The sequence below is a fragment of the Rattus norvegicus genome, chromosome 1 (genome assembly GCF_021556685.1).
Source record: "Rattus norvegicus strain SHRSP/BbbUtx chromosome 1, alternate assembly SHRSP_T2T, whole genome shotgun sequence".
In the NCBI taxonomy this organism is placed as follows: domain Eukaryota; kingdom Metazoa; phylum Chordata; class Mammalia; order Rodentia; family Muridae; genus Rattus; species Rattus norvegicus.
In genome coordinates, this window is record NC_141534.1 from 67,053,988 (window position 1) to 67,114,935 (window position 60,948).

The 60,948-nt window shown below is 46.4% G+C and overlaps 1 protein-coding gene and 1 long non-coding RNA gene across 2 annotated transcripts; one reads left to right on the forward strand and one right to left on the reverse strand.

Moving 5' to 3' along the window:
• Window positions 1–35,763: 35,763 nt before the first annotated feature.
• Window positions 35,764–43,889, reverse strand: Dll1 (delta like canonical Notch ligand 1). The gene is given in 11 exon segments (NM_032063.3): window positions 35,764–36,459; window positions 36,556–36,673; window positions 36,787–37,561; window positions 38,673–38,889; window positions 39,005–39,174; window positions 39,297–39,427; window positions 40,021–40,081; window positions 41,828–42,085; window positions 42,289–42,349; window positions 43,032–43,325; window positions 43,552–43,889. Coding segments are annotated over 11 exon segments (2,145 nt in total). The 5' UTR covers window positions 43,606–43,889; the 3' UTR covers window positions 35,764–36,453.
• A 5-nt stretch (window positions 43,890–43,894) lies between these two features.
• On the forward strand, window positions 43,895–47,874 carry LOC148007178 (uncharacterized). The gene is made up of 2 exons (XR_015646254.1): window positions 43,895–44,034; window positions 44,195–47,874. It is a non-coding gene; the product is annotated as an uncharacterized LOC148007178 (long non-coding RNA).
• The last annotated feature ends 13,074 nt before the right edge of the window (window positions 47,875–60,948 follow it).

A 60,948-nucleotide genomic window follows, 5' to 3' on the forward strand; every position in this document is an offset into this window, starting at 1 on the left:
AGCAAGAAGCTCTTTATTGGGATAGTAGAGGAAGACCCATGCCCCCCGTGTTTATAGAGAAGAGTCCTCACTGCTAGGAATATAGTTCACAAGGAAGTTAAGCCAGGATGTAAGTAGACTTTGCAAGCTATGCCCACTCAGGGGAGCTGAACTTGCCAGTAGGATCAAGGGCCTCTTGTGACAGTTTGTTGCTCTGTGTTCTTAAAATCAAACAAGACAAACTCCCTTTTATCTGTGACATTACTTCAGGCAAGGTAACCTGGAAAAGAAACAACTCTGTCAGTCCTCTAATAAATACTATGTAGTCTTCACCTAAAGAGACACAGATGAGGCTGGGCTTCACAGCCAGACCCTGAGAAAGGCAGTGGAGGGGAGAGCCATCTCTAAGCAAAAGGAAGGTGCGGAGTACTTATACCACCTATGAAGAATTACCACAGGAGCTGCTGCCCCTGACCTTGCGCTTTTGCTCTTGGCTTTGAAGGTCTCACTCCTGGGGCTGTCCTGATTCTCCAACACTTAACTCGGATGCCTCTCCTTCAGGATAGTGAGCTGTGACCACCGTACAGCCAGGGCTTACCAATGGCTCTGTATGAGCCTCCGCTTGGCTCTCCTTGCACACAGAAGGATCTGCTCCTTAGGGTAAGTTGTACTTGCCCCTTAGATGCCCATGTCCTTGGAATCAATACAGGCTGGACCTACCAGTTAATAATAGATACCAAAATGCAAATGATAGGAAGGACTTAGGGGCCTGTCCCTTCACACAGGTCTATCAGTGGAAACATACTGGATGTGACTTCTAGTGAAGGACCAAGGGCAGCCACATGTGAGAAGGGCTACATTCATTCGTCTCTACAGAGTCTGCACCACCATTTTCTGACAAGGAGAAAAGTTCTCAGTTAGGCCCTGTTTTTGTTTGTTTGTTTGTTTAACGATTGAAGACAGACATTGATTGGAGATAAGGAAACGCATATGAGACAGTCACCTAGAAAAAGACCCTCTGCCATACAGAGGAAGGACTTGGGAAGCTAAAAATTACTTTTTTTTTCTTTTTTTCAGAGCTGGGGACTGAACCCAGGGCCTTGCGCTAGCTAGGCAAGCACTCTACCGCTGAGCTAAATCCCCAACCCCCTAAAAATTACTTTTAAAGGCCTCTGAATTGTTTCTTTCCCTTTAGGGTGGATCCGTTTGAAGAAATGTAGGATGGTTGAATGGCCCAGAACTGTTGTATGGCAAGTCCTAAACAAGCCTTGAACGTGTTGAATTAGTCTATCATCAGGAGGCCTGGAGATTGGAAACCAGAGCCTACAAGGTCTTCGTTTTAAGATGCCAGGCTTTCTTCTCAAGTTAGGAGGGTGAGGAAGATGCTGGCCAACTTGGGAACTTGCTACCTTTATTACCAAGTTAGGGAGTATGGGGCTGGGAGCGATAATGACGGCTCTTAGCTGCTTTGACCTGACAAAGGGTGGACTATTGGAGGTGAGGCAGTAGTCTGAGTACCTCAGTGGAAGGTCTATCTAAGGGACCATGATAAAACTTAAGAGATGGTGATTAGCCAGCACAGTAGATATTCGTTAGGTCCATCATCCCGTGGTTGAATATCTCTGGAGCTTGTCCTGTAAGTGGAGTGTCATCTACATCACACGAGACTTTGCCATAGGTATCTATGAGCCCAATGATCTCTTTGCTGCTGTTGCCTACCATAAGGTCTACACCATGGAGTAGGGCATTCATCTGATTTAAGAGTTCATGGAGCCCTTTTTCAGCCAATTTAAGCTTAGAAGCTAGCCATTGGGTTTCTTCTCTTCTAACCTCATGGGGAACATTAAGAGACAAAGTTGATGAGAAAGATGTTTGATAAAGTGAAGCATAATTTCATAGCTGACTGGACTGTGTACCAGAAAGATTTTTACCAGAACCCCATAGAAGGCCTATTGACATTACTTTCCCATAAAAGATACCTCTGCCCTTGTAACGGTGGTAATGTCCAGTGGAGGTGGACAATATGAGCCAAAACTGAATGAAAGCCAGCTTTCATTTGTTGACATTGACATCTATATGTTGACGTCTATAAGTCTGACAACAGGGTATCTGGCAGCCTCCTTTAACTGAGGAACATGATTGGTTAGAACATCATGTTAGACCTGTAAGAAGAGCTCTTCTAGAAACAGTGTTATCCAGAAAAGAGCCCTTACTGGGAAATAGCTGTCCAAGTAACATCTCTTCTGGTTAAACACAAGGTCTGAAAACTGTTAAAGAATCAATGATGTTACCCATATTAATCAAGGTTACACTTTCCTTTGGGGCATTGAAGACCATGTAGGCATCAAAATTAGTAACTCTCTTTTTGCTGTCAAGGGCACTTGGAGTTCTTGGCCTCAGGGCTAAGTTGGACTTGGGAGGAGTTTCTCTGATGCTGGTAGCTTCTTTTTCTAGTTAATCCATCTGTGTGAGGACAAATTAGGGTTTTGCTTGACCATTGCTGTATTTGGAAGTGCGGGGAAACTTTTCTTCTCTAGTGCCCCTGCCCTTTACAGGCTGGACACTGATTACAGCACACTCAGTGGCGTCTCCATGGCCTCCCGGAACAAGACAACAGGTGACTCCCCACAGTTTACAGACATTCAGAGATGCCCCATAGTTCTTTGGAACAAGGGGAAAATATTCTACCTTTTAGTTCCTCTGACCACATCAGCAGAAGCCTCCGAATATGGTTATTGAACACCCAGAGGGTCAGCAGCACCAGTTCATTGTTTTTAATTAATCCATAATGGTTAGGTGACCCTCGAACAGAAACTAAGTACCTTTACAATAAATTTGGATAAACACACCAAAGCTACTACAGCTGGTAAGCAGTTAGCAGGATTTGGATGATCCCACAGTTAAAAGAAGAGCTAGGCACAGGGGATTTTAGGAGACTTTCTCTAGTTCACAGAATAACTCTAATTGGAGGGTGGTACTACAATTAAGAGTTTCTCCTGATCAGAGAAAGAACTGGAAGATCTTGAAGGGGCTCGAGACCCCATATGTACAACAATGCTAAGCAACCAGAGCTTCCAGGGACTAAGCCACTACCTAAAGACTATGCATGGACTGACCCTGGACTCTGACCTCATAGGTAGCAATGAATATCCTAGTAAGAGCACCAGTGGAAGGGGAAGGCCTGGGTCCTGCTAAGACTGAACCCCCAGTGAACTAGACTGGTGGGGGGAGGGCGGCAATGGGGGGAGGGTTGGGAGGGGAACACCCATAAGGAAGGGGAGGGGGGAGGGGGATGTTTGCCCGGATACCGGGAAAGGGAATAACACTCGAAATGTATATAAGAAATACTCAAGTTAATAAAAAAAAAAAAAAAAAAAAGAGTTTCTCCTGGGGTCATTTTTCCCCTGGAGGGTATTTAGATCTTGAGGGGGTTGAGACAGAGACTAAGCCACTCCTCCTAAGCACCCGAGGGTCTAACTCGCTCCAGTTGTCCAGGAGGTGAGCCAGGGAGGAACTTAAAGGAATCTGTAAGGCAAAAAAAAAAAGATTGGGAGTGACTGATGGAGGTTCACCTAATCCTCTTTGAGTCTCTCAACTCAGCATCTGAAGGGAGTGACTCCAAGCCCCAAGGGGTGGTTGGCAGAGGCAGGACCCAAACACCCCAGGACTGGTTTGCTCTTCCCCATGCCTGTAGTTCCAGTCCCCACCAGTTTTCCCTTACCTCCCCAGTGGGTCGTTATTGAGAGGCAGGCACGAGCTCCCTCCAAATCTCCTCCTTAGGACAGACTGGGGTAGAGAGCCTGCTAGTTATTCCTAACCTCCTCTCTAGGACAGACGAATCGAGGTCAAGAAGATGTAGATTCTGAGAGATAGAGCCCACGCCCTATCCCCAGATCTAAAAAATGACCTGTTTTCTTGTGATATAAACTTAAGCAGCTCCTCCTACATTCTGCGGCAAGTCAGTAGGTCCTCAGTATCTCAAATAGTGCCCTAAACAAAAAGAGTATCAGTCACTCTGGCTTAGGGTTCCCTGATCTCGTGTCCATTTTGTAAATTTTTTAAATTATAAATATATTTTCTCAGATAGGAATTAAACATTTTAACCACTCCTAACTTGTTAAAATTTAAAGAGAATTATATAAATTAAAAGGATATTTTTACAAAGTAAAATATGTAAACTGGGTTCTAGTCCTTTTAGTCTAGGATAATAACCATAGCAAATGAAGCAGAATGAAAGGACGTTTGAAAGAACTCGGAAGGGGATCATATTAGGTTCTTTGGTTTTTGTCCTTGCTGCTGCTGTTGTTAATCCTTGCTACTGTAACTGAAAGGTTCAAATTAAAACAGAACATTAAGGAAAATTAAAAACACGTCGGGGAGATCCAGTGTTGTCTCAGTCTAATAAGGAAAGAAAAGATGCTGCACTAACCAGAGGAGTAAGAAGTTTCATCAATGCTGCCTTCTCGTTTTGTGTCATGTGACTCACATTAACCAAGATGGTAGCAAAGTAACAGAGCTGCCCCTCTATCTTGATGAAGCCACCAGCAAAGATGGCAGCAAGCCACACGATTGCTTATTTTTCTCCAGATGAGCCCCAGCTCCTATCAGGTGTGAGTCCCTGTGGGATTCACCTATTTCACTGATGAAATATGGGTCACACTTTTTTCTTTAAGCGGACATTTTAGTTACTTATCCATGAATAAAGGAAAAAGCAGCATCTATAGCAGGCCCCAGAGAGAGAGAGAGAGAGAGAGAGAGAGAGAGAGAGAGAGAGAGAGAGAGAGAGAATGGAAATTTAACAATTTAACCATCACTCAATTTTAGTTTTAAACACTAGTTGACCTTTCTGACTCCCTGCATTGCAGAAGACACAGGATACACATCTGCCCGTCTCCAGGTAGAAAGGTAATTTTTTAAATTTCCCTAAAGATGTCTCTCCTCAGGCACCTGATCAAGTTGCACCCAGAATGAGGTAATACTGTCAAACTTGGGTTACTAGTACGGGGTTAGCTGTTTACAGAGCTCTGGTCACCAAATGTTTTAACTGGCTTCCTAGGGTGCAGAGACAGAGTGAGGAGGTCTGAGTGTACCTTCCTTGTTAGAAGAAAATCAAATTACCAGCCCAGTTCCAGGATGGGAGACAGATGCCTGCAGAAATAGGCGTGCCTTCCTACTGTTTTAGGCTTGACCTGATTTCTTACCTTGATGAGTCTGGAGCCCTCAAAAAGAACTCTGGATGAGCCTCTAAAGTGAAATATTCTAGGGTACTGGATCAAGTTAATTTTCTCTGCCAGTTAAAGAATTAAAAGGCAGAGATGGAGAGATGGCCTAGCAGTTAAGAGCACAGACTGTTCTCCCAAGATCCTGAGTTCAATTCCCAGCAACCACATGGTGGCTCAAAAACTATCTGTAATGGGATCCATTGCCCTCGTCTGGTGTGTCTGAAGACAGCTACAGTGTACTCATATAAATAAAATAAATAAATCTTTTTTAAAAATCTGAAGCAGCACACAGAGACAGAGTCAGCAGCAGATGAAGAAAGCTGTTTGCTGAGGGTGAGGAGGAAACACACTTACACTGAACACGAAGAGAAAAAGACCTTCTCTAAGGCCAGTTTTCCTAAGCACCTGCTCAAGAAGGTAAAAGACAGGCTCTTCTGAAAAACAAAACCAGACTACAGTCAGGGTGGTTTGAATGGATAGTGGGTTTCCCTGGACTGTGAGTGACTGAATCCTTGGATTCATCCTTGATGAATTTTGACGTGACCTGTGATGTCACTACTGGTAAGTGGAGGAAACTAGAACTGGTTGGAAGAAACCAGTCATGGGGTGGCCGGACACGCCTCTGAAAGATCTCCTGCTCTGTCTGTCTCCCTTCTGGCCTCCCCCTCCCCCCTTCTCCCCCTCTCCTTCCCGGCCAGCACTGGGTGAGCAGCTCTATTCTACAGTCTACCTCCATGCAAGGAACCAATCAAGCAGGCACTGAAACCACTGAATCTATGAACCGAAATAAATCATTCCTTCTTTAAGTCAATTTGCTCAAGAATTTTGTCATAGCATTGAAAACTAAAACAGCTGGTGTCATGATCTGTGTATGCTTGGCCCAGGGAGAAGCACTGTTAGAAAGTGTGGCCGTGTTGAAGTAAGTGTGTCACTGTGGGCTTGGGCTTTAAGACCCTCATCCTAGCTGCCTGGTAGCCAGTATTCTGCCATATATATTTGTTAGTTTTAAAATTTCTTAAATAACAGAATAAACTGACCAAGATGTCACACACCTTTAATCCCATCACGTAAGAGGTCGAGACAGATAGAGCTCTGTGAGATCCTGTCTCAAAGCAAACAAACCAAATAGGAAGACCTGACTTTTCAGGGACTTGCATGACATAAATACACATAACAGACTTTGAGGGTCCTTAGCTGACAATGGACTTGTTCATTCTCTTCCTTTAGCACATGTGACTTCTTTCCAGTCTGTCTGCCCCGGGTGTGTGGCCCTTCTCTGGACAGAGGTGGAAGCTATATTCCCTTCTCTACATGTGGCCTATTGTTCTACCTCTGAAAAATTAGCTTAAAGAAATAAATGTGATGCCAGAATATTTCCTTCAAAACAAGTTCACCCCAGCATTATCAGTGAGAGCATTTTAGCATTTCAAATATTTAGTTAATATTAAGAAGAAGAAAGTTATGTAACAAAATCTATCAGATCAATAGACTATTACAAGCCAATGTTTATGAAACAGAGAAAGGTACCCACGGCTATGTGAATAACAGCAAGATATAAAGTGGCACACGATGCATAATTCATAACTCCCTAAAAACAATAGCTATATATACAGGACAGCAGGGGAATGGACCCACAGATGAAAGCCTTCGTTTTTGTAGTTGTCTCTGCTTCTAAATTGTCACGTGCAGCTGCTAGAGTTAGAACCAGCAATTAAGTTCTGTGTATAAAACTAGTGACAGCTTTCTTCTCACCTCAAGAAGAAATCAAAAACTCCAAGACCCTTCACACTTGGAAATGAGATCCTTCACATGTGCCTTCTGCAACAAGCATCAGGCGTCATGCTCAGAGCCAAGCCAGTTGTGCAGAAGCCACCTCTCAACCCAGGCTACCTCAGAGCCTGCTGTGCTTTCTGTAAACTACCCCAGTCTGAGAAGGAGCCTTGACCCACGAATGTTACATTGTTCCTGTTTCGCTTCTTACTGTTCAAGACCTAAAAGCAAAACAAGCTTCAGAGTATCTCTGAGCTCAGGTTATAAACCATTTAACACAGTTTAGGGCCAGTGGGATGGCTCAACAAACAAAGGCGCTTGTGGCCAAGCTAATAACCTGAGCTCAGTCCCTGGAACCACATGTGAAAGGAGGGAACTGAGTCACACAAATTGTTCCCTGGCCTCTAAGTGTGCAGCATGGCACAATGCCTCTCTGTCCTCCATACCCCAAATAAATACATGTGGGGAAAAAAACAGAATTGAAAGACAGCTTTATTTTTCATAACATCCATCACTGGACATGTCCATGTGTTCTCACCCAACACACATCCATGAGGACCTCAAGCGCTCACATACGTACACACTAGACACTAGTCGTGCCACACCCAGACACATGCACACGTGAAGACCCATGGCTTTCTGCCATGCACACGGTCCTCCCCACCAACTCCACACCTGCTCCTGAAATAAAGCGTCCCCCACAAGCAAGTCCCCAGCCAAGAATCTCTATCCCCGGAAGGTCATGAAGAATTAGATTCCATCATTTGTTCACTAGCCTGTCGGGTAAGAATCTGCATTTTAAAAGAACTTCCTCCAGGCACACGTGGTGACATAAACAGGGACCCCCGAGCTGATGCCCCTCATAAAGCCCTGAAGATAGAAACTGCCAGGGCTTCTGAGCGCCCATCCTGTGTTGAAAACAGCCGACTCCGTACAATAAGATGATAGATCGCGTACCAAAACCAGCATGCAGGGCCTTTAAAACTTCACACTTGGCATTGAGCAGTATCAATTACTTAAACGCAAACCGAATTAACAAAATATTCAACATATGTTCTTTTTAGATTCTGCTCAATCGGATGAGGCCTCGGAAAGCTGATTTAAGGGTCAATTGTTGAAAGAGAGTGCAGGCATCCTCTGGAAGGGGTCACAGTAAAAGGCAGAGGAGGTGGTCAGCTTAACGCAGCACAGGACACCCAGCTCCCTGAGGAACAGTGATTAATGCCTACACCTAACCCTGACCTCATCAAACCCTGCTGCCACCATCTGCTGGCTTAATTCCTCTGCAACGCCTGGATCTGCTGCCTCCTCTGACAAAGGGTGGGGGTGGGGAGGGAATGCTCCCTGCTCAGCACCAGCTCGATGGTTGGCTGGCTGGCCCCAGCAGAAGGCATCTGTTGCTCATGGTCTGGCAGCATCTGCCACTATTTCTCACTTTCCCCCAACATGCTGTGAGATACGGTTTCTCCCAAAGGTGGCCTTTCCCCGCACATTGTCAATCCCCACATTGTCTGCCCTGCCTGTTCCCACGGTGCTGTCCTCGCCGCCATGCTGCTGAGCTGTGCCGTTTGTCTGTCTGTAATCCAAGATATTATGTGATTGATCCGTGCCATTAGCCCTTCCCTATGCTCTGGGACATTCAATTAGGCTCACAAGCAGGCGGTTGATTGAGCAGGTTTCTATCCCCGGAAGCTTAAGGGCTTGGGACAGTCCACGGGGTGCTGGCACAAACATGTCTAGACAGAAATGGCTTTGGCAGGCCTGCTGTCCCTTCTCTGGATTTTCTCTTAGAATGTTACACAGGATGCATTGGTTTGCTCCGGATCCTGAGGCAGGTACTGAGCCCCGTAACAAGTGCGTATGAATGCTATTATTCATGTATCTATTTTTCAAGCACCTTCTGTCGACAGGATGCAGCTTGACTGATGATGCCCTCAGCATCCCAAGCGGTCACCTTCCTGTCTACTCCAGGCACATCCCCAGCTTCTGGGGACTTTCAGGGTTGGCGTCTGTCCTTCCTCCCAAAGCTATTTCTAATTCTAATGCTATCTTTAGTCACATAGCAAATAGACATCAAGGGCATTGGGTTCTGGCCTTTCTAAGAGTTCAGGGGAAGCCTCACACCTGAATGCCACCCTCCTTGAGGGTCAGGAGGTTCCAAACCCCTGAGAGCCTCAGAACAACATAAAGAAAAAGCGGCTGTTGCCCGGATACTCTGTGATCCACATGTGCATGCCACACTTCAAGGCTCCAAAACTACCCGACTGTTTTGCATACGGTAAAAGGCCACAAAGTCAAGCGGAAGCGGAAGTTCCAGTCCAGACTGAACAGGGTGAACTCAAAAAAAAAAAAATACTGATTTCCTTTCAAAGGATTTAATGTTCACAGTAATAATGTACCAAGTATTCAGTGATTCTTGGATATTCTAAATTTGCATGTAAATACCAGTTTGCTAGCCAAGGTTCACTCTCTCTGCACTGACCACCACCATCACCACCTCACCACCACGCCCTGCAAATAAGAATATGCCTTGGCAAGGTCCTGGTGCACAGCAATTCTGCAGTAATAGACAACAGACAGAGCTCAGGTCTAGCCTGTGCTTCCAAAACATTGTGACCATAAACTGAGGAGGAAAGACGAATCCACAACAAGCAAGAGAGCCCCAGATCCACTACCCTCCTGGGTTTGTTGAGCCTGACAAAGCAGGTTGAAACCCTTTGTCTAAAGCTACCGTGAGGAGCCTAAGGATGTCCAAGCTTGCTAGAGCACTAACCTCTTCCTGTGGCCTATCCCATGTTGTCACTCTGCCCAGAGACTCTCATTTCCACTTTTTTTTTTTTTTTTTTGGTTCTTTTTTTTCGGAGCTGGGGACCGAACCCAGGGCCTTGCGCTTCCTAGGTAAGCGCTACCACTGAGCTAAATCCCCAGCCTCATTTCCACTTTTTAAGTCATCGTTTCTACTCGTGGGCAACTCTGAGACATTCTCTGACCACACATTCAAAACAAATGCCAGCTAGTACCTCATCGGAGCCTGGGTCATCTACTGGGTGTCCCCAATTCCGCTTCCTTGTGAACAACAGATTCTTACAGGTCTGTTGGGCAGAGTAGAAATAAAAACAAGGATGGGATGCAGATTAGGAGTCTGCTGATGCTGCAGACCTTTAATTCCCTGAAGAATCAGGGCTACATTTAGGTTTGCAGTCGGTGTAGTGATTTGAATAGGTTTAGTCCCTATAGATTCATGTGTTTGGATGCTTGGCCATAAAGAATGGCACTACTAGGAGGTGTGGCCTTATTGGAGGAGGTATAACCTTGTTTTTGTGTAGGTGGGGTCCTCCTGGCTGTCTTCCCACCAAGATATAGAACTCTTGGCTCCTCCAGCATCACGTCTGCCACGCTTCCTGCCATGATGATAACGGACTGAACCTCTGAAACTGTAAGCCAGGCCCAATTAAATGTTGTCCTTTATAAGAGTTGCCTTGGCCATGGTGTCTGTTTACAGCCGTAAAACCCTAACTAAGACAGTTATTATGCCCAACTCTCTGCACCCAGGACATATACCAGTGCCTACTTCAAGAGTATCCCTCCTGAACTCAACTCATGGCATAATACAAGGAAGTAGAGCTGAGCTGTCACCCAGAGAAAAGCTGTCCATAGCGGTCGAGGCACAAGCATGCTACATCACAAAGCAGGAGGCATGTGCAGTGTGACCTTTTATAGAAGGGACCCCCTCTTCTGGTTCCCCTCTGAGTGTCAACCAGCTCTCAGTGGACCCCTAGAAGCAGAAATTCTGCTTCTCATAGCCGCCAGGAACATTATAAAGAACCGACCAATCAGACCACCTTAAACCACAAGGCCTTCAACAATCTCTTGGTAAGGATAGGAAGCACACGGGCATGTGGGTACCTGGAAAGGGTTGGCATGAGTAATGGCATGGGATGCAAGAAACATGTGCACACTCCACAGGAGCAGAAATACAAAACACAAAATAAAACAAAACCCGTGTTGGTCAGCAGGTTTGTCCTAGAGTTCTCATGCAGGACATCGTAAAACCACATCAGTAAGAAAGTATCAGGGGGTTGGAGAGATGGCTCAGCGGTTAAGAGCACTGACTGCTCTTCCAGAGGTCTTGAGTTCAATTCCCAGCAACCACATGGTGGCTCACAACCATCTGTAATGAGATTTGATACCCTCTTCTGGTGTGTCTGAAGACAGCTACAGTGTAGTCATATAAATAAAATAAATAATTCTTTATAAAAAAAAAAGGGGGGGTTGGGGATTTGGCTCAGTGGTAGAGCGCTTGCCTAGGAAGCGCAAGGTCCTGGGTTCAATCCCCAGCCCCGAAAAAAAAAAGAAAAGGAAAAAAAAGGGGGGCTGGGGATTTAGCTCAGTGGTAGAGCGCTTACCTAGGAAGCGCAAGGCCCTGGGTTCGGTCCCCAGCTCCGGAAAAAAGAACCAAAAAAAAAAAAAAAAAGAAAGTATCAGGTAAGCCTGGAAGATCATACTTCTGAGGACGTTAGCAGATCCCTCCACATTTACCTGCTGGAAACAGGATGGGTACAATCTAGCCTCACTAGTACCAGGATTCCTCTCATCAAAGATTGCACAAATCTCCCTCGTCTATAGCTCCCACCCTTAGAGACAGGCCAATGAAGGATCTACTGCAGGGGCCCAGGCACATACACATACTCTATATTAGCCATCAAAGTCTCTGAAACAAATACAGGTGGTGTCACTTTAGGGACAGGGACCTGATAACCATGGCAACACAGATATCTCTGGGGCCATGGTAAGAAGCAATAGTAGGACTAAAGAATGAGCCTCCTTTACGGGGTTGAGGATTTAGCTCAGTGGTAGAGCACTTGCCTAGCAAGCACAAGGCCCTGTGTTCGGTCCTCAGCTCCGGAAAAAAAAAAAAGAAGAAGAAGAATGAGCCTCCCTATAAGGGTCAAGATAGTTGGGCATAAGGTGGACATGGATGGGCTGTGCCTACAGAAGATTGATAAGTGAGTGCAGAACCTGTCCCCCCCCCCCTTACTCTGTATCAGGTGCTAAAGTCAACAGTGAAGATCAAGAGATCTAAGAAATCTACCCTCCCTAGTCAGAAGGATGCTTGCTGCCCTGAGTGCTAGCTCAGACCCAAACCAGACCTGAACATTGGCCTCTACATTATGGTTAGGAATAATTGAATACCTAGTATGGCCAGGTGACTTTTCTCAATGAATTTAAGAGATGATTGGTAGGGAACCTGAGGCAGAAACCATGAAATCACAATCTGTTGTTTGAGCTACTCATGGTATTGGAGTTAGTACAAGTGCCCCATTCACATACAGAAAGATGTAGAAGGACAGGCAAGAATGTAGGCGGTGAGTTTCATGTTAACTGCTCCAAGTCAGCAGGCCTGGGTCCTCAGAGGATTGACAGGTGTTTCTTCCTTTGCCTCACCTTCCCTTACTTTGAGACATCACCTAAAATGGGCTTCTTAGAAATGTTCTCTACTCTTCCAAGGCCCAACCATAAGGCATCCTGCAGCTGCAACTTTACCACAGGAAGCTCATGAACAACAAACTCCATCCTCGCCACTCAGCACTAAGAGCTGCTCTGTTGGCCTTGTGGCCCCAGAAGAAGAACCTCGAAGTGTCAGGAGGAACTGCCCAGAAACCACTGCAGGAAACCTCCTGGAAAACTTCCAGGAAGGCACAGCAATACCCAGAAGAGGCCTATGAGTGTAGGAACCCCTTAGATGCCCACATGACCGACCCTGAAAACCTACGCCACAGGAAGTCCATTAACTTTCCTTAAAGGTTATCAGAATTTCTTTCTATGATGAAACTGTCAGGGAACTTGTGAGTTCAAAGCTCTAGACCTGGCTATAGGTTTAGAGTCTTGTGTGTTGGCTTGGGTTGGCCAGCTCTGGTGACCCTCATGACAGAGCTGTTGGGTACCTTCATCAGTAGTTTGCCTTCTGAGTTCTACTTACACTATTCATGTTTACCACAGAATGTATAACTCTAACAAGATTCCTCCACTGGGACGCTAAAATGACCTGCTGTTTCAGCCCCCTACTTCCTGAAGCTATTTCCAGAAAATTACTTCCAAAACAGCTTCAAGAATAGCTGATGATTCCAGATGACCTCGCTTCATTCAACCTGACGGATCCAGTCAAAACTTCAGTCAAGTCCTGAGCCTTCTAAACATACAGAGACTGGATAACAGATGCTAAAGCTAGCTTTCTTAAGTCTAACCAAATTTTCTAATTTTCCTACCCCTCCCCACCTTTTAAAGAATTTTCGTCACCCCTATTCAGCAGGAAGAGGTTGTGGAAGAGTCATCATCCCGATCCCTTGGGTTTGGGTGTCTGGTTATGGTTATTTTGTAAATTATAGATATGTTGTCATTTTAAGGGATAATTTGGAAATGGTCATAATTTTGAACAGGAAGGAAATAGAGGGGATGGGTTACTAACTTTATTCTTGAACAAAACATTGTATAGCCAAAATCTTACATTGATGGAAATCTTTGTAATTGATATAAAATCAAAGTTATAATTTCATACATTGGTACACAATTTATATATTGATATAAAGTTAAGGTTTTCATTGATAGAAATCTATATATTGATACATTTGAAATTAATATTGTTAAGTTTAGATAGGCAATGTGCCTATACAGCTCATTCATGCATACAAGGTTTTGACCCAGTCCTTCTAACAGCTGCTATTACAGACTGTTTACCATGATTAAGTCACGCAAGTTAAGGGCCAGATAGTAAACTCATGATTATATTAGATTCTGATTTAATTATTATAAAGCCTTTTCAATTTACTCAAATAGAAATGGCTAAGAGTTGTTAATGTTTAACAGTTCAGATATACTTTGCATAGATAGATAGGCTTCAAAAACATCAGAAATCCACAGAATATGACATTTAATTATTAAGGATCACTGACAATGAGACATATACACTCCTGACAGTTTCCCCACTCCCCTTCAAAGAAGAATTTGAGCATCAAATTTTCCATATAGAGTTGCTCCGGTTATAACAATGACATAACCACTGGACAAAGATTGCCCTATTCATCTACAAACAAAAAAACTGTCCAAGAAAGGACACACAATGCAGAATAGTGCCAAGACAGAACAAACTCGTCCTTCATAATTTCAGATTCATTTCAAGGCCTGTCCAATGCTTCTGGGCCAGAAGGCTGAAGACAGATGCTCCAACATTACAAGAAATTAGGAACTGTCCAGGTAGTCAGCTGTCTCTACAGTTTGTTTAAGTTTTGAAAGCTATGTTTTTGTGCATCCTGTATATTCAAGTAATAATTCATTCTCAGTTTCTGACAGGGTTGAAGACCAGCTATAGTCTCATACTCAAACTCAGGATGTTTAGCATTGAGAGCAATGATATAGATTTAAAAGGATGGTTTTCAGATGGTAGTGCAAGCTTAAATCAGAACATAATTCAGATATAGAACTATAAGTTCTTTAACTTAGGATAGATGGTAGAGTACTTTATCTAGTTGACAAATATGTATATCATGCTTTGTAATTTACATAATTGTTCTGGTTGTGCTCGATTTATGTCTGAAAGAAAAGTCTTTTTAATTGGACAAAAAATGGGAAATGAAGTGGGTTTGGCCTAATGCTGCTTGTGTTATAATGTTAATTTTGGTCCCTAAAACTACACGAGTGTTCATATGTAAGACACTGAGGGACCCCCCCCCCCAGTTGGTTCCAATTGATAAATAAAGTTACCAACAACCAATGACTGGGCAGGGCAGAGAGGCAGGACATTTAGAATTCCTGGGCTTGGGACAGATAGCAGAGAGAGAAGGAGACAGATTCACCAGACTTGGAGACAGAGGGATCTGGTTAATGAGCTACAGAAGAAAAAAACATCCAAAATGTACGTGGAAAGGGAAAGCAGCCCTATAGAAGGAAATTCCCAGAAGATAACAGGGCAGCAAAGATAAACATCAAATTGTTAGGCCAAGCATACCAGAGGGAAATATATGCTAGCTGCAGGGAGGATTAGGAGTGCCCAGACACTAAGCTAGCCAAAACATACCAAAATTAACTGGTGTATGTGTGTATCTTTCATTCATGAACCCAGAGAGCTTCATGGGCATAACCACCAAGAGCTCAGAGCGGGTTAACTAACTCGCCACTACACTTGGAGATGGCAGAGATAGCCCATTGATCATATGGCGCTCTAAAAGAAGGCAGAAATGATTTTAAAGGCAATGTTTAAGAGAAGAAACAAAGTTACAAGGAGAGGATACTTTTAAAGACCAGGTAGAAAGTCAAGTGACAGGAGAAAACCTCTTGGAGTATGGGAAATCATGTGCTTACAATTTTAAACATATTATGCTTTAATTAGGAAGTTGCCTAATGTCCCAACTCAACAATGATCTCCTATTCCAACATGCTAGGACAAGAGGTGACAAGTCCTACTCAATCGGGCCATTGTATCTAGGTGATTGATTTGATGGGCTGGAAAGTCTAAGGTAAGAAAAGGAGCAAAAGACACGGGTTCTCTCTAACTCCCAGTGTAGACCTTGAACAAAAGGCAAGTCATGGCCCTTAGGACTCCAAGAGACTCCCAGAGATAATCCCTGAACCTCAGGCAGGATCCACAAGGGCTGCTTTCACTCCGCCTCCTCTTTGATGGAGATTCCTACAAAGCTGTATATTTACAGACCCAAGTCACATTGTTGGCTTTTATTACAGATGAAAGTGATCTACAAGATGCTACCTCTCTCTAACCCACAGCACAACTCTTGAAAGAGCTTACTGCCTCTACTCTGGTGAGGGGCCATTCCTGAAGAATCCAGTCCATGACTCCAGGAATGGTCCTAAGCAATGTCCCAACATGGCTGGCAGTTCTCAGAAGACCAGGAACCCTATGGACACAGCCCAGAGCTTGGGAGTTCCCTCATGCCCTCAAACACAGATGACTCCAGCATACAAGATAAGACAGAACTCTCTCCAGCATAACCTTTGTTCTCCAGAAGCCCATGTGGACCTGACTTTGGACCCTGGAAAAACACAAGTTATCTCAAACTCAGAACTGGTGCACCAGTACTGAGGGGCAGATGGGGAATATCAAAACTCATGGCTGTTCCTCATTCACTAAGCTTGTGAACTCACTAGACATCTTGATCCCTGGCGGAGAAAGTAGTACAGCCTCTACACATCAGAGGTCAGGAACTACTCAGGTGAGGTCAGGCCAGGTCAGGCTTGACCATGATCATAACCCAAAGCAAGAATTTACAATTTTAACCCTGTAGGCCTCTGCCTGTTCTTCATTGATTTTTACAAGGGAACCAAACTATAATAACATCTATTTGTCTGCTGCTTCCAAAATATTGTGTAAGAAACTACACAGACACGGAGCTGTGTGTTATCTATGAGCTTCAACTCCCCCATTCCTTTGGTCTCCAGCTATGAGTTTTGCCAGCTAGCAACGGCAAGCCAAGAGCCCTGTAATTATCCTTGAAAAGTCACAGTAATAGAGCCACTCATTTGTCTGTGGCACTACAGACACCACTGAGAGACAGGTGGAACCCCTGTTAGCTGAGCAGCTGGGAAGGACAGACTCACAGCAGTGTTGTAGCTCAATCTGTGGAAGCGAGAACAGCATGGGAAAGTGCCCTGACTGTCTTAGGAGCTGCTCCCACATAGGATAGAGGTCACAGATCTGACGACAATGAAAATTACTAATACACACACTGTCTCAGTAGCTTCTTTACCTTTTGGGTTGCCTAACCACAGGCTGAATGAGTTCCACATATGGTCAAGAACTGTTCTAAACTCAGGAAAGAAATAGAAAGTCATTCATCTCTTGGGAAGAAGCAACATACATACTACAGCTTTGCTGGAGAAAAACCAACCCCACACTGCAACTGGGTAGAGGCTTCCTAAAGAAGCAGACATGGAGGATAAATTCCAGTTTCTTAGGATTATGGTCTCAGAGATAAAGTTTGTGGAACAAAACTGTTGGCATTATCTGGCCCAGCAGGTTCTACCCAGCCAGTGTGTAGTAGTCAGCTGAGGAAGCAGGCAAGCCAAGGTGGGCAAGTCAGGATAACCATGCAACACTCAGTATCCATGAAGACATATGGACCATCAAAGACTCTTTTCCATTCACTGACTTAACCTCTATCCAAGAACCCCACAGACTATCAAGACCAGTGTTCTGGTGTGTTTTGAACTAGAGTCTATGGAAACCCTGAGCCCTGGGGGTCATTTCTTTGTGCTTCTCCCATGGGAATGACTTCCAAAATGGAATTGTCCTACAACAGATTAAAGAGAACCTGGAGAAACATAGTTCTCATAGAGAAGACAAAGACATTGAGAGGAGACCCAGCTGTGGAGGGTGGAGGACCAGAGCCCTAACACACACACACACACACACACACACACACACACACACACCAGTCTAAAGCAGGGAGCACACACACATATACCAGTCTAAAGTAGAGAGCACATACACACACAAGTCAGAAGCAAGAAGCACACACACACACACACACACACACACACACACACACACACACACAAACACCATTCAGAAGCAGGAAGCTACATGCTCCAGGATAGGGGTGAACTTCATAGGCCTAGGACAAGAGTCATTGGCACCTTTACTATGTGGTTTGCCATCTCATTTCTAATTCTCTCTCTCTCTCTCTCTCTCTCTCTCTCTCTCTCTCTCTCTCTCTCTCTCTCTGCCTTCCTCCTTCTTTCTCTATTTCTCTATGCCTCTCTGCTCTTGTCTATCTCTCTGTATCTCTTCATCTGTCCCTTCATATCCGTGTCCTACACACACACACACACACACACACACACACATACACACACACACACACACACACACACACACACACACACACACACACCAGTCACACACACTGATAACTGATGATTTGCTCCACGTTGAGTGACAGGCCCTGGTCTGTTGACACCTCAAAGAGCTCTGCATCTCATTTTTCTATAAGGAATCATTCTATGGAGGCTGACGCCTCTCTTGTACCCAACTTACCTACCCAAGGAAGAGAACAACCTTACGCATCCATACATAGAGATCAAATGTGCTTTGTGCAGCTAAATGAGCAACTGGCCCAATGGGAGCATTGTCCTCTCTAAATTCTACCACAAACAAAGATGTGTGTTCTCATGTCATCTTAATGGTTCTTCTCTGGCAAGCAGACGGCATGTGCACTCCTAAGGCTGGACATTGCTGCTGACAAACATTTCTGTTTCTGGCAGGAAATTAAGGTCTATGAGTTCTGGGCACTTACTTAGAAGAATAAACCAGGAACAGACTCCTCAACACCATTGTTGGCGGGGAATCCTTGTGTCAGTACCAGAGGCTATTAAAGCTGTGGTCCATCTCATGTTTGCTGTGTGCTAACTCATGACTGCAACTCTCCCCAAGAGTACTTCTGTGAAAATGACTAGGACAGTTTGGACAGAGAACCATCACTGCTTATCACATCCCTTCCAGCTGCCCACCTTTCACCTGCCCCACAATATTAATTGATTAGGACTCTTTCTGGGACGTACACTGTCATTTGTGGGACTGAGACAATACTGCACTGTGAGGACTGGGGAGGCGGTCATGGTGATACGAGAACAGGCTAACAGAGAGCAGGCAGTTGTGATTGGCTAAGCCTCCAGAGAAAGGTATACTCTCCCTCCCTGCTAAATAACAGCTAACCCACAACTGCTCAGACTCCATAGAGTAACGTCTTAGCTGGCCCGGATGAGCTTCTCGGGTAGTAGACACCAGACACTAGGGGCAGGCAAACTGCAGGCTTGCACTTAATGGGATGGAGGCCCCAACCATAGCCTGTGGTTGCAGGTGGGCAATCATTGTCCAGTACAGTAAAGGTGATGCCACCTGAGGCCGACTGTCACATGAACACATTGGGCTGTGGAGCCTCTTGTATGCTGTAAACATACTGGGAAGCTATAACTGTGACATATAGACATTTTCAAACTGCCAACTCCACTTACCAGGTTCTGTGCTCAAGGACAGAAGATGAGAAAGAAGAAACAGGCTCAACTCCCGTCGTTTTTTTTTTTTTCTTTCTTTTTTTTTTTTTTGGTTCTTTTTTTCGGAGCTGGGGACGGAACCCAGGGCCTTGTGCTTCCTAGGCAAGTGCTCTACCACTGAGCTAAATCCCCAAATCACTTTACTGTACGTGTATGAGCGTCTCGCTTGCCTATATGTATGCATACCAAGTACATGCCTGATTCCCAAGGAGGTTCCTAAGACGGGGCCAGAACCACTGGAGCTGGCGTTATGGATGACTGTGAACCATATAGTTACTGGGATTGAACCTAGAGCCTGTGCAATAATGCCAAGGGCTTTTAACTGCTGAGCCATCTCCAGCCCCCACCTTTCGTTCTTAACCCCTTTTTAGAGCAGATTCCCACATAGCCCAAGTTGTCTTCACATTCACTACGTAGTGGAAAAACGACAAGTTATTGATCTTCCTCCCCCTCCAAAATGCTGGGATTACAGATGCTCACACCCATTTTATTTCATGTTCTTTCCTTCCTTCCTTTTCACTCCGTTTCGTATGAAAAATGGCGTGTAGGATCCGACCAGCGCCTAGCCAGAAGCTCACTGGTGATGGTGAGTTTTCTTTGGGTTAGCCTCACAGTGCAACAATGCTAGCTTCGGATAGCAGCTGTGGGTTTCTGGAGTGACTAAACTGCCTGGAAACTGAGGCTCTGTCTCCACACAGCCAGCTGTTCCTGTAGGCCCAGGGCACATGACACTTTGGGGCCTCCCCAAGGCTGTCATCAGCACAAAAGACATGGGGCAAAAATAAACCTTCATGCCAATAAATGAGCCAATGAAAATAGAAGTTCTTTTTTTGGTTTACTGCTGCCACACATAGACCTATCTTGGGGGTGAGCTGAGACGCTCCGAGTGCATAGCTCCTCCCTCGTCTGACTCCTGCAAACCTGAGGAGGTAGACATTCTATGCTCTGTTTCCAGCCTGTGATAACGCTGCCGCTCACAACACCACAGCCCTCTCACAAGAGCAAAGCACCGTAGCTACGGCTGGCCATTCACACGGGGCTCCTTCTTCAAACAGCTCACAACCCTGTCTCTGCCACAGACATGCCCACTCACTCGGGCAGATGTAAGCACTCAAAGAGTTGAAGTGAAGCAGGAAAGATATATATGCCCAGGACGGTGGTTTTCAACATGTGGGTCTTGACCCCTTTCACAGGGTTTGCCTATCAGATATCCTGCATGTCAAATATTTACATGATGATTCATAACAGTAGCGGTATTGCAGTTATGAAGTAGCAACGAAATAATTTTATGGTTAGGGGGTCACCACAACATGAAGAACTGTACTAAAGGGTCCCAGAATCAGAAAGTTTGAGAAGTGCTGGCCTAGGATGTAAGCTTTCTCACAAATTTATTTACATCTAAGAATGCTCTGAGCCATAATAAAGTCTGACATAGGAGATCACACATTTTTTCTGGGTTAAATAAATATGATGGCTGAGAATTATATAGAGTAAGTCTCTAAGTCCTCATATCTACTCATGGTCTCTTACTTTCTAGAAGCAAATGAAGTGGAAACTACTATCCCTACTCCTTAAAGGGGGAAGGGGGACATTACAAATCAGACAGAGAATTCACACAGAGGTAATACTGCTGGATCCCTGTTAGAACACTGTTGACCAAGGCTCGAGCCCTCATGAGAACCAGAGGGGTTTCGAACTCCTCAGGCCCCTTGCCATGCTATGGAAAAGTTGCCACAGCAATAGGGAAGGGGTGAGAAATTCCACCTTCTCATCTCAGCTGGCTTGGTCGGATTTCAGAAGGAAGTTCTATAGCAAAGCCATATCTGCTGCCCTTAGCCAATTACCCATGACTGCCTTAGCACATAGATGTCAGCTTCACAAAAACGTTCCAAGTACTTGCTGAGTTTCTCTGGCAACATTTGATGCTGTAAACCCTCTACTTACATGAAATGCACAGAGAAAAAAGTGAGTCCCTAGACAGTGTATGTGGGCCACAATGTCCAAGCTTGAGTGAGAGGTTCAGATGAACAATGACGAGATCTCAACGAGAGGCAAGTGCCGGACATCTCCCAAGTCTCCTCTTGAGCCAGCAAACACAAATGGATGATGTACAACCAAGAGGGCAGGTGTGAAGGGAACCCTATGGTCATAGTCCTCAGAAAAGGATACTTAGCCACGTGCAAAAGGCCATCCCAGTCTAGAAACAATGCGACTTCTCCAGCTAGCCCAGGCCATTGGTCTTTTTTTTTGGGGGGGGGGGCTAGAAAACAAAGACTGAACAATTTCAGAAAACATATTCAGTGTTCATTTAACTGATGGTACTTGCTTTTTTTTTCTTTGAGACAGGGTACATCTGTGTAGCCCTGGCCTTTACTGGAACTCGCTCTGTAAACTCTGCCTCCTGGGTGTACACCCCAGCTGCCTGGCAGTATTTACTCTTTTAAAAATACTCTAAGAATGGTTCTCAACTTGCGGGTCATGATCCCTAAATGGCCACTGGAAAACACAGATATTTACATTACAGTTCATAACAGCAGCAAAGGTACAGTTACGAAGTAGCAGTGAAAATGATTTTATGGTTGGGGGTCACCACAACATGAGGAACTCGGATTAAGGGTCGCTGTTGAATTAATTATTAATTAGTAAGTCCCAGCGTGAGGTCGCTACCTGCCTCAGTGGTTTATGAAAGACACACACACACATACACACATACACATGCACACAGCCTTTATATTTTAATGTGCCTTAGGCACACAAAAGCTGGGCGACTTCCTAACCTCCATGCTGCTAAATTATAACTCCCACTGATAATTCTGAGTTACTACTTACTAAACTCTGTGTTCTATCTTGGCTGCTCTGGACCCAGTTGGGCAACCCTCTGGGCCGTGCTCTCCTAGCTCTTTCACAAGGCAACCCTGCCTCTCTATCCTGTATTCTTCTAAGGCATGGCGATTCTCCTCTCCTCCATACTCTCCCAGAATGGCAGATCTCCTCCTTCTCCTGCCCCCAGGAAAACCTAAAATCCCACCTTGGTCTGTCCTTCCCAACTATTGGCTGCTGACATCTTTATTTACCTATCAGAACCAACTGGGGCAGTTTCCCAAAAGCTACATGCAGACCCTCTTGTGCAAACAGTATTCTGGGGGATACAAATTAGCGTTAGAATACAAGACACTACAGGTGGCAGAGATAGGAAGGTTGAGTACACTGCTCTAGAATATAGGCCATGAGGAGAAGCACAGAGTGAGTGGTGGTCTGAGGGATGGATGCAGATGTGGAGCTCTGGTTCCTGGAGCCTGAAAAAGTTGACCTCTACTCACCCGTTATCTACAGAGTGGTAGATATTAGAGTGAAGCATTCTGGGTAAAATGATTTGAGCCTAGTTGCTTGAGTCAGGCATTAACTTTCCTTTTTGCTTTTCAAAGAGGTCAAAGATTGGAGGCCTAAGAAGAAGAGGACAGAGACTCAATGTTGCTTCTTAGAAAACAGCCTCTCTATCAGGAGAAACATTTCTGTCAAAAAAGTCAATGCCAACCAGATGTCACTAGCTTTTTTTTTTTTCCTTCACAAGTCCCCTCAACAGCTGGCAAGAATATCACTTTAAATTATTCACTACAGGTGTACTCTTTTTATTTGTCTCCAGATAAAGGGATTTAAACACTGTTTGTCAGTTTAGGTGGAGAAAGCTACGTGAAGGACTTTTCTAGACTGACGGCATATGGCTGGTTCTTCATTGCCCAGTGCCATCTTCAGTCATAGCTGCAGCTCCCGTGATTCTAAGACAATTCCCTGGACGAGGCAGGCTCAGCAGGCCATGACACCCGTCTACACACCTGCATCAGCTGATGGAACCAACCCACTACATTCGAAGAGTTTCCTGTGTTTTTTGCAGCATCTGGTCTAGAGCATTCTTCCATACAGGCTGTCCCACCGTGCTTGGTTAGTCACAGGAACACCATCAAGTAGCATGTGTCAATCTGAAGAACATTGTTATACCTTCATCTACTTCCCTGGGTATTTAAAAATAGAGGTCTCAGAAGTCACTGGATGAGGAAAATCCTGGGACAGAGGAATTTGTGAGACCTTGGTTGATGATGGTTATCTGTAGAAGTTACCATGGGACCTCTCAAACTTGAATTCATTCAGACCTTATCATATGACCCTCACAGAGAACTACTTTGCTGTAGTTATGAGTAGAAGGGAGAGCAGGTTGGACTAGACTGGGCCCTAAACACAGACTGAGGTAATTAAGCAGAAGAAAGACAGAGAGATAGAATGTGACTACATGCTGAGGCAAACCAAAGACGAGTATCTGTAGAGGCCCAAAGAGGCCAGAACAGACTCTTAGGGGAATCATACCCTGCCTAACAGACCTCAGACATCTGTTCTCTTCCACTGTGAAAGAGAGAATTGTGACACTAGCCTACCAAACTTGTGGTATTAATTATAGAGATTGTTTTGGAAATGTCAAAGACAAAGAGAGTAGTAGGTATTAGAGTAAAGCATTCTGGGTAAAATGATTATTAACCCCCCCCCAAAAAAAAAACCAGCCTGGTTTCCCTTTGATAGAGGCCAGCCTGCAATGAAATAGAACCCCTAAAATAACTGATGCCATAAGGGGGCTAAGGAATCTACCACAGAAGGCCTATTTTATAAAGTGAGTGCCCCCTACCATGTTCTCAGCACCACAGAGAGGAAGTCTCACCCCAGAGGGGCTTCCAGAGTCCTGGTGTCTTGGTCACTGTTCTAGTGCTATGAAGAGACACCATGACCAAGGTAACTCTTAACGAAAGAAAACATTTAATTGAGGGCTGGCTTACAGTTCAGAGGTCTAGTCCGTTATCATTGTAGCAGGAAGCACGGCAGCACGCAGGCAGAGGCTGAGCAGTAGCTCAGAGCTACTTCCTGATCCACAGGCAGAGAGAGAAATGCTGGTGTTGGCACTGGCTTTTGAATACTCGAAGCCCACCCCCAGTGACATGCTTTCCCCAACAGGCCACGCCTACCAATCCTTTTAATCCCTTCAAGTAATACCACTCCTGGTGAGGAGGCAGTCAGATATCTGAGCTTTTGAGGGGCCATTCTTATTTCAACCTGGACCCTAAGAAGTTAACACTAGCACTGAGTGAGTGATGGTGTGGGAACAAAAGGCTCCTGGTGTCAGCTCAAAGCACTAAGTCTTCCGGAGTAACTTCTCAGGTAACTGCTTAGTTTTAACTGGGCAGGTCTCCATTTTACTCTGGGGTCATAACAGGTGAGAAAGTAAAAGACCAGATGCCATTCTTCCTACCCAGAAACCAGGAGATTATACCTAAAGCTGGGTAGTTGGTTAGTTATGGGCTAAAAGCTCATGGTATTAGCTTGCAGCAGGCCCAGGGAGGGGTCAAGCTCTCAGCCACAGCTGGGGCAGGACACTGCAGAACGGCATAGTGCACCTTTCATGCATCAGGCTAGGCAGGGTCTGGGTTCTTGAAGGCAACATCCTTTGTCAATTCTGAAAACATCCAAGGTACTATTTATTCTTGAGGACCTGCACTGATACCCCCACTCCTAGCCCACCCCGGGAGAGTTGAACATGCAACACCTGTTTTTAAGGCTCTAGAGCAAAGCCTACTTTCCTCACCCTCCTTCAGCCTCAAGCTGAAAACAAGGGCATTGAATCATCAACATGGAGAAACAGCGTCGTTGCATGAAAATCGAGAGTGGAAAGTGTTGATTTGCCTGTGTAGTCTAAGTGCTGTGGGGCTGTGGGACCAGGTTCCAGCTTGCAGGCCTTGGGCCTTGCTTTATCTCCCACGTACGGTAGACACATTGCACATCTGTCCTGGGGGCCATAAATGCTCTGCTGTGAGCAGGCACAGGCCCGGTGCCAGGTAACTCAATAAATATTTGTGGAGTGAGTGAGCAAGTGCGATTACAGCCTGGGATAATCCCTGTGCCCTGGCTTGTACACACGACAGCCAACAGGGCTCGAAATGCTGTGTGACAGTAGTGCTGGGGGCGGAGGGTCTGCCAGAGACCAGACCAGCTCTAGCTTGGCTGTAGAGCTCCTCCCCCCTCCCCTGTGCCCTTGAAACATTAGCCCGATGTACACCCTCTCTGGGAGCACGTCGTAGCCTACCTAGGCTCACAATGGAGCCAACAGCTCATCTCAAAAAGATACCAGTGAGGAACCAAATGCTGTTTCAAAGCAACTGCAAGGGGTTAGTAATTGAGGTTTCCCCTCTGACCTGTGGCTTCCCAGTGTCCTGTCTCCTGACTCAGCTCACAAATAACCAAAGCTGCTGCCATAGGAAAAGACAGGAAACAGCCCTGAGCACCAGGCCAAAGCACCTCTGAAGTTCTTGGTTTCCCCACACAAAATGTATTTGAAAGAAGAGCTGCTACCATCCACAGCTGCTCCCGGCACCTGTTATTTATCCCCATTGTTGAAGTCCTAATGTCATTTTTGGAAAGAACTGTGCATTTTTTTGCTGGAGGAGTACCCTGGCCTCTGGACACTCTATTGGCTGCGTTCTAACTGGTGGTGGAGACAAAGGGGCTGAGAGGTAGATGGTAGAACCAGTCGCTGCTGACATCAGCCCCAAACTTCCTTCTTTCCTCCCTCCCTCTTTGTGTGCCCACTCTGCCAGGGCACAGGTGTCCTGACAGGGGTGAGCCAGACTGACCCCTACTGTCATAAGTGTCTGGGGTAATAGAAGCCTTCAAGGAACAAGAAATAAAATCGCAACATCTTAGCAGTCTTCACAGGATGGTGAGCAAGGAACCTGCTCTGGAAATTTCCATCTGTCTCCTTGCAGTCCCTTCCAAGGAGTTGCCCTGTGTGTTGTCAGCTCTGTAGCTGCTAGAAGAGCATATCACAGCAATGGCTTTAGCAGCGCAAGTTATCACTAGAGTCTGAAGGTCAGGGGTTGAACTGGGACTTTATTGTAAAGTCCAGGGGTCCTTAAGGATCTTTCCTCTTAATGACTTCAGAGAGAACCACTCACCGCTCCACCTCAGCTCCCAGGAACCACCCCAGTGGCTCATGGCTTCTCTGCAACTTCAAAACTCATGACCTCTTCCTCTAGACACTCTGAGTCACTGGCCCCGGTGGCTGCCTCCTTCTCCAACTCCAATCCTCATGCCTGCCTCTTCTCGGGGCCACCAGTATTTGGGGAATGATGGGGATGTAGTAGGCCCAAGCATAGTAAACAAGACACTGGCAGGCCTTGCTGTTCCCTCTTCTCTCTCCCTTGCTAAGCCATAGATTCTATCCCTAAAGTTAACCACCAAGGCCTATCCCCTTTATTTGGCCTCTTCTTATATTGAGGCTGATCACCAGAGTCCGGCCATAAAAGTATGGAAGTCCAGCAATCAAAATCCTTCCAGGAGCAAGAAATAAAGTTCCGTATCTTAACAGACCCCACAAGATTGTGAGCAAGGAACCTGCTCTGGAAATTTCCATCTTGCTTACCCTAGTTCATGTGCCCAATCAAAGCAAATCAACTCAACCGAACATGGGATTAACCTTTTTCCCCTTCATAAAATGCCATTTGCCTATCGGCTACACCAAGTCTGTCTCCTCTGTACCCAGAGACAGTCCTTTGTCTCTTGGGGCAAATATCCCTTCCCTTCTTCCTCATCCCCTGTCTCCTAACTTTGTCTCTTATTCCCTGCTTCTTGTCCCTCTGGGGCAAATAAATCTCCTTTGTGCTGACTGAGAACTTGGTCTTGGTGTGTCCCGTGTCAACTCAGGTCCCTTCAGGGAAAAATCCCTGATTTAACCGCATCACAATGCTAGAGAGATGGCTCAGTGGATAAGGGCACTTGTAGCTCTTGCTCTTGCAGAGTACCCTAATTTAGTTCCTGACACCCACATGGTAGGTCACAACCATCCATAGGACCAGCTTGGAGGATCTGATGCCCTCTTTTGACCTCTGAGCACCCTCTGAGTGCCCAAGCTGGACCTATATACATACAGCCAAAACACTCATACAGAGAAATTTGAAGGAAAATTAAGTCTCACCTCCAACCATCCACCCCCCAAATGAGGTTCCAGGATTAGGACAATGGCATCCTAGGGAACTATTGCTCTGTCTACATTATTAATCTATATAAATGCTTAGTGACCAGTTCTATCACTCCATGCCACAGACCTCTTTACCCAGTGTTTGACTTGGCTTGCAGTCTTTGTGGATTGTTTGTTTGTTTGAGACAGAGCTTCTCTGTATAGCCGTGCTTTTTCAAGTTGAATGGATAATTGACTAAACTCTCTCTTGCTTGGCCTAACAATAGGTACTGAGATGCGTTTAGTGAACTCCCACGGTCAAGTTCTGGCTCAGGCTCTGGAAATAACCTGGGAGGCCACAATTCTAATGATAAACCCTGTCAGGTAGTGGTTTGAAAGGGATGGAGGCAATACAGGTCATGTGTGTTCCCCATTCTCATACTTATAACACCTCAGACCCCAACTTATGTCTACAGTCCCTAAGTGCCCAACCCCCCTCCCATGCCTGGTCTTCAAGTCCCTGTCCTCGACATCAGTCAGAAGTAATGGTTTAATCTGACAAACAGGTAAATGAGGAGGGAGGGAGCGGCAGCTCTTGCTCCTTCCTGGAGTCCCTGAGAGAGCCATTCCTTGCTGCTCTAGCCTCACCCCTCCAAACTTCCTAGAACTGACACACTAAGACCTTTGACCAAGGAGCAATAGCCTCAAATAAGCAGAATGGCCCATTAGGGGCAAAATCAACAGATTGATGGGTTCAAGAAGTGGGACACAGAGCTAATCAAAGCCATTAGCATTCATCCTTGGGAACCACAAGATGGTTATTAGACAGATTGAGCTGAGAAACCAAGTCACATCTTCTCATGTGAGTGAGGAATGAGGTTAGAATCCTAACCATCTGTCCTGCACATGACAACTCTACAACTCTATGGAATCTAAACGATGTATTAAAACAGCACCAATTCCTGCAGATGCTGAGGGGTAACTCAGATAGATACACAAGAGAGAAATCCCACATGTCATAGCATTTTTAGCTGGTTGTAGAGGTCAGATCTATGGTCTTGATGGGGATGACTACCTAGAGGGCTCGAGGGTATTCTCTAGGTACAATGGATATGTTTCGCCTAGACCAAAGATTGGGTCTCAGTATATGCTCTTTTGTGTACATGACACATGTAACACATATGTAAATCATAGAATACTATCTTCCTTCACTATATGTAAACCATAACCACATATCTATCTCCCAGTATTGATAAACACATTGCTGTATATAAACTACTGGCATACATTCCCATCACTGTATGTAAATCATTGGAACACGTCTACTCTAGCATGCATAAATCACAGATACACATCCACTTCACTGTATGTAGTTCATAGGTACATGCTCCCTTCACCGTATTAAAAATCACAGTGTAAATCATGTGTAGGTAATTTATTGATGTATGTGTAAATTATTGACAGTTCATAATCTCTATGTAAATCAATTATATACATGTAGCTATGTGCAAATTGTGCTTAAAATAATACTCGTTTTAATAAGAAGGACTAGGCAAGTGTCTGTAATCTCAGAAGTCAGGGCATGAGGACTGAGGATGTGCTCAAAGTCAGCCTGGGCTATATAGCAAGACTCTTTCTCAAAAAGGAAGGAAGAAAGAAAGAAAGAAAGAAAGAAAGAAAGAAAGAAAGAAAGAAAGAAAGAAAGAAAGAGAGAAAGAAAGAAAGAAAGAGGGGGGAGGGAGGGAGGGAGGGAGGAAGGAAAGAAGGAAGGAAGGAAGGAAGAAAGAAAGAAAGAAAGAAAGGGGGGAAGGAAGGAAGAAAGGAGGGAAGGAGGGAAGGAAGGAAGGAAGGAAGAAAAAAGGGAAAAAACAAGAGGAAGAAGATAAAACAAAACCACAGCAACAATCAATATCAATCAATTAATCAATCAATCAATAAATAAATTAAGTCAAAGCACATGAAAGTATTTTTTAAATATCTGGTGATTTCAGATAGGGTGCCCAATGGTCTGTGGAGAAAGCAATCATTTCAGCTAGAAGGGAATGCCCACATTAGAATATATTAAACTGAGTTAGAAGAACTGGGTTAATTTTCATTTCTCGCATTGACAAATGAACTTTAAAAATCACAGTACCTCTTTGGCAAAAGAACAGCTGGCGGCATTCTGAACTGGTATAAATCTTCTGAAGGGAGTTCAGAACAACGTAACAACACTCTTTAGAGTGTTTACTCCTCTTGACAAAACAATGTACTGCTAGCAATTCATCGTAATTAGCAATGAGATAATTGGCGTGTTGAGTGTATGATTATTCAGTAAAATGTTATTAGATTGTCAATATTTTGAGTCAATATAAATAGAAGTGGAAAAATATCTTAGCACACAGAGGACAGCCTGAAGTAATCTTTCCACTTGAAATTTTTTTTACCGGTTGCAAAATGTTGGGCAGGTCTGTTTATTGGTTTGCTGGCTGGTTAGTTGACAAGCGTTACAGTCATGTTATTTCTGTAAGACAGGAGGTAGCACCCAACATCAGATGCCAGGGCTTTAGGGATGAGTTAACAGAGTCCAGAGCACTGGCTCAGCATGAACTGCTGAGTCCCAGTGCCTACATCTCTTCCACTGTGGATCCTTGGCCAGGATGACCACATGATTAATGCGACCCCAACTTTGAGGGAAGCTTAATTCTATATAATCCTTGGCTATAGTTTTTTTGTCTAGGGGGTGAGACCTCATAAGATTTTCATGTTAGCATGACTATTAATGTCCTTGTTTAGATCTTATTTAACCAGGCACACTGTTGAGGTGTCATGGGTGAAGCTTCCCTGACATTTCTGGGAGACAAAATTGCATGGCAGAATTCCTGCTCTGGCTCTCACAGTCTTTTCATTCCCTCGTCTGTGATGGTCCCTGAGCCTTAGACGCAAGATCTGTGATGTAGCTGTACCCACCGAGGCTATGGATTCCATGTCGACCTGTTCTCTGCATTTTGATGAGTTGGAAACTTCTGTGGTGGTCTCCATCTTAAGCAAAGAGAAACTTTTAGGAATGGGGAGAACTACATTTACCTTTGGTTATGTGTGTATAATGCAGCTAGGAGTTATGTTGCTTTAGTACCAGACTAATTATTCTCCTCCTCTTCCCTCCGTCCCTCCCTCCCCCTTCCTCCTCTTTCTCCTTCTCCTTTTCCTCTTCCTCTTCTTCCTCCTCCCCCTCCTCCCCCTCTTCCTCTTCCTCCCTCCCCCTCCTCCTCTTCCTCCTCCTCCATCCCCTCCTCCCTCCCTCCCCCTCCCCTTCCCTCCCCCTCCTCCTCCCTCCCCCTCCTCCTCTCTCTCCTCCTCTTCCTCCTCTCCCTCCTCCCCCTCTTCCTCCTCCTCCTTCTCTTCCTCCTCTCCCTCCTCCCCCCTCCCCCTCCTCCTCTCTCTCCTCCTCTTCCTTCTCTCCCTCCTCCCCCTCTTCCTCCTCCTCCTTCTCTTCCTCCTCTCCCTCCTCCCCCTCTTCCTCCTCCTCCTTCTCTTCCTTCTCTCCCTCCTCCCCCTCTTCCTCCTCCTCCTTCTCTTCCTTCTCTTCCTCCTCTCCCTCCTCCCCCTCTTCCTCCTCCTCCTTCTCTTCCTTCTCTTCCTCCTCTTCCTCCTCCTCCCTCCCCCTCCTCCTCCCTCCCTCCCCCTCCCCCTCCTCCTCCCTCCCCCTCTCTCTTCCAATTCCCTCCCTTTCTTCCTCTCTCTTTCCTTCTTCATACCCTCCCTCCTTCCACCTACCCCCTCCCCTGCTCCTTAGGCTGATGTGCAGCAAGAGAGGGACTCAGATCCTATCAAAGATTCATCTCAGGCTGCTTTTTTAAAAAGCGCAGTGGCCCTCATCATTCAGACCAGAGCAGAACCCACAACCTGAACCGCCATTGATATCTGGTGTCCACATGGAGGTTAGCTGGAGTTCAGACATCAGGCTAAGGAATCAGCTACTAATTCTGTCTCCAGAAAGATTTTACCCATCACATATATCTATCCCTCTCTTTTGATAACTTTGAAGCTCAAGTTCACTTTTTAAAAAAAAATTGCCAAGCTTTTCTGACAAAGAGAAGCTTCAGGGCCTAAGAAAGGCTGTGGCTGCCATTTTTCTGTATGAACATTGGTTTAGTTTGAATGTTCTGCTGAAAGTGACCAATCTTCTGGCGGATCATGGACAGTGTGCCATCTTCCCTCCTTTGCAGCAGCAGGCCCAGCCTGACATCCTGAGCAGTTTCCTCTCACGCAGTTTCAGTTTCTCTGTTAAGAATTTAATGAGTGACTCTGGTCTTGTCATTTTTCCCATCTGTGCTTTGGCAAGATATGATACACCCTGCAACACAGTTTCGTTCTGGTTGCTTCCAACACTTAATCTCATTTCTATTGAAGTTGAGATGAGAAGGATGAGTATCCAGAAAATGCTGGCTAAAGAGACTTGTATGTTTTCTAAGAAGCAAGAAAAAAATGAATGTGTTTCTTTTCAAAGGAAGACCTGACAGTGACACTCACTCCCCCATCGACCGTGATATAAGATGGAGACATTTGTTTGTTTGTGTGAGTGAACATAAATACAAGCTGTTGTGTTTTCTAAAACATGCTAATATTTTATGGAGACACATATACTCTTTTTAAATGTCATCTCTGACTTGCTTTCAAATGACAAACATCAGAAATGTCAGGGAATCCTCGAGTATCTCGCTCTTGCCGTGGAACTCCTGTCAATCCTACCTCACAGCACGCTTCCTGTGTGTGAGCTACGTGAGAGTAAGAATAGTACCCTCTTTCTGCAGATTTCTAGGTGTTCAGGTGCCATTTTGGAAACCCTCATTGTCCCTGATGTTTTTCATAAAGTCCATGGACTAAAAAAAAAGAGGTGACTTTACTCACCTGACACCAGGTTAAAAAAATACACCCACTCACTGTGTACTTGGGTTGGATCTCAGAATAATCACAGTGCAGTCATACACTCAGATAATATCTGTGTTTGGATTCATGTTAAAGTTACGGATTCTTAGGACCCCTCTCATGACCCGATGCTCAGGCAAAGCTCACTGACAGCAGAAAGTTCTGTAGGAACTTGATCAGAATGACAGCAGAACACGGGCAAGCAGCTGGAGAGTTACTTGCAAAGTTCCAGGCTTCAGGAGCTTCCCACAGCCTGCTTGGCCACAGCCAAGGGCTAAAGGGTCAAAGGGAGAAGAGCATGAAGTGAAACTCCAGGGACAGTCAGGAGCCAGATTACACAAAGTCCTAGGAGGTCAAGTGAAGAATCTGGAACCCTGTGCTGAAGGGAGGCAGAAACTATTATTCATCTTAGCCCATGCTCAGATTAGTGATTTGAAAAGCCCAGTAGAGGCAGCAGGAATAGAACCTTCACAGTCGGACGCACAGCCTCACTACTGCCTCACCAACTCATCCTAGGCTCACTCTAGGATGTGTACAGAGCCTGCATGTGACAGAGTTTAGACCCAAGATTCCAGCACCAAAACCCTTGAGCCAACAGCTCTTTCCACTCGACATAAATTGCTTACTTTGAGCTTTGTAAGATTGTTCATCTGAAAGATACATGGACCAAGGTGGAAGACCTCAGTTAAGCCCATCACCCACATACCACCAGTTAGACGGTCACGGCCCACAGAGAGATCACTGGGCACGTTTAAAAAGTCCATCTTAGAACTTCCACTTGTGGAAGGTTTCAAGTATGCAAGAAAGAAGTGGAGTCAATTCTGACTGCCTTTATCCAGCTTTCATTATTTGGTGAAGCCCCTGTTTTGTCTGGAACTCCCACTTGACAGAACCTCCCATCTGGGGGGATGGAAACAAATTCTCCAACTCATTGTTTCACTCATAAAGGCTTCAGATGGTTGTTTTTTTTTTCTCTAAATGATAAGGACTCACCTGGTTACCGAATTCAACAGTGAGAACATATCTTAACTAAATACTGAACAAGTACACTTTTTCAACCACTGACCTTGGTGGACAGCATTTACATTTCTCCGGCTTGCTCATACATTTTTAAACTGTCTGAAATGGGAACCATCTCTAGACACTGCAGTCAGTTGATACAGATCAGCTCCTTTCAATTTGTCAGTTCTCTATCAATTTCTTTGTCGGCCCAGCCCCTTATCTGACCTACATTGTCCAGGGATTGCTGAATATAGACCCATGCTCCCCTCCAGGACTATCTTAGTCTCCTGTGACCCTCTGCTTGATCATGAGATGCAGGTTCAATTTGATAGAAAAAGATTACTTTGTCCCTGGCATTGTTGACCAGTGTAGAACGTACACTCATTGGTTCACAGCAGGACTGACACCTATGGAGCCCTGCCCTTCCAATGAGTACACTTATGCACTGAGCCCTTGAAGAAGCATTTGCAGTGTCAGCGTACTTATATTTTGGTGGTTGCCATTACTTTGAACTTCATAAACACAAAGTAACAAATTAATAAAGTAACAAAGTAACTGCAGTTCTTCTCGCACTCAAAGGAACCAGGGATGCAGAAGAAAAGTAAAGTGCAGGAAGCATAGAATGAATCTGCAGAGAAGAAAGTGCTGGAACACAAGCTCTTGGGAGACAGCCCTAGCCAAGAGGACAGCCCCACTCAGCCCCACTCAGCCCCACTCAGCCCCACTCAACACCATTGCCTCCTTCCTGATATCTAGATAGATGGCCGCAACTGTCTCCACTGGGTAACGCCTTCCCAGGAGTCCATGAGGCTGTGACTAAATTAGCAAAGACACAAGCACCCACTCACTTCCCTGTAAAGTACCTGACCCATGTGGCGAATGATGAGCTGCAGAGCCCTCAAAGACCAGGATTTTAGTAATCAACTTTCCCCGTACTCATACATTCCTGGAAGCACAAAGTTAAGTCCAAACAGAAAAGAAAAATCTATAAACGAGAATATGTCTCTCCCCTCCCCTCCCTCATGACCCGTGGTCTTACTGAGATCCCGAGATGCTGGCTATGGGATTTGACTGGAGGAAATCCGGGGAGAGGGAGAGCAGGGATTGGAGCCTCCTGTTCTGACCACTAGGTCTGCGTTGGCACATATCTTTCCTACTGTGCTGGCCGCTGGCCATACTCCAGTACTCCTCAGAACTTGAAAAATGCTGAGATCCAGCTCAAGATTATTCCCATTAAGAAGGAGCTTCTATTTTTACAGCATCATCCTAAGCGCGTTCGCTGTTCCTTCCTTCCTTGTTCCTTATGGCATACTTGGAGAGAAGCACAGTGCAGGCCTTGGCAGGCATGACCGGAGGCTAAACATGGCTGGGCGCTGTTTGGTGTGGTGAGTCACCACTGGCCCCTCACGCCTATGCTTTTTTATATGGCTGTTTTGGACTGATATACTTGAATTTCCCAGTGCAAGTGGCATCAACCCCATCTCTGAAAAACCACCCCATCACAGATGTGTTCGCTTCTACTGGGGTCCTGGATTCATAGCCAGAAGTTCTAAGCTGCCTACTGTCTTCTTAAGCAGGTCATGTGCTTTCCCTAGATAAGAGATGAATTACTCTTTGTTTTTATAAGAAAGTTGGGAAGATGAAAGTGATGTTTCATCTAAACTCTTTAGGAGACTGGGCCTCACATGAATCCTAGCATGTTACACACTCCTGAGACTGGCATGGTCAGCATACCAGGCACTACACATCCCTAACCGCTTATTGAAGGAAAAACAGAGTCGTCCCATTACCCTTCCCTAGGTCCCCAGATGCTAAGAGCCCCAGAGTGAGCAAGAGAGAGGCTGATGATGTGGTGGGGTGGCATGCGGTGGGGGTTGGGGGGACCGAGCCCTGAACTAATTGACATAGACAGTACCATTAGGCATTACTCTAAACTAATAGCCAAGGTGGTCCTCAGTGAGGACAGTGCCTGGTCATGCTCAAGACAGAAGAATCTGTGGACTGGGCCTTCTTAGCAGTGTTCAACCCCAATGGCCCCCGATACAAAGACTGATATCTGCTCTGTCTGCTTCACCCAGCTAACCATAGGAAGCTTTCTCCCGCTGCTTGCCCTCTTCGTACACAGCAATCAGGCCTCCCTTTCCCCAGTGTGGACTTACCCTCTGAGAACTGAGCCTGTACTGATTCCTTGGAAGCAGCCATTCAGACCAAGAAGGGTCTTACATTCCCAGATCATTATTTGCCTGGATCTCAACGTTGATCCCGCTGCCTGTGAATCCAGGGGCAGGGACTTCACCTACTGGCTCCATTTTTCTCTCCTGTCAGGTAGGAATAATAATACCAGCCTTAGAGGTGGACCATAACGAGGACCTGGCATACAACAGGTGTGCAAAAGAGAACACATTCACCGCTATCTGTGCTCACGGCTGTGCTTGAATTAGCCGGCAACTAACTTCTTGAGTTAACCAGAAATAAACTCACTAACAATTGGGTGAGCATTGTTCTAAGACAGAAGACATTTGCCGTGGTGATAGAAAGTCACTGACATTTGAACCTCGTAAAGTCTTGTTCCAAGTCTTTAAAAATATAAAGTTTGGGAGAAATCACAAGCTCTCCAATGATATCTCATTACCACACAAATATAGCATTAAGAGAGGAAGTGTCACTCTAATGGAGACAACTTGCGATGGCCAATCAGGAGTTCCAGAAAAAGCAGAAGAAACAATTTCCATGCTGCACTGAAACTAGGGAAGGCCTTCATGAAACACCGATGCCGCCTCTCTTCTTGTGAATTGGATGCCTGGGTGGATGACTGAAGAGTAACACCCGAGGTTGTAGTTCATTATATTTATTTTGGAAAAATATTTTTAAAATGAATTTCTTCATTAACAAAACAGTAAAAAAAACTCAAATAACATTTGCACAATATTCCATAAATACATTTATATACAAAAAAATATAGTCACATAGACCCGAAGTGCCTTTGTACATATTTACCAAAAATTTAAATTATAAAAAAAATGAACATCACAAAATACTCAAGCTTTACAGATATCATGAAAAATATTTTTACAAATCCAAAAAAATAACACACGTTTTTTTTTCCCCTTCTAGAAAAAAAAAAAAAAACAAACCACATTTCAGTATCAAAAAGGACAATAAAGGCAGTTGTGTTTCTAGTTCAAGGAAAGACTGGCTCATAGTAATCCAAGATAGACATGTCCGGCAGTGCGTGCTTCCTGTGTGAATCAAGTCACTCGTCCATTTAAATATATACTCTTCAAAGCAACTGTCCATAGTGCAACGGGAACATCCAGCAGGCAGTACAGCGGCAGCCAACGCCTGGGCTGGCAGTGTCCGGCGCCTCTGCTAACTCCGAGAGAACCAGCTCCGCCTGAGTCTGTTTCTCAGCAGCAGTCCCTGGGGTTTCCTCTCCCTTTCCTCTCTCAGCAGCATTCCTCGGGGCTATATCCTTGGAATTTTATTTAAGAGAAATGGGAACTTTGCCACATCACTTCCACCTTAAACCTAAGGGCCCAGGAGACAGGACAGGAAGTTAACGTCAGGCAGAAAGGAACCTTCTCCACATCACTCCCGTCCGTGACAAGGGGGCCACACACTGACCTCAGTCGCTATAACACACTCATCCTTTTCTGCAGATAGAACATACACCGACTGGTACTTGGTGTCCTTTGAAGTAGAGTAGACAGACTCGGGCCTTTTTCTGTCGGGAACCTCCCCACTGAAAGGAAAATTAGAGAGAACCAATAAACACACGGGGAAGTGGTTGAATAAGCTTATACCCAGAACATGGAGTGGCCTTCCTGCCCTCCTTGCCCAGCTCACAGTACATACCCCCTGAGCGTTGAGGTGCTCTTCTCTTCTCCTACAGAGCCCTGTGACTGGCACTTGGTGTCACGTTTGCTGTGTGCATCCCTGACCGTGGCTTCATCTCCCTTGAGGTCTCGAATGAGGTTATAGTCCACAGTGGGGTATCGGGCCTTAAAGCTGCTCTTGTCAGCACCATGGTCCCCATGAAAGTCCGCCTTCTTGTTGGTGTTCTTGATCTGTGTAGCCCCAATGATGCTAACAGAAACATCCTTCTCACGCTGGCAATTGGCTAGGTTGTTCATGGTCTCTGTCTCTCCCCCGCAAGGATCAGGCGGAGGCTGGTGTTTCTGTAGCTTCAGCCGGACGCAGACCACCACAGCAGCACAGCCCAGCAGCAGCAGGAGGACAAGCACCACCCCGGCACACACAGCCACCCAGGGGAAGGACCCGCCCTGGGCCGCCACTATGAGGTCTGGTGGTGGCTCAGGGAGCAGGAACTGGCAGTTGGCGCCGCCATAGCCCTGGGCGCACTCACACATGTAGCGTTGGCCCCTCTGGTGGCAGGTGGCCCCGTTATGACAGGGTGCATGCTCACACCTGCTGACAGGGGCGCTGCAGTTCCTGCCTGTGTAGCCAGGTGGGCAGGTACAGGAGAAATCGTTCACACTGTCCCGGCAGGTGCCCCCGTTTGCACAGGGAGAAGAGGCACAGTCATCCACATTGTCCTCGCAGTACCTCCCGGAGAAGCCAGTCTGACATCGGCACAGGTAGGAGTTGCCGAGGTCCACACACTTGGCACCTGGAACACAGGGCAAACACAGTCATATTTAGGCACACAGAAGTTTGCTCACCAAACATGAGCAGATATGCCACATGTAAGTCCATAATTCACACACACCACAGATACACTGATAGTTTAGTTTTTGTACTACATAGCGTAGGATCTCAAATCCAAGGCTGTGAGGAGAACTCCAGGTAGAGACGTACACAATAGAAGCAGTAAGAGCTTTTTTTTTTTCCACATATTAGGCAAACACTCTACATCATCAATTCCTCTGGTTCCCACATTTCCCGCCTCCAACAGGGTCTTGCTATATTTTCCAGGGTGGCCTTGAACTTGACTGCCCTGTCCCAGTCTCTGGAGTTTATAGATTACAGGCCTGTGACACCACACCCAGGCTCTAGATCAGTGTTTTGACAGCAGCACTGTGTAAAGCATTTTGCCTGATCGCTGCATTCACCCCACAACCACCAGACAGGGGATAATAAATACACCATTAGATCCAGGTTACAGGTGGAGAAATTAAGAATTAAAGAGAATATCATGCTTACTGACTGTTCGTGGAAAAGTCAGGACTGAAAATGATCAGAAAAGAGGGAAGACAGGAACAAATACAGAAGGCAAGAGAGGGAGAGAGGAAGGAGGGAGAGAGAAAGGAAGAGAGAGGAAGGAAGGAAAAAAAGGAAGAAAAGACAGAAAGGCATCTATAGGCTCAACCTCCTCCCTAAATCTATTTTAGGTGTCTCTCTCTCACTAGCAAGAGGCTTGTGGTATCCAAAGCCTCCTCATACCTGGTACCCAAACTGCTATCTGGAGTAAACTTCCTTCCCAAAACACCATAGCTATGCTTTCTCTACCTGAGCAGAGCCTGCAGAACCGTGAATAGCAGTGATGACGTGCACCTAAACACTACTGGCCCCAAGCAAGCTGTGGGCTGCTGATCAGGTCGTTCCTTGCATTGTGACTATGATCTTAACACTCCTGATGGTCTTCCTTCCTCCTGAGTCCTCATGGAATTGACTTGGGAATCTACACGCCCAAGGTAACCCACAAAGCAATGCATTCCCTAACAAGAATGCACATGCTTTTGAAGAAGCCAGTCCTCCAGACATCCCCCATTGCCCCTCACCGTTAGAACAAGGGGAAGAGCTACAGAGATCAATCTTCTTCTCACAGTTGAAGCCAGAGAAGCCCGCAGGGCAATGGCAGGTGTAGCCTCCATCGGGGTTATCCGAACATCGTCCCCCATTGAAGCAAGGACCATCTGCACACGTCATGGCGCTCAGCTCACAGACCTTGCCATAGAAGCCAGGAGGGCAGGTGCAAGAGTAGCTGTCCTCAAGATCCTGCACAAGGGGACCGACCACACAAGGCTTCCTTAAGCTGTTCCAAGAACCCACACGTTTTATTAAAACTAAGGATCCTGTCTTCAGCAAGCACAGCGCAGTGCACCCCACTCACCGTGCAGCTCCCTCCATTCCTGCAGGGGCTGGGAGCACACTCATCTACCTCCAGCTCACAGTTGGCCCCTGTATACCCGGGTCGGCAAGAGCATGTGTAGCTCCCCTGGCCCGTGTTGGTGCAGGTGGCTCCGTTCCTGCATGGCTTATGGTGAGTGCAGTAGTTCAGATCTGCCGGGTGGAGACAGGAAAAGAGACAGGAAGCCCAAGGTCAAATACAGGAAGAATCTATTTTTCCAGTGGGCATTTGGGCTGCTTTGAGGAGATCTGGCAATCATAGAGGAGGGGCTTACCCTGGTTGCAGAAGAGGCCCCCCCAGCCTTCCTGGCAGTTACACTGCCAGGGCTGCTGGCAGGTACCATGGAGACAGCCTGGGTATCGGATGCATTCATCGCAGTAGCGGCCCTGCCAGCCAACTCTGCACCTTGGAAAAAGCAAAACATGATCATACCACCTCCTAGATTCATAATGGTATCCTAGCACACCCAAAACCACCCATCATCACCAAGAAGCTAGCTGTCCTCGGCCTAGGCAGGACATTGAGCCATTTAAAAGCTTAAACCCCCTAAGCCATCCCCTCTCAGCATCTTTGATGAAGGGCACAGGGGCCATCCTGGTTGTCTTTAACATGCAAAAGGACAATGGATGTGAAATCTCATCTTTCTATACAGACTTTTTAACGGAGGCCTGTATATTTCTATTAAGTATGAGCTTAAGTTCATGGAAACCTACGCTTGTATATTTTCAGACCTTTAGTAGAATAACAGCTCCCACTCAACTAACTCCCCATCCTATATATGAATAATACACACACGCACACACACACACACACACACACACACACACACACACACACACACACACACATCAAGAAGAACCAGGCATGGTGGCTTTAGGGAGCCTGGGGAGAAGGATTATGAGTTCAAGGCCTGCCCAGGTTACATAGAAAGGCCCCTGGGCAACGTAGAAAGTCTCGTAGAAAAAAAAAAAAAGACAAAGACAACTTTGCAAACTTACTTGCATTCCCCCGGTTTGTCACAATATCCATGTTGGTCATCACAGCCTGGCAGACAAATGGCTACAAACAAATAAAAACATAGGTTGGAGCCCCAGCCCAGGGATTTCCCAGTATCACCAGGTGCGACTGAGACAAAATTAGCAGTACCCACTCTGTAGGTCCTGGCTGAGTGGATCTTAGGTCACAGAGCCTAGCTCACCCTGGCTGGTGGCTTTGGACTTCATTCAGGCCAGGGATGAGCATTCTTCTTAACATAGTGCTTCCAGGACAAAAGGGCTCTCAGAAGCCCCTACTCCTACCCCTGTCCCTTTTTCTTCTAAAAGAGGGTCAGAAGTCTTCTCCCTCCTCCTCCCCCACTTCCCAATTCTATGCACAAAGCCCCACCTCTTAATATCCCAGAAAGTGTGTGTGCAGATAAGAGTGGACAGCTGGTGTGCAGTATGCAGGGCAGGACAGCTGCTCCATTGTCTCTTCCCTCCCGCAGCTGCCCCAGCACAACAATGCTGCCCCCACCCCACCCCCCCCCAGCCCTAGCATGTGTGTATGCACTCACACAAGCGTGTGTGCGCACGTACCCTTCTACCAATGGGAGCAGGCAGTGTCCCCACCGCCTTTCCTCAGAGAGATCTAATCTATGGCACGTGTAAGTAGGGGCGGGGAGAGACCCCAGTGTTGGAATAAGAGAAGTTTAGATTTCTGGCTACCCTAGAACTATTGGCCCTGAGAGAGGAAAGCTACTGTGGGAGGCCAGAGGCGCCTGAAGGGGTGGGGGGATGGCCACAGGCTGAGGCTTTGAGCTGGCTCACTTCCCCAGTTATGAAACCCATTAATGATCAGCAACCCCAGTTCTTAAGAAAACAGCCAGCTCTTGGCCAAGGCGGAGCATCAAAGAACATGGAAAACTAGGCAACAATGATGTCCAGGCTCTCACTGAAGTGTGGACCCCCTTCATCCCCAAGCAAAACCTAAAGCTAGATAGCTAATGCATATCCTCCCCCACACACTGACAGAAGTTCCGGGCCTCACACAGTCCAATGTTCAAACTGCTGTGGGGCAGAAGAACAAGAGTTCACCAGGCCCTGATGTTGGGAGGAAATGCCAATCCTACAGGTTGGCCTCAGATTACTGGAGAGAGGCCCCCTGAAGTGCCTATGAGCAGGAACCAGAGCAGAAGTCCTCCCTGTGGCCCTAGTACCCTGGTTTGCAAGAGGGTTATAGGACGTCAGTTACTGCTTTTCTTACAGACAGCGTGCTGTAAGCATTTACACAAGACAAGGTGACCCTCAGCTGTGTAGCCCTGCAGTCTACCTCAGCACACCTGCTAGTTTTGCACAGCCCCAAGGATTGAAGGCCTCCCCACAGGACAGGGCACACAGAGTACAGCACAGGGAATCTTTGGAAATAGATTTCTGTAGGCAGGTCAGGCACCCTAACTCTGTGGAGGAAAGGGAGGGCTTCCCAATGAGACATTGTTGCAACAAGGAGAACTGTTGGAAAATGAGCCCTCCACATCCCCTTTCTGCCCCTCCCTTCCTCTCTTCCCTTTCTAATACAAAGGCCCTAGGGAGAACACAGCCTTACTTCCTGACCCCTGGCCTTGTCTCTGAACTCCTCCCTGTGAAGAAAAGCAGCTTCCTACAGTGGACACAACGTCTCCCTTGTTAAAATGCCTGAATCCAGCCTAACTGCCATCGAGCCTTGCAAAAACACTTCTCTTTAGGCCTCAGTTTCCCCACTGGTCTATCTCTACCATCTCCTGTTGCTAAGTCCCATGTCTTTCCCCATAAATGGACCCAGAGGACTCACGGTCAGTGCAGTACTGGCCTTTCCAGCCAGGGTCGCACATCTTCTCCCCTCTCTCCCCGCAGGTGAAGTGGCCAAAGGCATCATCCCGCGGTCGGCAGAACACGGAGCAGCCTTCTCCATAGTAGTGTTCATCACACACAAACCGGTAAGAGTAGCGGAGGTCTGTGCGGCCGCTACTGTGAAGGTCCTGAGACCACTCTTCTCCCACAGTGAGGTGCCTCTGTGTGGTCAGGCGGCTGATGAGTCTTTCTGGGTTTTCTGGGAGAGAAGAAGCTCAGGTTGGTTCTGATAACACCCAAAAGCTAGGAACTGAGGACACTGCATGGATGCTGTCAAGCCAAGAACCCTTCTCTGAACTCCAGATGCAGAGCGAAGATAGCAGAGGACTGGGGTGAGTGGGTCAAGTAAACTGTGCATCGATGAAGAGAATGTATAGTTGAGGGAGGGGTTTGGAGCCTTACCTGTTGCGAGGTCGTCAGGAGAATCTGTGTGGAGGGCTTCAATGATCAGAGAGAAGGTACCCTAGGAAAAAGGGAGAGGATGCTTGATAAACCAGAAGTATGGAGGGGGGGAGGGAGGAGGAGGAGTTGGAGGACTAGGAGGGGGAGGAGGAGGAGTTGGAGGAGAGGCATTAAAGGGAACCAAGTACAGAGGCTCTCAGATCTCTGGATTGTGCCAATGAAGGTCAACTCATATCAGTTTCCTTAATAGGAAAATTTTAAAGAGTGTTTTTCCCATGAGTGTGGGTTTTTTAAAAAATGTTAATACAGGATATTGTGGTGTTTTTTTTTTTTTTTTAAGAGAGAGTACTGAAACCAACAAGGTGGGGTGCTAGAAGAGGGCAGCTGTCATTAGTTTTCTGGGGATAGAACCTCGAGGGTAGCGAGCAGTCGCAGCACTGGGAGCGACCCAACCCAGGCCTAGGAGCTAGGGAACAAGAACTCTCCCAACTTTGGGGGGGGTGGGGGAAGCATTCGACCCTTGAGGTTTGTGAGAAATGCCCCGGGCTTGCAAAAGCTTCTGGTGTCCCACATCCCCTCCTCAACTGCCGGCCAGTTCCCAGAAAGAAGTCAAGACCCCAGGCGTGGCTTTGTGGGATTTCCCAACCCTTATCAGTGGCCCGTGCCTCCCTCCCACTGCCAGCCACCAGCCCGCCACCCCTACCCGGCCAGGCCCAGCGGAGTGCGCGCAGGTGCCCACTCACTGGCCAGGTGAATCCGAAGGGGAATCGGATGGGGTTGCTGAAGGCGGGGTCGATGCCTGCGCCATCAGGCAGGCTGAAGGAGTCGACACCCAGCACTGGCGTGACCGCACTGCCGTAGGTGCAGGGTGGCTCCGGGGACACGCTGGCCTGGTAATGCTTGAGGCATACGCGAAAGAAGGTCCTGCAGGCGCACGGCGGGCCAGAGCCCCCGCGGCAGCAGTTGCGGTTCCCCAGCAGCCCCTTCTTGTTGACGAACTCCTGCAGCTTCAGCTCAAATACGCCAGAGCTCCAGACCTGCGCGGGGAAGGGGCGTGAGGACGCGCCGGCGGCGGAGGGACCCGGGGCGCGCGGGCCCTTGCTAGGACGCAGAGGCCGAGCGCACCTCAGCGCCCATCCGGAGCCGCCCGCTGCCGGGCAGCTCTCGGGGTCATCGCTGCGGGAGTCACTTGGGGATGGACAGCTGATCCGCTTGTCCGACTCCCCTCCCTCCACCGCGCAGCAGCCCCGCCCGGCCCCCTACCTGGCACAGCAGGGCTGAGACCACGGCAAGGGCTAGCGCGCTCCGACGGCCCATGGTACCGCTGGACGCCCTTGCTCTCCTAGAGTATCCTCTTTTCTTTCTTCTTCAAAGACCCAGGGATGCCCGGAAAGTCTATGTGACCCGAGGAGCACTGGTGGAAAGGCGCCTCTCGGCTCCAGGTGTGATATCGGGCCAGGTCGCTTCAGGAGGGTGCGGTGCTACAGATATGTCCCTGACAAGAGCTCTGCGAGGCACTGAGAAAGGACAACTTTCGGTTTCCTCTTCTTCTGGCTTCCAGTCCACGGGTAAGTGAGGGTCGCCTGCTTTCTGGTTTTGTCTTAAGCTTCTTCGCGGAGGGAAAGAGGAGAAAGGAGAGAAGACACAGAGGGAAGAGAGCCCAGATGTTCAGCTTAATTCCCAAGAGAGCTTGCAGTGGCTTCCTTCGCAGGCCTATTAGAGAGCGGCTGTCTGGAAATCCCACCGGTGAGGCGATAATCCGGGGCCCCGAGGGGCACGGTGGGAACGGGCTGGAGGTGGTGGCAAGGACTGCGGCGCGCGCCCTGGTTTCCCGGCCGGGCGTCACTCGGCGGCGGCTGCCGCTCCCAGAGTGTTCTAGACCGGTATCTCTTCCACTATCGCAAAGCCTCGCGTCTTCCTCAAGAATTCAGCCAATGCCATGCGAGAACACACACACCCAGGACCGGAGGCCGAAGCGTGGGAGGCTCCGTGCCGCACCGGTGCTCTCCCGTGACCTGCCTTGGTCAGACAGGGTAACCGCGGGTGCACGCCGGAGGATCTGGCCGGGGCTGGCGCCTGCCACCCTTAAATCCCGCCGGCCGCTCGCATAACTAATGAGATGCAAATGAGCAGCCCCCCAATCTGGCGAGAGCTGTCACAAAGGAGCCACTTTTCCAAACCCTCCTCTCAATGGATCGCCAAATGGTCAGTGAGCTGTAAAATGTGCAACCCTCCTCCCCGCCCCCACCTCCCCGCCCCCTAGTCCTCTCTGCCTCCGCCCTCGCCCCTTCGCCTCCCTCCCCCAGCGCAAAACCCGCTCATTTACATTCCTGCAAAACGTTCGGGGAGACGAACCGCTCTGCTCCCGGAGCTGGAGCTGAGGCCGCGTCGCCCACCGCCCCACCGCCACAGGCCCGAAGACCCTAGGCACGCTGGGCGGCCTGCGCCTCCCACTCGCGGTCACCGTTAGACTCGCTCGCAGGACGCGGCCTCCGGACTCTGGCGTCTCCAACACTGGCAGCCAAGGCTCTCCTCGTTTGTTCAGTCCTGGGGACTGAGGAACCGGGGAGAGGTTAGAGGCCCGCGTCCCCGCTGCTGCCCCTCCTCCCTGGCAGGCTCTTTCTAAGGAGGAGTCTCCCGGAGGCGGCGGGGGGCGGGGTGCCCGGTAGGAAAGGGACCCCTGAAGAGGTGGGCAAAGGGTGGCGAGAACGCCGCGGCAGTTTTGGGAAGTTTGGGGAGGTTAGGCACGCTTTATACCTCTGGTCGAGGGTGGCAACTGAGCCTTGAAGAGTGCCAATGGGCTCGCGACCCCGGCCGGGCACCCCCAGAGACCGCAGTGTCCCAGAGCCCTAGTGTCTCCGTGTTGTCCACGATCACTGGAAATGGGGAATTCGGCTCCGGGCAGTGTATTCCCTAAGCCAGCAGAGCCAAAAGCTAAGCGAACCCTTCCACAGTGTACACACCCTCTCCCCGGAGATTTTCAACCACCACAACCTTCACTGGGGTCCGGTCCCACTCTCCTGGGTACTCCCCTCAGGCCTCCCTCGGCTTGGTAAAAAGTGAGTTTGGTGTGTGTCGTTCGCGTGGCTGTCATTAAGGCAGTCTGTTATTGTGCGAAGCTGAATCAGTGGCTCTTTGTGCGCTCAGCTGTATGGTAATGCAGACAGCACCTGCTCTCCGCACAATGCGGAGAGAAAGAGCTCCCCCTCCGCGCACGCCGCGGCCTCTGCGACAATGTCCGGCACATGTTTGAAAGACTCCCCCCACCTCACCCCCCAACACATAACCTTTACACAACCGTCACCTTATTAGGTTTTTACACATCCATCAGACATTAGAACTTTTGTTTTCATTTTTTAAAGGGAAATGAGTTTATTGGGAGGGCCCAGGACGCACGTATCACAATGAATTACCTAAACTGCTCCGCTGGTTACAAGCTCCAGAGAAAAGTCAATGGAGGTATAGACTCTGACTTAGCACCTAGCTTTGGGTTGAGCATACAATTAGCTGTGTATTCCCATCTTTGGAGGGGCCTCCTTACTCCACCCCCCAACACCTAGGCAGCTTCTTTAGAATCCCGAGGTGTGATTACTGGAGCTAATGTTGCTTTGATTGTAGCACAGCCCCCAGGGTGTACCTGACAGGTGTCCTCACTGTAGGTGTTGCTGTCCTGTTGGTGAGAATGAGCCCTATCCTAGAAGGTATCTTAGTCATTTAGGCCAGTATCTGGATCAGGATGTATAGAATGCACAGAAAGAGAGGAAAATCTTCCCACGCCCAGAGAAACACTAGTAACAAGAATCTAAGCAGTTACTTGGCAGAATCATCTGTGTTGGGCCATCTGGCAACTGAAATCACAGCTCCTTTTTCGGATGACCCAGCCTGGCTCCTGCTATCCTCTCTCCCAAACACTTTCAAAGTTTCAGAATCAACAGGAATCCGCACTTCAAGTTGTCGTCACTCATAAACAATCAAAGAGTTAACCAAAAACCATGTGTATGATACTCAAGGCTGAGGTGAGAAAAGTGGGCTGGATCCCACTTTAAAAAAAAACAAACCTGTTTATTATATAGAACAAACGGAGGCTTCAAAAGATACTGCCACCCCTATGGCACACCCCCATGGCAGTGGTGAAAACAGAGTCCCTGTCCTTTGTAAACTGTGTAGGGATTTGCTACATCACCACAAGGCTGGCCTAGCTTGAATCCTAACTTAATCTTGCCACCTAGTGTTGGGATTCCTTTTTTCACTACAGTGCTAATGCTAATGTTTCCTCAGAAAGTTACTTTCTGAGAACTGTGTTTCTCAGAGTTCAGAAGCTGCTCCCCGTTGAGGTTGGGAGTGGGACTCAGGTGAGAGAGGGGTTCCTACAGCAGAGGCCATTCAAAGAAGAAACAAGGTCAGATGCGGACTCCTCTGCGTCTTCGAGATTACAAGAAGAAATGAAATATCAGGAACCTTTTAATTAGAAAATGGTAGTGGAAACCAGGCTCGTTTGAATGCCTGTTTAGAAAACGGGAAATGAAAAGTCCCACGCGCAAGGGCTTAGACCTTGAGGGGGGTGGACTTGTCCCAAATCTTTAACAAACCCCCCTTAGTATTAAGTATTTGTTAAATTGACATGGCACAGATTTCTCGATTACAGTGGCAAAGCAGTTCTGAAAGGCATCGTAAAATCCATCAGAATCCTGCCCAAAGCATTCATTCTTTTCCAACTTAATTTATGCCACACCATTCTGTATTGGGGAAATCAAGCAGAAAGCTCTTTTTTTTCCCCTCCCTCCTACTCCTTCTGCTCTTCTTCTTCCTCCTCCTCATCCTCCTGTTTCCCCATTCTCAATCGTCCACCCCTAAGTTGGTTCCTATTCCCCTCTCTTTCAAACACAGAGCTAACGGGGAGACTGTTTAACTTCAGTGATTCTATAGGAGCCTGTTGTAGTTTAACTCCTGCGTACCAGGAGCTGAGAGGAACAAAGGACAGACTCGAGGTCCGGCTATTCATCCTTTCTTTGCACTTTAATTTTCATTGATTGGGAAGACAAGGGGAGCCCTTAGGGATTCGAGCTGGAGGGGGATGACACGCCTTTAGACGCCATCAGCCCCCTAGCCAGCCATCTGCTCTGAACCAAATGGCGTTTTTTCACTCCCTAACTGCATGTCTCTATACTCCCACAGCTAAGCACTCATAACCCCCCAAATGCAGGAGGGAGCTTAAGCCAGAGTATGTTAAATAGATTTGCCTGAATGTTGGCCTAGCCAACAGATTTCCCCTCCCCGCACACCATAAATCCTCACCTTCACCATTAGAAGAAAGGAGGAAACTTTCTTTTAAATGCTTTTTGATGTTTCCGCAAATTTACTGTACAAAGTGAGGCTCATTAGAACTGAGAAGACACCGAATACATCAGATACAGGACTTGAAGGAAGTATTTGTTGTCTGGTGGTAGTGTTGATTTTTTTTCCTCCACCCCCCCCCCCCGCCAGCATACGCTCCCCCGCCCGCCCCCGGAGTCTGAATAATTGCAGTGGGTGGATAGGGCAGACTCAGGTTGCATAATGATCAGAATTAAAGCCACAATAATTGCATCTGGAGTTCTGTCTGCTATTGATCCTGCTCGTTTTCTATATTTGACTGGTCCGTGTGGTAATAAAAACTCCCAGGCACATTCTTATTGAATTAAACATGCCCATCCTCAGCACAGGTGACCTAAGTCCTGACCCAGCTCCTTCATGTACATACCCAAAAGGCTCCGTTTTCAAGATACGGAATAACCGTGGCTGCCCATAGGGCAGTATCCATGAATAGCTCCCACACAGTTTTCAGACTGGGCCTGCACAGGTTCAGTTTTCTATGTAAACAAATCTGGAGACTTGAGCGGGATTTGTGTTTTCTCAGACCAACTGAACACTGTATACACAACAGAGGGTTCTCTTATTCCTAAGAATTAGAATCCTTGTTCAGAACAACAAAACTGAAACTTCCAAGCAGCAAATCTGGTGTTGATCAAACATGCCAGCTTGCTTGAGGGGAGGAGGAAGAGGAGGAGAAGGAGGAGCCTGCGTATTAATTAGTTCTAGTATCACATCTTGCCCAACAGCCCTTCTGTCCATTTCCCTCAGCCAGTTTTAGGATCAAAAGCAGTTAAAATTTTAGAGGGGGGAAAAAAGTCCTTGCAGTGACATAGAAAGGCAGCCGGCACCTGTGGCCCACCTGTCTGGTGTGATTGTGATAGGGTACTCAACAAAGTCTGCAGCACATCAACTCCCTTTTTAAAGTCTCTCTACGGTGCCAGGGCTGGCCTGGATACTCCTGCCTCAACCTCCCAAATTCTGGGATTACAAGCATGTCCACCATAATCCTGGCGCACACACTTTAATGTTTGTACAGACATGTGCACACTTGAATGCAATTAGCTCCTATTTAGACTAGAGACTTCGAGACTCAGATTCACTGGCACCAAGTGGGCCCGGTAGCCCCAGCCTCCTCTGCGTTTCTGTGGGCAGTACACTCAAAAAAGAATAGTGAACCCAAAAGACTCCGGCATGGCGCCCGTGAACTTCAGAGTGGATGGGGTCCTAACTCTATCATGAGGTAGGATCACAACCCCCTTTCTTCTTTGATGGAACCGGCTGCCGCTTCCTTCTACCCACCTAGCTGGTGTTTCTCCTTTGGGTAACTAGATAGGAAACTCAGAACCATTGTATGTGCTCTGAGGACACCTCACCCTGGGGTGCGTGGGTCTTGGGAAGCCGGCTGCAGAAAGTTGCAAAGGCATGTGCTGATTTACATGAGAAAAGGGGAGGCGCGTGGCTCAGCTGGCGGCTGCCGCGCAGATGACAGATCGCCCCACCCGCGGCCCCTCCCCCTATGCCTCTCCTTCCTCGGAATCGTGGGTTGTCTGCTCCGGGCTGTCCTGCGCTGATTTCCATGACAAAGCGCGTGTTTACCTGCGGCTGCAGCCCGGGCGGGCGGGCCTTTGTCCCTGGATCAGATTACCCTAGCAGCTGCTCGTGGCCAGCCGAAGAGAGTCACGCGTGCACCTCGCTCGGAACTTTCCACGCGCGGCCTGTGGTCTGGAATCGGTGGCGATGGGGTGAGGGGTTTGTGGGAAGAAGGCTCTAACAGGGGAGAGGTTGCTTTTAGCCAGCTCTTATGTTTGTGACTGTCAACTGGAGTTAGCGCCCCTGGGGGCTTCCTTGAGCCTGTGGATGGTGGGTGCGACTTGAGTCACAAAGCTCTGAGGCGAAGTCGTGAATAGTTCCTTGCAGCTGGACCCGGGCCACAGCGCTCTCACCTCACCTGGTATGGAGCTGTGCGACCGACGTCAGAATGACGAGCCATCTCCACCCTACCCCACCCCCTCCCCTCAACCCCGCCCCGTCCTCTCTCCTCCCCAGTGTCTAATTGCCCAGGCTCTGGCCTTGGGCGGGAGAGTTTAAAGATTAGGCTCCTAAGAGTTTATTAAACAATAACCTCAAAAGCCTGGCGCTCTCAGGCTTAACTAAGGTCTGAGCTAGGCTTGCTGTGTGAGCACGTGTGGTTCACGGCTTCCCCAGGGAAGTCCCTGTCGGACACAACAGCACCCAAAGGCCACTCCCAAGGAGCCCCAGAGAAGCCTAGGCACCATGGTAGCTTTTGGTGCTCTAGGCTTCTCCGGCCTCCCCCACCTCCCTTTTCTGTGAGCATCTGCCCTGCAGAACAGATGTGGGCACCTGCAGTGACAGGCCGCATATGCTCTGTCCTATTCACAGGCATTCAGACGTGGCACAATGAGCGGCTTTTGTGTGCAGAGAGTCACTAAATATATTAATCTGTACTCCCCAGAGCACCGGGCTGTTTAATTTTTCACTAGCAATAACATCTGATCTAATCCTTAAATCGGCTCCCAAAAGCCTTCCCTCCCGCCCACCCCCTCCGCTGAAAAAACGTGTGAAGTTATTCAACTTTCCACCTGTTGCCTGCTGTATTGGGCCGGGTAACTGCAACTTCTCATGTTGGTTCCGGCAGGGGGTGAATGGAAGGCCCCGCGCTGAAAACTGCTTGCTACATGAGCATGGCTGTGGTGTGTTTATCAGAAGGAAACTGAATACCAAGTGTGGAGTGTGGCTCCCCAAATGTTGTGCAAACAAAGGACAATAATTATTAAACAGGCTTCCAAAGCAACTCAGCGCGCAATCACCCTGCCTGTGGGAGCACCTTTAAAAATATACATCGAGTTCCCACTTATCTTTGTGTTTATCAAACTCTAGTGGTTATTAAAAGTACTACTCAATAGGCCACACAGCCCAAGGTAACATAAATCTCAGATGTCTTTTTAAAAAAAAAATTGTTGCAGAACTCTTTTATCTTAGGATCCCTTATTCCATTTTGATTTGTTTTTGACCACAATGAATCCTTTAGTGCCATTGTAGATGTCACTATGCACAGGGACATCAGGCTGTGAATGAAGACAGAAGCAGTTTAAACAAGCCAAACCCTTTCTTTCCTTTCTGCCCATTGTCTTATGAATGGGCCTTCGGCTGCATTCTGCTGCTAGGAGACCAGATTTGCAAAGCTCTACTCCAGTAAATCTGCTGGGGAGAAAGAGACCCAAAAAGCAGCCCAAGGTCTAGAGAGGAAAGAAAAGGGACAGGCCATACTTTTCACCCCAGTCCGCACATTTCTCGATCGCAAAACATAAAGCATGCTTCCTAGTGTTACATTCAAGTTTTTCTGTCTTCTCTTTTCATTCCTCCACTTCCATCAAGGCATAGATTGACAGCCCTGGGCCACCATCAACACTTGTTTTCAAAGTGTGAGATTTTTCTTTTAGCAAAATGAGAACCAGGCCTGGGAATATGACTGTCACCCAGTGCTTTCAGAATGAAAGCTAGTGAGTGAGAACATGGTGATGATTCCTGACTTGAAGTTATGATCACAACTGTGACCTGTGTCCATGATGACTGTCCTCACTGATAAATGACTAGGGATATCACTGCTCTCCAGTTATAAAGGCCATAAAATTCACTCATCACTTGCTAGCTGGCGATCCCTCATTCTTCAGGGATGGATGGAGTTCCATGACCACTCACCAGGTCAGTGGGAAACCAGAGTGACTCAAGAGGCCGGGATGGGGTCCGGCATGGCAGGAAGTGGAAGGCCATTCATTCTCGGCTCACAGGGCTTAGAGTCCGTCTGAAACTAGACATACTGTCTGCTTCTATAATAACTATAAAATGAGTTCCAAAAGGCCGTGTGTGTGTGTGTGTGTGTGTGTGTGTGTGTGTGTGTGTTTCCATATCCTAAAAGGGTTTGTGCACAATTAGCACATTTCCTTAAAAACATGGCAGAATTTGCCAGTGAAGTCATTGGTGTTCGGTATTGTTTTCTGCGGAAATGCCTTGCCCAGTTTCTTTAACACACATAGGGATACTCAGCTCTCTTTTTAATTTGGTCAGGTATATGGCTCGAGAAATTCTGTCTAAAAATGTTCAAATAGTTGAGGCTGGAGAGATAACTGTTAAAAGAACTTGCTGCTCTTTCAGAGGACTGGAGCTAGGTTCCTAGTACTCACCTGGTGGCCCACAATCACCCTTAAGTCTGGTTTCAAGGAACCTGACTCCCTCTTCTGGCCTCTGCAGGTACCGGTCATGCACATGATGCATATGCATACATGGAAGCAAAACATTCACACACACACACACACACACACACACACACACACACACACACACCTTTAACTTGTTAAAAATTCTTTATTCTCTTTACTACAGTGATATCTGTGGTAACACAGGCTGACACTGTTAGTGAAGGTCATCTATGTCTCTCTCTTTATCTCAGAGAACCAATCTTTTGTTCACTAATTTTCTCCATGGATCTAGGCAGCTATTGGGACAGCCATTATTCTTAGCTCATTCATTTTTGATGTCTGAATGTGGTGATTTCAGATTTTTGTCAAGCTTTGTGGCTGTTTAAAGTGGGAGGGAAAGTTCTACTGGAATTATGCCTTCATAAGTGGAAGCTGAAACAGATACTTTTGATGCAAGTAACAGAAAATCCTAGCTCCATACATATGTGAAGAGACTTTGTTTCATTCTATTAGGAGGGAGGAGTGGTGTGAGTGTGAGTAATTTAATGATTCAGATCATTACTCAAACCAAGGCTTCTGTCTGCCCTGTCTTGGTGAGCTCCTATGTCCTGGAGAGTTTCTCACACAGCATGGACTAACAGAAAAAGAGGGGTATCTTCTTCCTAGATGATACATTTTACCAACTGTAAAACATTCAAATAACAATGTGCACCATGCTTTTGTGCCTGTGACTCTCTTCTTTCCTATCTTCAGATGAACCACACCAAATAAAATGGTGGACCCATTTGGTTGCTACATTCAAAGACATTCAGTTCAACATTGTCTTCACTGTCTCTGTAGAAGAACTTCTTCATTACAACCGTTACTATCTTAGTCAGGGTTCCTATTTCTGCACAAAACATCACGAACAAGAAGCAAGTTGAGGAGGAAAGGGTTTATTCAGCTTACACTTCCACACTGCTGTTCATCACCAAAGGAAATCAGGACAGGAACTCACAGGGCAGGAACTTGGAGGCAGGAGCTGATGCAGAGGCCACGGAGGGGACTGCTTCCTGGCTTTCTTCCCCTGGCTTGCTCAGCTTGCTTTCTTTTTTTTTTTTTTTTTTTTTTTTTTGGTTCTTTTTTTCGGAGCTGGGGACCAAACCCAGGGCCTTGCGCTTCCTAGGTAAGCGCTCTAACCACTGAGCTAAATCCCCAGCCCCACTCAGCTTGCTTTCTTAAAGAACCCAAGACTACCAGCCCAGGGACAGCACCACCCACAATGGGCTGTCCCCACCACACCTTGATCACTAATTGAGAAAATGCCTTCCAGCTGGGTCTCATGGAGGCATTTCCTCAATGGAGGCTCATTTCTCTGTGATAGCTCCAGCTTGTGTCAAGTTGACACACAAAACCAGCCGGTATGGTTACCTTTTGGGGGGATGTGACCACTGGTAGGTTTCCCAGGTTCGAGTAGTCCCCACATCCCTGCACATTTGGGCAGCGCTAACTGGACTCAATGGGTTGTCAAAACAAAAACAGAAAACAAAATATGAAGTTGAAAGGGATATTTTGGAGGGGAGATTTTTTTTTAAAAAAGATTTATTTATTTAATGTATATGAGCACACTGTAGCTGTCTACAGACACACCAGAAGAGGGCATCAAATCCCATTACAGATGGTTGTGAGCCACCATGTGGTTGCTGGGAATTGAACTCAGGACCTCTGGAAGAGCAGTCAGTGCTCTTAATCACTGAGCCATCTCTCCAGCCCCGGGGAGATGATTGATAAGGAAAGTGAGCATGGGAAACCTATGTGTGGCCACCTCCTCAAAAGGTCCCTTCAGTAATTATTCATGGGCAGCAGCTCGTCAGCCCTGGCTAAAGCCACATGCTAAAATTTTGGGCTTGCTTGGATCTTGTAGAGGTCCTGTATAGATAAGCACAGCTATTCTGAGTTCATGATTGTGGTAGTCTTGTCATGTCCAGGTAACAGTATTTCATAGCTGCCCTTTGGCTCTTAAATTCTTTTTGCCTCATCTTCCTCCACGTTCCCCAAGTCTTGGTAATTATGAGGTTGATATTGGTGTCCCATTTGGGGCTGAGCTCTCATCTCTTATCCTCAGCATCTTGACCACTTACGTATCTTTCCATCAACTGCTGCCCAGTGCAAAAGGAAGCTTTGCCGACCAGAGCTGGGAGCAGCTCATGTGTCAGAGTATAGGCATAAATATTTAGAAGGTAATTTGAAGGCATAACCAAATAACACTGTAACAATGGCAGGCTGTCTCCTAGGGCCATGTTCTCCCCAGCCAGAGGCTTTTGACTGAGGTTATAATACCAGGCCAAAAAGGTTTTTTTTTTTTTCTCTCCTGTGGAGCAGGCTTCAAATCCAGTCAGAAAATGCTTAGTAACCGGAAAATATTAGTGCCAAGACTGTACCAGTAGGCATATCTTGTCTTGGCAGGCCAGTACTGCAGCATACAGGGTCCAGTATTGGGTAAAACCATTAGTCTTTTCTTTCTTAGCAACCTGCATGGAGGGAAACATCCCCCTGGGTTTAAGACTGATTTCTCTATGTGCTGCAGTCAAAGTATAGTATAGTTTTAGTGGCTACCAATTTCTAGGTACAATTTTTTTCTAGTCTCTCAGGAAAGAAACTTTGAAGTAGTTTCTTACTGGTACAGCCCTTACTGCCCCATAATGACTATTATTATTTTTTTGAGTCAGGGTTTCTCTGTGTAGCCCTGGCTGTTCTGGAACTTACTCTGCAGACTGGGCTGGTCTTGAACTCAGAGATCCACCTGTTTCCACCACCTGAGTACCAGAATGAAAAGCATTCACCACCAGACCTGGATGTGTATAATAATTTTTGTAAGCTTTAGACTTAGACAGGTTGGAGCTTAAGTATGCTACCTACTACTATTACTGCTGCTTATTAACCACTTTAAAATGTTTAAGAGCTTTTCTTTTACCAAATTAATAGAGTAAAAATTCAAGTATTTCTAGATTTGTAACAAAAATAGCCTTTTTCCACACCACACAACTCTGCTCCCAACATGCCCTCTTTTTTCTTTCTTTCTTTCTTTCTTTCTTTCTTTCTTTCTTTCTTTCTTTCTTTCTTTATTTTAAAACTTATTTATTCACTCTACATCCCAACTGCCCTCCCAGTCTCCCCATCCCATTCTTCCACCTCCCTCCCCTTCTCCTCTGAGAGAGTGGAGAGATCCCTAAATATAGCCTCCCACCTTCTCACATCAACTCTCTGCAAGGCTAGGTGCACCCTCTCCCACTGAGGCCAGACAAGGCAGCCCAGCTACAAGAGCATATCCTAGGTCCAGCCTGTGTGTGCTCTTTGGTTGGTGGTTGAGTCTCTGAGAGCCCCAAGGGTCCGGGTTAGTTGACTTTGTTGGTCCTCCTGTGGAGTTCCTATTCCCTTCCGGGCCCACAGTTCTTCCCCCAACTCTTCCATAAGGGTCACCAAGCTCCATCCAACATTTGGCTGTCCAACAGCTCCTCTTACTCTGATCTCATAACTGCCTTTAGAATTTACTATCCTATTATACAGGACTGTGTGAGTGTGCATCCTTTCCTATTAAATTACTAGTTACTATTTGCCTTCTAACCGTGTAATTAGAAGCCATGTCTAAATGCGGTTATAAGAAAAAAAATTTTTTTAAGATTTTATTTTATTGTATGAGTACACTGTAGCTGCCTTCAGACACACCAGAAGAGGGCATCAGATCTCATTACAGATGGCTGTGAGCCACCATGTGGTTGCTGTGATTTGAACTCAGGACCTCAGGAAGAGCAGTCGGTGCTCTTAACCACTGAGCCATCTCTCCAGCCCCCATAAGAAAATTTTTTATTGTTCGCCTTTATTGGATTCCGTGCCCAGGTGGTTTATTTGCTTATTGATTTCCATTTGTAGCTATTACTCATTGCCAAACTCTGAAGACCCCGTCTAGTGTTCTAATGTGCTGTGCATTCTGAGGACTTCATTAAATATTCCTTTGTCTGATTCATTTGGATTTCAGCTGGATTCAATGTATTGGCATTATTGTTTCTAGAATTTTAAGGCTAAGCTCCACTGTATCCAACGTCCTAGGAGCTCAGGTGAAGTTTCTTTGTCCATTTGATTGCCGGTCTCTTAAATTGGAACTTTTTGCTTCTTCTTCTAGAGATTTTTTTTGGTTCGCTGGTTTGCTTGTTTGTTTAGACAGATTTCTCATTGTGTGTATCAGGACTGTTTAAACTCAAAGAGATTCACCTGTCCCTACCTCCATGTTCTAGGATTAAAGTCATGTGACAACAATCCCAGCAACTCAAAATCATTTATTTCTGGTGTTTAGCAATCCCGCGAGGATGTAACTTATATAGATCTTTTGAAGTTTGCCTTTTGAGCACTGACTGTCATTTTCAACATGGAAACATACCTTCCAGATATGAAAGTTTTTCTTGAATTATTCCTTTGGTGTTTTTATTCTCTTCGTTTAAAATTTTCTCTTTTCCATTTTTGGATCCCAGACCACATTTTAATCTTGTATTTGCTTTTCAGTTCTCTTCAGTCCCATCATCTTAGATGCCACCCTATTTATCATTGATTTATTTACATAGTAGTTTCTTTATCATTAATAAATTTATAATTTTAATTTTCAAGATTCCCCCTTGCCAGGAGGTGGTGACATACACCTTTAATCCCAGCACTTGGGAAGCAGAGGCAGGAGGATCTCTGACTTAGAGGCCAGTCTGATAGTTCTAGAACAACCAGGGCTGTCTCGGAAAAACCCTGTCTTGAAAACAGAGAAGAAAAACAACAGAATTTTTATTCTCGGTGACTCCTTATGCTTTTTTTCCCCATAAGTGTAATATATTCTGCAATGGCAGATGTAATTTTGCATAATAACATTTTTCTCTTCCTTGCATTTTTTATTTTTCCTAATAACTTTATTTTTGTTAGTTTTTCTTTCTTGGCTGTGTATTTTTAGAAGCCAAATGTTTTGGGAAGCTCCAGGTAGTACACGAGGACTGTCAGATTGGCAGTTGCATGGCACTTTGGTCTGCCTACTTCCACAGTCTACCCTAACTCCCTCTTGCTTCTCATTATGCACCACCCCTTCTTGGAGAATTTGTGTCTACTTGGTTTCATAACCATAACACCCAAGGTTTTACCCTCAACTCTCTGTTAGAATTATACCTCTTGCTAATTGGTCCTTTCTCTTCTAATCCTCTCACCTCCCACCAATGCTTCCACTGTGTCCCTTTTCCTTCCTGTCCTGGTTCTGGGGCTACTCTAAGTACTGTAGACAGAACATAAGCTTTTCTCACAGACCTTGCTCTGGAGTCTGAAATCGGAGTGCCAGGAGGGTCGTGTTCTGGTTATGTCTCTGTTTTTTTGATTTGCCTTTGCCTTGTTTTCTGCATGGTAGAAATAAGGCAAGAGGGCTCACAGGATCAAATTTACCATGGGGATCCATCCACCTACCAAAGCATCCCACTTCCAAAGCCCCCCTCAGATAACATCATAGATTTCAAAGTCTGAACTATTTGAGGCACAAACATCTTAAACCTTACTGTGTGTTTCACTGTGTTCTGGTATCTGGTGTGTTTGCTTGTGTCCTCAACTGTAATGAACTCCTTAAGACCAGAGACCACTTCACATATTTTTGGTGGAACCCAAACATCCCCTACCAGCAGGTTCTGGGCACTGTTTGTTGATTTTACTTGGAAAAAATTCAACAGAAAACAACAGCCTTGATGATCAGAAAGATATCTTTCCAAAACCTTTAATGTATCTGTGGAATAACTTCAATTTAATTATGTATTTTGAGTGCTTTGTCAAGTGCCTACCATTAGTTCGAAAGGAAATAATAGACTGTTTTTCCTGCTTTACTTCCTTGAATGAAGCTTCATTACTTCACAAGGATCAGAAAGTCCTAACTGGGAGGAACACATAAGTTTGGGATGTACTTTAATCAATTTGGTATATTAATCAATGGATTTTGTCAGGAGTTTATATTAAGCAATCACATTGATCTCAAGCCCCCTACGTCTTTCAAGAGCCTGAACAAAGATTCTCCTGATTGTAGAGAAGAAAGGTGGGGTCTACAGAAATGAGTGGTATCGTGCCTTATCAAGAACTCAGAGCATGGAGCATGTGAAAAGGATAAGTCTGAGGATGACTTGAGTGTACACAACCCCACTTAGATCAGAAATCAATTCTTCTTAAACTTGTTGCATGATAGAGGCTAATAATTAGGGAAATATTCACTGAAGCAAACTGTTAACCACATGTTGAATCTTTGTTTCAAGTACCCTTTTGTATTTTTCTCTGTCAGTTGTTGCCTTATTTAGGGTTTCTATTGTTGTAATAAAACACCATGACCAAAAGCAACTTGGGGAGGAAAAGGTTTATTTCATCCTATGACTCTCGGGTTATACTCCATTGTAGAGGAACTTTAATCCTACAACATGGATGCTTTCACAAGGGATCTCATTCAAAGACTTCTAGGTCTATATAATCTGGCTAGAATGCAAACCTTTAACCTCTAACAATGAAGGTGAGGTTAGTTTGTATAAGGAAGCAGCCATGTTCAAACCTGACATTTGATTGAAGGGCACACAAAGTGACAAACCAGAGAAAGATTCGACGAACGAGTCAGAGATACGACATGCCCAACCCACATGACAGTACAGCACAGGAGAGGCTTCTTATGAGCAGAAAGGGGTGGGGAGTGTGTGTGTGTGTGTGTGTGTGTGTGTGTGTGAGAGAGAGAGAGAGAGAGAGAGAGAGAGAGAGAGAGAGAGAGTGTTTTACCAGGACAGTTTTACAGAGACAGAGGCAGAGAGGACAAACTAAACACAGGTGAAGGCAGAACAAGCCAGAGAATGGTAAGCCAGAAGATTAGAACAGATTGCCAAAGTTAGTATAAGGCCAAGCAGAGCAATTCAGGGAGGAGCAGAGGAAGTCGGATTGAATCAGTCAGAATGGAAGATTCTGTACAGAGGTTGTGCAGAGGCTAAAAGATTCCAGGCCTAGGCCTAGGGATAGTTAACACAGAGAAGTTACTCAGCCCAAGCTGGTATTGGCACAGCTTGCGTATGGCTTTCATCTCGTCCCTTCATCTGAAGAAAATCTGGGCAGAAACTAAAAGCCAGAACCTGGAAGCAGGAACTCAATCAGAAGCCATGGAGAAACTGGCTTTTTTGTTTCCCATGCCATGCTTAATCTGTTTTCTTATGCAAGTCAGGATTCCCATAGCCAAGGCTGGCCCTGCTGCAGAGGGCTATGCTCCTGTACATGAATCATTAAGCAAGAAACGTCCCTATAGCTATGCCTACAAGCCATCTGATGAAGATGTTTTCTTAATTGAGCTTTCTCTTCCCAGATAACTCTAGCTTGTGTCAAGTTAGCAAACAAACAAACAAACAAACAAAGCCAAACAGGATAATCAATATCCTGTCAACCTGACAGGATCTCTATTAGACCACAGGCTTTCCCTTGTTTGTTTATCCCCAGGATCTCATGTTGATATCAATATCACAATATAAAACATAAAGAACCTTAAAAGTCCCACAGCTTTCTATTCTTCAGCACCTTTAAAAGTCAAATTTCTCTTTAAAAACACTGTGTCTCTTTAAAGGTCCAAAGTCTCTCAACTGTGGGCTCCCATAAAAATCAAAACTAGTTAAATATTTTCCTACTCCAAGAGCAAATCATCAGGGCACAGTCACATTCAAGTCAACACAAAACCGAATCCAACAGTGTAAAGCTCAGTGACGGATGTGTGGGAATTGTGATCATCTGGGCTCTAAAGGAGTAAGCAACTCCACCCCTGGGTCTGCCGTCCACAGTACCCATAGTACATTTCCCATGCTCAGACACAAGCTGCTGTTGTCCCTGATGGCCATATCTACGGTACTGTCATCTCCAAAATGCTGCTGGAACTGGGCTGCAACTTTACCTGTGCACTTCTCCTGGCTTCTCACAGTGCTAAGCCTTAGCTGTTCCCCACCACTCCTTCATACCTTCGAAACCAGTAGCAACTGGGAGACTCTTATACATCACCAATTTCAGCTGCCAGTACAAAGTACTTGGTACTTGTGATGACACTGGCATAACACTTCCATGGTGTTATTTCAATTATGCTGGTCAATTCTTAATCATAGAGGATCCTTCAGCACCAGCTGGCCAATATTGATTGTCTCAGCAAAGCAAGTTTCACTTTAATGGTTCTGGTTCCTTGTTAAACATAGCCTGCTCTTCATTTTCTGCTGACCAGAACCACAGCTTCTTTTATTATTTTATGTGAATGAGTGGTTTTGGATGTATGGGCACACATGGCTGCCTGTCAGATGCCCTAGAAAGTCAGAAGAGGGCATCAGATCCCCCTGGGACTGGAATTATAGATTGTGATAAGTTGCCCTGTGGGTGGTATTGGGGATCAAACTTAGGTCCCCTTCAACAGCAACAGGTGCTCTGAACCACTGAGCCGATTCTCTAGCACCTAGTTCCGATTAAAAATATGGAACAGCCCTGACAGAGTCTTACAGAGATGTTCGAGCCTCCCTCTGAAAATTCAGAAGCCAGACTTAAATCATCTGTCTGATCTCAGCATTGCCTTCTAAGTTCCCACAGTAGCCCAGCTCTGAACATTCAGTAGCTTTTCCAGTCCAAAGTTCCAAAGTCCTTCCACGATCATTTCCCAAACACAGTCAGGTCTGTTACAGCAATATCCCATGAGCCTTTTGTTAGGGTTTCTATTACTATGATAAAACACCATAACCAAAAGCAACTTGGGAAGGAAAGAGTTTATTTGGCTTATATATCCTGGGTCCCAGTCCACTGAGGGAAGTCATACAGGAACCTGGAGGCAGGAACTGAATCAGAAGCCATGGAGGAATGCTGCTTACTGCCTTGCTTCCTGTGGTTTGTTCAGCCTGGTTTCTTATACAACTCAGGACCCTCTGCCTGGGGTGGCACTGCCCCCAGTAGGTTGGGTCCTTCAACATGGAATCATTGATCAAGAAAATGTCCTACAGAGTTGCCTACAGGAAGTATTTTCTCAGTTGAAGTTTCTCTTTCCAGATATCTTTAGCTTGTGTCGAGTTGA